Below are 72,089 nucleotides of genomic sequence, written 5' to 3'. Positions count from 1 at the left end.
TTTGATATATAAATGTTTTTAACGGAAATCCTGCTGTGAATCTCCATAAAAACAGTGTTTATATTATCTTTACTAAACAAGAATTTCTGCCAAACAACATGGCTACGGAGTCTATGTTGGAGTGAAGCCTGTACAGACTGGCACCATCACCGCTTCTGCACACTAAACTGGACACCGCATCGGGCACTGTAGCTGGACAGGGGACAGTTTAATTACATGCTCGCTCACTTCACTGACTGCCCTGTGGATTTGATAATGAACACGTCACAGCTACCAGGAATCCAGCTGGTGTATTAACCACCTTATTAGTATTAGCATTGGCATGGACACGCTATATCCTGAGTGCTGGTAAATGATCACAGTGGAGCAGTGTCACCACAGGTCCACAGAGAGGTAATACAGAGCCATAGGGGAGTTTCAGGCTGTTAATGCAGTTACAGAGTGCGGCGCACACTTGATACTCCTGTTTTAAAGCAATCTAAATGTAAATAAAAGGGCTGTGCCAAGACGGGAACCTGCAACCACTTCCAAATTGACTGACAGGTTTTTAATACAGGTACGAACATTAGACAACATCTGTATCCAACATATTCATGTTTCCTGGTGCTGGTTAATGGCTGTTTTTTCTCTCTCTTATAAACAGCAGGAAACAGGCTTGTATTTAAACAGTGATCAAATATTGAGTTTAAATCCAAACTTTTTAATGATGAATGTGAAAGTTAATTGTGTTTAATATGAGTAATTGGAGATTTTTTTGCACATGAAAACCATTCTAAGACATCAAGTTTATGACCTTTGTATTGGCATTCAGCTGATAATCTATCAACTGGCATTTTAACCATGTTATTATTGTTAAATATTTTTTTTATTTATGCCAAATAAGCTCATGTAGCGTGACAGTTAATCAAGTCTAATGACTCGAACTGAAGCTTAGAGTATTTCATTCTTTAAACAAACAATTGGAAAAGGTTCATCTGATCTAATCATGTCTCAGCATCAAAACGTGCATCACAAGTGACCCCATCTAATTCTACAAACATGCGGCTGCGACAAAACAAAAACCTGCAGTTATAACCTGCATTGTGTTGCATGTGCTCAAAAGGATGTGGCAGTAGAATCGAAACACACGAGTAATACAAGCATTAGAGTTGACTCAGCGTTTCCTACTCAGCATTAAGATTTGTCAGAACTATTGTGTGAATGATTATTTAACATTCTTGTCTTGTCTTGTCTTGTCTTGTCACCGCAGTTGATTTCAGAGCCTTTCTCCTTTTCCTCATCCACCTCCTCCTTCTGAAAATAGGGCCCTTTGTATCTTCGCTAACAGGATTTCACACCTAGCCACTGTCACAGCACATATAGCGGGGCGACATATATTGCCTGTTGAACTGCACGGTGGAGACGTTTCAGATGTTTTTTAACATGTGGTTTTCGCGTCTTTCGGCTGCAGATTATCTTCTTCATGAATAACGTTAATATCGTATGAGTGGCACATCTGAATTGAACTACCCTTTTTTAGGGGGTAATTATATAACAACCCTGCTTTTATCCAGGCTGTTAATGCACTGTACAGCAAAGGCTACAGCTGCACTGAAGGTCGTCGGATGGGTCCAAGCAACAATTGGCATTGTGCACAGATTGGAGCCTTTCCAAGGTACATGCCAGCCAGACAACAGGCTAACTCCAAAATAGCAAACTGCACAGGTCTTGGATGTTTTAAGAGCTTGTATGGGGTTGGTCATGTCGTGAATTGCTGTCGCAGCTTGTCAATGGTAGTCACCTGGTGGGATCTGAAGGGGGTGGGATGGGATGGGGGGGCTGGCGCTGAGCTATGTAGGGCCGAATCCATTTATACTCAGACTGACATACACTGTTTCCGTCTGTGTCTCTATGTAGGTTATAACTCCAGCCAGACACTGACAACTTCAGTCATGTGCTGTTGTGAAAAATAATGAGGAACAAACTGCAACAATGACTTATTATTTCTCCATGCAGCTCGCACTAATGTGGTGATCATTTTATCCCTGGATGTCCTATCTCTTCCACTGCAGTCCAGGCCACATAGAGAGAGAGAGAGAGAGAGAGAGAGAGAGAGGGAGAGAGAGAGAGAGAGCAAGAGGAGCAGAGCGGGCCTAATTGTTTTCCAGAGTGTGCTTCTCTTAATTGTGTTTAAAGGATGAGATTCTCTTGGTCTTCGATTATGGCTTAGTGTCTTCTCATATATCAGTGAACAATACCAACCTGCGACCATATCAAAAACTCTTCCTGTCTACAACAATCTCAACACAAACCCTGCAAATCCGTTTCTGCAAATTCTTACTGACAGGCTGTGCTAATGTGAGCTACCATCTTGGTCCAAAGCCGATATTGTCTCCGACATCATCCCCCAGAGTGTTAATTTAATTCTCCAGTTCAGTCATTAAGATTTGTTTTTGACTGACATGAGTAGGTTTTGTTTTAATCATGCACAACTACTAAATTATCATCACTACAGTGAAAATCACCACGTGCAGGCTTTAACAATATTGTCGTTTCTTTCAACCTGTCATTTGCGGACCACTGAAGCTCTCTTGGCTGGTTCAGAATTCCTACTGACTTAAAAGTCTGTGCTCTTCATCTCCCAAAGCCAGTCCGCAAGGGTTAAAGGCAAATGGATAAACCTAAGAGGAATGTATGTAATGCGGCACTTCAGGCCGAACAGATGACGATGAAGGGCATGTTTTACATGTGCCAAAACTCCACCATTTGCCACTACCTTTTGCCACATGAGATGTGTGGGAGCCTACGCTTTAAATACAAACCCCGAGCAGCTGTCGAGTAATATCTCTCAGCGCAAAGACAAAAGGATGTAATGAAGTCTGTGAGATTATGGATGAGCACTGTGTGAACAAAAACAAACCATTTGTTGGGAACACTGATAAGATGAAAAAAAACAAACAAAGAGGTATCTAAAAACACAAATACAGGACTGAATTTATGTCTCTGCATTATTAATAGACAGTTCTAAGTCGGACACTGTTCAGCTTGATCGAGCCTTTGAAGTTGCAGGAGAAATTGTTTTCTTCTTTTTTTTTTATAGCTTTCACTCTTGTTTATTTATGGATAGGTCATATTTCATCCTCCATATGTCAAGAGATGCAAAATCAAAATAGATGGCGGCACACAAATAAAAACGTCCTTTTCAGTCCATACTGAACGAACCCCACAACCCACCCACCCCCAAAAATTAAAAATAACAAAACAGAATAAGGAAAATACTGAAAAACTCACACTACTCACACAAATCATTTTTACTCTCGCAGGACTGTGAGCTGTCAACCAAATGACTCAGCCCTCATAATTATGATAATTATGATTAATCTTCACGACTCCAGTCTTATCTGCTGTCACGAAATTCAAATGTGACCCAAAGAAACAGCACATTCTTCAAGGGATGAAGCTCATCATCCTTGACTTGAATATTTGCTAACAAATTTCTTCTTAACAAATATTGTAACATTTTAATGTTACATTTTGTCACCACACCCGTGTAGGGGCTTCATTTATTAGCAAAACTTTCATTGCAAAAGACAGACGTTCAGGTTCATTTGTATAGAGCACAACCTCACACAGGAGCAATTCCACACTGGACGGCTGTTAATTCAAACTAAAACACTGAATGCTCCTTTGCCTCTATTGTTCAATGACTGGAAAAATCAGTTGCATCTCAGTGTGTGCTTTTTTATTATGTGCTTATTGATCTATACACAGGTTACAGTGTGAATGCCGTCTAACAGAAAGAAGAGGTTATTTAGAAGACTTTTGAATGAACATCTTATGTGAAGTCAAGCATGACCCTTTCGGAGCTGGCTCCACTCGAAAATTAATTTTCAAATTGATTGAATGTTTATTTTCAATCATATGACCTTTATTCCATGACAATGCGAGCCACCAAAAAACACCACCCTGGCTGCCACTCTGTCTGTCTCCACTCAAGTGTGAATGGCAGCTTCACAAAGTGGCACTTAGTGTCATCCCAGATTACTTTCTTGACTCCTGTGTTTGAGACACTCACACTCACTCACATGTAACGACACACAAAAGTCTGAGATGCAGACTGAAACAACATTCAGTGAATCCTGTTTCGGGGCGGATTTCAGTTTAATACCCTGCAAATCCCTCTGATCAGACCAGATAAATGGTCATCACAAGGATTTGTCCTGGCACATCATGTGCACAGTGAATAATGCTGTCTCATTGGTTGCACTTTTGAATAATAATCAAGGATAATTACTGGCAATTGCAGTTCATCACACAGCGCTGTGGCATTGTAATTTAAACAGCTTCACTCCCCTCTTATCCAGCAATCATCATTTTCTTCACCCCCCAACCCCCCACCCCCCCTCACTGATAACAGCCGCACTTCACTGAACAAGGTCAACAGTCTAAGATAAGGGAGGTTACTCAGGGTCTCACTTGTACTGATGGAAATAGCCCAATTAACAGAAGGTTCCAGGCCTGGAATTTCGGCTAATATAGTTTTCCATCATCTATATCCTGATGATGCACACACACACACACACACACACACACACACACACACACACACACACACACACACACACACACACACACACACACATACACAACAGTCTTTGTCTTAAATAGAAGCACAAAGGCATATCCTTTTATAGTCCTCCCCCTATTGTTGGCAGTGTGGTTGGGCATGGAAGGGAGGGGTGTGGGGTGAAGATGACACCTGTGGACAGTGGATAAAGGGACCTAGCCTCTAATGGGCCACCTCCAGCTGCAGTGTGCTGGATCCCCCTGCACTATCAGTCCTCCCCTTCTGTCTCCTGAGAGCTTCTTGCAATGGCCCCCAAGAAGAAGGAAGAGCCTAAACCAGCACCAGCTCCAAAACCCCCAGAGCCTGAGCGCCCCAAGACCCCGGCGTTTGACCCTGCAACAATCACGGTAAAACAACTAAAACATCTTTATTCAGCAATGCTGCAAGACTGTAAAGTGACTTTAGATGAGGATAGATTAGAGTGGTTTAATCTTTGAAATGACTGATGAACACTCTGGAAATGAAATTTATAATCCACAGATTTGTTCATTAAAATTGTAGTGTTTATTTTTATCTTACAGTTGGATTATTGCTAATAATTCTGATGTAGTTCACTAGTTTGTAGCCAGAGCAGTGTTTAAAGAGCATCAGAGACCCCATGTGACCTAAACTTGGCAGTGCAGGCAAAACAAAACTTTGCATCCATTTGAGTGGGCTATGGTTATCCTGGCAATTTGTATAAGATTCACAGCTATTTCACAGCTTCACAGAATATCTGTTAAAGTTCAAACAGGCCTAGCAAATTATATTACACAGTAAGGGAAGCTGTGACTTCTTGGGGAAGTTCAGAGGCAAACTAGCTGATACCACACATTATGGAAAGATCTTCTGCTGACTTGGCCCCTTCTCAATGGATAAATGTTTTCCTGGTTGAACGAGCCGCCATGTTACAATGGAGCGCGGTTAAAGCCACAAAATATGATTTTCATTATGTCTGTGAATAGCAGACCACCCGCACCAGTCCTCCCAGGGCAGAAAAGGGTGGAAAAACCGAGAGGAAGAAAAATATAGATAATTAGATCCATCACCATCCATCTTGAGGCACACTTAGATAAGTGTTTAGATAATATTTTTGCAAAGCTTCGCGGTGGAGACAGGGTTTTGTGGAGGTCCAGACGTTAGGTAAAAAGTGAGGGCACTATCTGATGGGAGTCCAAAAAATACATGGAGTATTAATAGGCAACATTTGTCATGGGTGTTCAGAATAATGATTTATTTTTAGAATTAGAATAACTCATCAAACAGGAGCGCAATGCAGAGTGTAAAACCGAAATGCAATACAGATACTGTAGCTGTAGTTAAACCTTCATCTCTTTTTCTGCTAAAGAACATTAACATGCTCTGCTGTAGTACTGAACTGACCCTAACAAAATAGCAGCACATGTTGCAAGGCAATGCATTCTAGTAACTATTCATTTTAACTTGTGTGGGACCGTGCGATTTATCGGCTTCATTCATTTTCTTTGATGCTCAACACAAACGTCCAACATAATCATTAGGTTGTGGATTACTGCCCTCGCTGGTGTTTATTGTATCAACGATTCTTTGCCACATATCACATCCAAAAATAAACTCAAATGAATCTGACAGTAGCTGACAGTATAAATACTGTAAGACGGGGGTGTTAGACCCAAGGTCACCGATAAACAATGTACTATGATCAGAGCAGATGCAGACTGTAACTCGATCTGCTGGAATGGCATGATGAAGGTGGAGGCAAGGTCAGGGATCATGCTTAGCAGTTTGTTATCCAGCTTTTTTTTTATCATTAATTATCCTCCTCTGTAAATCCCATTCATTTGCCTTGTCAGTTGTAGGAATTCTTGAATGAGCAGCAGCATCTATAAGCGCCCTGTTTGCTTTGTGTCTTTTCAGCTGGAATTCACCCCGGAGCAGATTGAGGGTAAGGTTGAGGTTGCTGTTACGGTTATCATTCATAGTGCATGGACTGTCTGCTATTTATAGAGGGAATGAATGGGTTGTGTGATGGTGCTCTCCATTGGTGTTGCGAGACATGTTCAACAACAGCTGATGATACAGTGGTTCAGGGATGTGCTATCGTTTTAAAGTAAACACATCTAAGTCAATCCCTCTGAAAGGAGGGTTATGTTGATGGGGGTCGAACACCTTAAGGTTTGACTCTCTCTGGCTTTGTCTTTAGCAGAGGACCCTTTTATCTGAAGCATGCCATCATACATTATGACTTCGCAACACAGGCAGCATCTTCAAGGCCTCTCCTCAAAGCTTCTTAGATCACACTGAACTGAACAGAATTCAAAAGGAATAACCAGCTCTTTATTTCTGTTCACAGATTTCAAAGATGCTTTCCAGCTGTTTGACAGGACTCCGACCAATGAGATGAAAATCACTTATGCCCAGTGTGGTGACCTGATCAGGGCTCTGGGCCAGAATCCCACCAATGCAGAGATCATGTATGTCCTTGGAAAACCCAAAGCTGAAGGTTGGTAGAATATGCACACAAGTACACTGAGTGATTCCCCTGTATGTGCATGGTGACACTGGTGTTAATATTCTGTGCTGAATCTGGTTCAAGGGCAGCATCTGTTGAATACAGAGAAAGAAGCCTGTTCAGCTTCTTTTTTTTTTAGCTTAGATAAAATCAGCACTGTCATTATTTTCCGCAGACATGCAGAGCAAGATGCTTGACTTTGACCAGTTCCTCCCAATGCACCAACACATCTGCAAGGCCAAGGATCGTGGAACATTTGAGGACTTTGTTGAGGGTCTGAGGGTGTTTGACAAGGAGGGGAATGGCACAGTCATGGGAGCTGAGCTCAGGCACGTTCTGGCAACACTCGGTGAGTCCAGCAGTTTTACTGCAAACAGATTTTTTTTTTTTCATAACGCTGCTGTTGCAAGAATACACACTGAGCTGACAGTTTCCTCTTCATGGACCACAGGTGAGAAGATGAGGGAGGACGAGGTGGAGCAGCTCATGCAAAACCAAGAGGATGCTAATGGATGCATAAATTATGAAGCTTTTGTAAAACACATTATGGCATCTTAAAAAAGGTACATGTGTATTTCAACCATTGTCATTCTGGTGCTACATCACTCTGCATTATGAAATCAATGAGTGAGTAATGAGATTGTGTCTTCACTTCACTAGAAAACCAACACCCTGAATTCTTGACTGCAGAAGATCTCTATCGTTCTGTAAATCCCATCTTGTATATTTCTCATTTCCATGCTTCTCAAAGGGATCTGTAACTCATCAATATTTCACCTTGTTTTTCTAAGACCACTTGTGTTGATGCTGTGCACACATTGCACATTGCCCCTGTTCATATTGTAGATCATGGTAAATAAATAAATACATTTTGATGGTGTTCTCTTTTTCAAAACAGTGCTCTTTCACCACAGTTTATCGTCTGTATGCTTCACAGGAAAAGTTGTGCTTCAGAAAGAGTCATATACACCTTACAGTATGTCATTACAATAGAAAAAATAGAAACTTAAATAAATTAAGTGACAAATTAAAAGCGGGATCCCTGCTTTCATCGGGACAGAAAGAAATCACAGTTGGAAAACAAAAAACATCTGAGGTCTGTGGGTGCATCAAAAACCAAATCAGGTGTATATAGAAAACAATATAGGACACAGTTCCATTAATTGGAAACCATCATGTGAAGGAAATGTTTAGAATAGTAGTAGTTCCACTCTTTTCCCAGCAGAGGGAGGTGTTGCTCAAGTCATTTTGGTAGTCAGGAAACACAGTGGTATAAATCAGACAACCTGCCATTCCTGTGTTGAATAAGTGAATAAACTTCACAATACAGATCCAAAGCTCCAGTGGTTTGTTTTCAGCATAATGAGAATAAACCGCTATAATTCACCTGTCAGTACCCCATGCATCCCACAGAACTCAGATCTCATGCACTCAAATTCAAATTTCCATTTGTTCCAACCACAGTTACCTCATCACTGATGACTCTACATCTTTCAACACTTCAAATAAAGACTCATAATCAGCCTAATTTAAATAACTGTTAGAAGCTTTTTCCCTCAAAATGCAATACACCCCTGCCCTTACTTGTAGCTGTGGAATAATCCCTCTCTTGTTTCACACTCACATTTCCACTGAATGTGAAATAACACAACTTCCTTCTAGACCTGAATATGATGGATTTGTGTTGTAGCTGGTTGAACATTTCAGTGTTATTATGCTACTTAGCTGTGGTTAGCTAACTTGTTGCTAACAGGCTGATTTACGCCATAAAATATTTATCGGCTGAAGGTAATTAGTTTTCAATGGCAAAATCATCCTTTTCCACCAATGGTATGATATGTATTGTGCATTAACTTGATTCAACAAGCAGTAGCCTATGGGATGTGTACACTACAGAAAAGTGAAAAGTGAAATATTCAAGCTAATTATTTTTTTGCTGCACCATTCAGTCAAATGAAACATTTTAAAGATGTCCCATGTATCATTTTATACACATATCCCCAAAATTTATTTACGTTTTGCATCTTTGGAAACAGGTTTGAACAGTGTTTTGCTGCAGCACATGAGTTTGTAATGCCTGACCCACCAGCTTGGGGATAAACTTGGAAACAAATCCTTCCTTACTATTTTAATTTTAACATTGATATGACCTTCATTTCTGCTGGCCTTCATCACATCATGTATACCCTTTGTGAGTCAGCTCTCCACTTCCAGCCTGAGCGTCAGGCTATATATTTATCCGTTATTTGTGCACAGCCAATATTTCCGCTGGACCTCCAGGATGGCACCAGTGTCACAAAGTGACCTGGAGATACGGGTTTATAGGATTCCACTATGTTGTCTTAATTGTTTGCCATGTTGTGTGTTATTGTTTAATAGATTTGTCACTAGGTTATCTCCTGAGTCTCTGGAGGACCTCGACTGCGTGGATGCAGGAGCACAATCACCTTTCCACACAGTGATTGGTTGGACAGAATAGAAAAGACACCGAGAGCGGGGCTGTGGAGTCGCGGCCGAAAAAGAGAGAGAAAAAAAACAGCAGGAGGGAACGGGTGTGAAAAGCAGCTCCCGCTCAAGGCAAGACTTGTTGAGAACATGAGAAGCGAGTAAACTCTTAAAGGACTTATTGAATGCCGCTGTGATGTCGATGTCCCCCCCCCCCCCCCCGAGATAGAGCCCGTGGCTGTTGGAGTAAGCTGTGGCAGTGCGTAAAGATCGGCTTGGAGTGAGGCAGCGCAGTGAGAAAGAAGAGCGAGGAGCGAGGAGCGTCCACGTCCCAGCTCTCCTCCCTCTTCCTCCTCCTCTCTCAGACATTGCCTGTACGACTGAAGTAAAAAAAAAAAAGGAAAAAAGAGAGACCTCAGGGACTATTAATAGGGCTATATAGACTGTGTTGGCCAACAAATAATTCAGACTTAAATGAGCTTGCCTCTGGAAAAATAAACCATTGTTCTAAAACTGAATCTTGACTGTCTGTCTGTTTACTGCGCACCAGAGAATAAAAGATACCTGCGACACCAGTTTCTGGTTGCTGGGATATTTTGATTCAGTAAAGCAGCTGTATCTTAATGAAACCATTCCCCTAATGTTATTCCAAGTAAAGACAAATGCTGTTCCTGTTAAAGAGCTATTTAATCTTACTCGGCCCAAGTTCTCCCCCCCAAAGTGTCATCCTTAGGGGAAAAATAATACTGAAATGAAATGTTTTCATTTCACATTCTTTGCTTTGGCTTGATTGATTTGATTAATTAGACAAAGAGTGTATTAAGCCTTCCCTTTGCAAAGAATTGAGCTAAAGTATATAATTCTACTGGCTCCTCCGATTTTCAGCTTCAGTGTCACAGACATAACATAAGTCCAAATGCAGTCCACCATACTTCCATTAAGAGCATCCGTTCAGTAATGTTTCCCATTAGTGAATGATTTGTTGGCAACAGGTACTTCGTGGAACAGTGATGTTGCTTTGATGTAACCAGTGGAAAAATGTATTACATGTTGAACATCGTGGCCTCTATTCCAATAATTTTATAAAGAAAAATAAGAAAGTTAATCAGGATATAAATAAACACAACGTAACAATTTTGCGCCTGTTGTTACTATTGTAAACATAAAGGCTGCAGTGCTGTGCTTCAACTAAACAACCGACGTTTAAAACATATGTTTTAGTTTACACTAAAGAAAATAGTTACCAATTAAAGGTGTACCTTTTAGTATTGCACTTCCTTAAAGTTTGGGGTAAGTCACTAATGACACCTTTAAAAAAGAAGAGATATCCTGATTCTGCCTTTGAGTCAAGCCTGAAAAATGTTGGATCCCACATTTCCCATCATGTAACCACAGTATTTTTTATCAGACCCTCCCTGCGTTTAACACAGGCAGCACATTTTTGGAGTTTTAACAATTTTAAGGGATATTACATTAAGTCCTAAACAACATACTTAATTTCGACTGCTTAAACTAAAAGCAAAATACATCAATAAAACATTCACTGTTTACCACCATGACTTGTTTTCCTTGCTGTGCGTAAAAGGCTTTATAACAACATTTAAGAAATATTATTGAAAGGTACAAATAATTAAAACATTTTCTAGACTTTCCTCTTTGTGTCTGGTCTGAATCTTCTGGGGATGGGAATGGAGACAACTGTGGGGACTTGGACAGAAGATCTCAGTATTTCTAACATCCTGGCTCAGGCCTGAACGCAGGCTCTTTTAAATTTAAAAAGACTTGACTTGTCAGTCTTGACAAACCTCCTCAGGATCCACAGAAAACATTATCAAAATGACAAATAAACTGACCTTTATGTGGAAAATCGACAGGGTGCTCTTTAAAGGATGCCACCCAGGAGCTTTATTCTGGATGAGATCATCATTTTCTCTAAAAGCAAGCATTCCTTAATTGATTTATCAACCTTAACATTTCTGCTTTTTTTTTGTTTGTTTGTTTTTTGTTTTTGTTTTTGTTTTCAATGGGAAACACCTCATTATAACATTATAAATGGCGAAGCATTGTTAAGAGTGCAGAGCTAGCCTCAGGCTGTCATGTCAGTCATTTATTTTCAGCTGAGGTAATGACTGGTGAAATGTAGTTCAGTATAGACACAAGGGAGCTCAGGGCAAATAATCCACAATAAAGTGCAGATGTGCAGCTGGCCTCTGGCATTGCTAAACTGAAGAATATCTAATCTACTGTCTACCTTTCATACTGTTGTCAACGAGAAAAAGCATTAATTGTCACAACAAGCCTTTATTAGGCTGCATCAGAGTCCCGGCTAATTGTTTGGGGATGTATAACTCATCGAGTCCTGAGGGTTCTAGGCACAGGCAGTAGTTTCTGCTCCACTTCTCTCCAGCCCAGCCTGAAATATATGAGACTGTATCCACGTTCATATTACATAACCTAACAGGCGTTCTCTTAGGGCATCTTCCCTTCCATCACTAAAAACTATATTTACAAGACAATTACATGCCACAGTGCCTGTGAGGCTGCGGTAGTCTACTCTATCATAAGAATAATTACTTGATTGAGTCATCACAAGAGTGCTGCATTTATTTCATACAGTATGGGATAAATGGCAAATGAATCAACTAAGCAGATCCTATTAGTGCAATCTGTGGCTAATGTTAAATTGCCAAATTGCCCAATGTAACTGAATGGACATAATGCATTATATACTCTGTCAACACCGATCACTGTTGTCTACAAACTCCCTCGAAAATATGAGATTGTTAACAAGAAAAACCAACGAGCAAAAATAAGAGTATCATTTCAATTTAAATCAATATTTTTCCTTTCACATGTGCATGTACAAATGTATATCAGAAACACAATGATACATCATTTACAGAGACATTAGCTTCCTTTTCACAAAAAAAAAGCATTTCCTTTTGTTTGTAAGGCAACATGGGTGGTTCAACAAAGAGTCTTCAATAAAATCAGTAGGTCAAATATAACTTACCAAATCTGACATCACACTGCGTTGAATACATTTACTCATGTACAATAAATGGTGTACAAAAAAACAGCAACAAGTTTTTTGTCTACAAAGTGTAGTGGGAACAATAGAAATATGTAGATAATAAAAATTCTATATGTTGGTAAACATGGTTTGTCTCTTTGGTGAGTTTGAATAAATGATTTGTTTACTTGTTTACGTATGAAAATATTTCACAACCATTCTGAGACGTACTTTCTATGTTTATGATGAGGTCATGGAAGGGTGTGCAGTGTTACAAGCTGCACAAGCTATGATGCTGGAACCAGAAATGAAAATATTTACATTAAAATCACTTTGGATGAGCTACATTTGATATGACACATAACATCAGTCCACATGAGCAGCATGTCAACAAAAAAAAATGTCTGCACTATTGTAAGAAAAGTTTGCAAAATACAAATTTGAAATGTATCTACATTTTAAAACAAAGACTGATGAAATATTTTATGTTCTATACAACACCCTCAGATACATATGATCACAGATCTCACAGAAATTCAATATATTTTATTTTACTTTTTTAAAATCCATACTCCACAGAAGTGTAGATCCAGTGGATTTTAATCCTGTATCAAATAATTTTATAAATAACAGATAAATACCAAACAAAAAAATTACATACAAACTAAAATAAAACAAGATAATTCATTTAAAAAATATTCACTGTTTTGTAAAATGTGCTTATTCCCTTTCTTGCTTCGAGTTAGATACGAAGATCAATACCACTCTCATGCCTCTATGCTAAACATGAATCTACAACTAGGATCCAGTTATCTTAGCTTAGCATAAAGACTGTAGAAACGGGGAAACAGCTAGCTTTACTCTGTCCTAACATTACAAGTACATCTCTATAAAATTCACTTATTAACAGTAAAAGTAAGGAAAAAAAAATGTGTGGATTAATGGGAGGGGGGTTTGTTCCATGTCTTTATGCTAAGCTATGCTAATAGCTGCTGGCTGTACCTTCATAATTAACAAACAGACATGAAAGTGGTAGCTATTACTTCAGACATTCTTAATTGTACCACCTGACAGACCAAAAGTCTTTCTGGGACACACCAGGGAACATCTGCATCAAAGCTTAAGCTTGCGGCATAATTCAGATTTTTTGGATTGTTCGTAATCCCATTCAAAACTAATATGTCCTTCCTCCACTTTATCCTTTAGTACAAACAAAGGTACTTTTGCTTGTTATTGCACAAATATGGCTGTTCCCAGTATTACTGTTTGAGCAGCCTGAGCAGATGTAAGAGATGGTGTTACAGCCCGACAGTATGTTGATCTGACCAGGGCAAGTGGTTAGGGATACAATTGGTGCTCACTTAATCAAGCTTCTCTACTCTTGAACCAGCAGCTTAGTTGTGACACTGATTACGAGAAAGCCACAAGGATTTTATGAGGCCAAAAGAATTTAATCTGCTTCCACTGTGCCTGCATGATAAATCCATGCATGGCACTTAACTCACATTTGCATTACATAAATGACTTCAAATCACTTTTGCAACTCCATATATAATCTTCCATTTACTTGTTTGGAAGAGAGCTTTTATTTGGGGCTGCTCATCCATTAGCTTCAAGGAATTCAAACACTTATCACATTAAGTTGCTGTATGTTCACAAAAACCAAACAATGGTGGAAACAAATAGCTGGAACACAGCATTAGAGAGGAAGCTTAGCTTGTAAACAATTATTTTTAACAATGTTTAAAACAGCACAGTACGAGAATAGAAATTCAATGTGGTATAAAAAAAAAAAAACAGACTTAAAGGAGAAGACTCATCTGAGGAAACATTATAAAGGCTCCATTAGAATGGCTTGTTTGTATAAAATATTCAGCTCAGATTGACCAAAACATACGCCTCCACCGATTGTGTTTTGGCGAATACTTTTTATTCACCTCACACTAAATTATTTTGAATCCCTTTTCACTACCGAGAGCAGTGACTCTTTTGAATCTCATGCCTTTTATTCCGTGCAGTTTTTTTTTTTGATATTTAATTCAGATGAATCATCTTCTTCCCCAAAGCTCCTTTCCAAACTGTCAAAAGCAGCTGTTGATGCCAAGGAGCAGTTAACTCAAAGAGCATTTTTTGCATTTTGATGTTCATCATACTCAATAAAAATGGCTGCTTTGGCAACATTGTGAATGCATCTTAGCCAATTAAACTGCAAGTATTCCTCAATGCCTTCCCTCAAAGTCACAATGGAGCCACGTGCCTACATGTGTATGAAATATCCTGCTGCAAATCCCGCAGGATTATCTTGCTTCACTAATAACTACTAAGCAGTAAGAAGACAGGAATCAGATGATAAGACTTGTTGTGATGTGACAGTTTGATGATGATGTCATTTTTATATCTTTTTAATACACTAATCTCTAGAAAAACTCAAACCCGCATATCTCATGTAGGCTACAGTATGTTACGGGACATAATCCTCCAAGACTCTTATGTGTCCATTTTACCTCATGTGCACTTCAAGTGTAATTTTAGGTGCTATTTATTTTTCTGACCCGACAACAGAAATTTCCTGGACCTTCAGTCACGTTGGACACACTGTGGCCTTGTTTGAGAAATAAGTCCGTTCTGTAAATCACTTCATTATTTGTACTGGAAAAAGAGTAAGTCTGTTCTCTCAGATGCTGTGGTAGAGATTACAGTACGTGTTTGTTCCCCTGGTCACACGGCTGTGGTCTGTTTGATGCTGTGGAAGCTGATCCTGGTTGGAGATGTGGGGATGGACATGGCTCGTGCCACTCGCACTCGAAGCGCGTGGTTGTCCTGCCAGCGATGCCACCGCTTCCGTACTGCAGACCGTACCTGAAATGTTGAAGATAAAAAGTGGTATTATTATAGGTCTAGCACTTATTGTAACTACTTCATATGAGCAGAGAAGAGGAAATGCTACAACTTCAAACCTTGACCTTGATCTTTTGTTGATTTAGGGAAACATACTTGCTGAGAGTTAGATGAGAGAATGTATTAATTGGTGAGCTTCAGAGGCACTGGTAGGTAGATATTTTTAAATGAGAAGAATTTTAGTTTAGCACAAATGCAGAAAACCGGGGGGGAACAGCTAGCATGGCTAGCACAGCTAACCTGGCTCTGTCACAAATTGTTGTCCTTATACTTTAAGTTTGTACAGATTAAACAAATAAGATAAACATGTTTCCCATTGTTTTTCAATCTTTAAGCTAAGCTAACTGTCTCCTGGCTGTAGCCTCACACTCAACAGAAAGATATGAGTTGTATCAATGTTCTTGTTAAAGAAAAGAAAAAGATCCTTTTGGCAAAAGAAATGAAATGTCATGTCAAACGTTTCCTTTAATGTTGAATCCTACAAACAATCCAGAGAGAATGGAAGAGGAAGGAACTGTAGGTTTAATTTCTTACTGAATTTAGAGTTTATGGGAATAACAGTTTGAAAAGTTATCGCTATGCCTTCACTGTAAATGTTTTAATGGCCAAATGTGGAGAAACCGCAGGCATTTTGAAGCATGCCCAATAAAGCATTTCCCCACCTTTATTAAACCTTTTAAATCAGGGCCAGATGAAGAAGAATTGTGGCAAACAAGAAAACCGCCTACATCCATGAAAGCAGTGATTCAAAAACATTTAAACCTATCCATTAATGCCACACAGTCATGTTTGCCAATGGCAATTTGAACTTATGTTAAATAATTTGACAAGAGGGGTGACTCAAATTCTTCACAATTCTTCATTAGCTGCCTCTCCACCCCCAAATTTCAATTATTCAAGGCTATGAGAGAGCTGCAAGAGGGTCCTTCATTTTTCACTATAGGGCATTAATGACTTTCATACAGCTGGATATGCAGCAGTTTGGCTTTATTTCAATTAAACAAAAATGACAGAGCTCAATTAAGGTTTTTTATCATGTTTTAGGATCCTCATCAAATTATTACAGTCTCACCGATGGAACAGAAACCCTTTTAGCTGTTTTGTTTCTCACTTTTGAAAGCTACCTGATCCTACCCCTGTTTGAACTTTAAAAATTGTAACTCGGAGGTAATTTAGAAAAAAAAACATTACTAAACTAATCAGGGGAATTTGTTTGGAATTTTATTAAAATCATATATCAAGAACACACATTTCACAACTGAATGAAATTCATAAATTCAGAAAGTCTTGTGCAAAACTCAAGTGACTCACCTCTCCATTTAGAAAGCAGTAAAACACTGACACAAAGAACCCCTGCAGAATTACAGACATTACAGTTAGAAACAGAAAATGCTGCAGTATTGTGTAATGGCACCTGAATTAGACATAAGAGAATTCACATGCTGCAGTCATGAAATAAAAAGGCAAAAAATAAAAATACAAATATCTGTTCAATTTTGGGAGCAAATCTTGTCATGCCAAATATAAAAAAAGAAACTCTGCTTGAAATCCCTTTTTCCTCTTTCCTCCCACTCAGTCTTCGATTTAAACACAGTAGATAGAAAGATAAAAAAAAAAAAAGGCCACAGAGCAAAAATCATGCCCATGTGGCCTTGTTAATCCTGACAGCTGAGAACACTGAACATGAGGCAGGAAGGCCATACTGTGTGTAAGGACAGCTAGGATGCTACTTCTAATCATTTTCCCACAAGTAAGCTCAAACCTGAAATGGCACCATGAAAGAAGTGATACAACACTGCGATACAATGAAATCAGCATGAAACTATTAAGATTTCATAGTCATTATGATTGTTCGCTTCAGAGACAGAGTGTGTGGGTTTTCTAGGTCAATGTCACACTGTATCACTATAATTATTCTCACCTGGAAGGACTGTAAAAAGGAGTTGAAATAGATGAAAACGATTTGTGAGATGTCGTCCTCTCCGGGATTCACAAAGAAGAGCATGTAGGTGATGCCCAGCAGAGGTAGCAAGACTAGTGTTGCTTTCACGGCTTTTCTGTGAACGCAAGGATGGAGCAGCATTTGTAAAACGACTAAAAATAAGAACTTGGATTCCACTTGGTGCTGGAAAGTTAGAACAAACGCACAATCCTGCGTCAGTGGCAGAGTGGGAAAAACACACACCACCGCTTTTGCTTCTCACAATTTCAACACATTATAATGTCTAGCTTGCAAGATGGGCGCCACTTTCTATCAAGACACTCCGTATAAAGGGTTTATAAGATGCACAGTAACTTATAGATTAATAAATAGTTAACAAATCATTTACTAATGCTTTGAAGATCAGCTGTAAGCAATGATTAAGAACAACTTATGAGGTTCCAAGCTACCAAACTACTTTTGCATGGTGTTTGTCCTGTTTGTTTGGAAATCATTAATTATTACTCATACATTTTAAACCATCAGGTTGTAGCTAAATGTTTATTAGTCATAAGTAGTTTTTAAAATAATCACTTGTAAATGTCGATAAGTTGTAATGTTCTGCATGTGTAACTGTCCATTAGAGAGTTTTTTCTGATGGAATAACAACCTGGAAACCCAAGATGTTAAAAAGGAAGATATGTTTTCTGCCCATGTTCTTCTTGATGTGTTGTGACAGGCCAGAAAATTTAAAGATGACAGAAAACCCCAGAAAACCCCATCAACGCATCAGCAGCGTTTAGAAGGAACCATTATATTTCATTTTGAGGTCAAAGATTCAAAGCTTGACACTCCTATTCTCCACTCACTTGCAATCTGCATGGCTCACATCAGCATGTCTGTCACCCACCGACCAAGGAAACCAACTCTAGCCTGAAAAGCCTGAATTAAAGTTCTTTGAGCTGAGACACTGTAAACACCCCATCAACTCAAAATAATCCCTGAAGGAGAAAAATACAAAAGGCGAGAAAACAAACTCACAATTTTAGCGGTCAGACGTACAAGATAACAACTTAAAGCGCACAGCTCACCTCACTCAAGCACACATCAAACACTCATCAAGTCCTGTCAGACACATTTTTTTTCCACCTATGAAGACTGGGGACATGTACTTGTGCAAGTTGTGCTTGCTCAGACCAATTTGTTTGTCTAGACCTGCAATAGGCTCTGCGGGATGTTACTGAAACACAACAAATTAAATTGCACCTTTGATTTCCAAGGAAAATAATTCAACATGCATCTATCCTATGATATTGGAGGAACAATTCAGCTGAGAAAATCAACATGTTTTGACCACTTTTTGACAATAGAAATGCTGTTTTATTTGCTTTAAGTATCAGTGGGAAAAGATTAGGTTTTAGGGTGTTAAGGTGATTTATTGTTTTTCATTTACCAACAGTAACTGCAATTACCAGCAACACTGAAAGAGGCAAAGAAAAGCCATAATAATGATAATGGGTCTCTACTACTATTGCGGTACTTGGCTGTGATTTTATTTTATTGCCAATAACATCAGATCCTCAAAAATCTGCTGGATGGGAAAATATTTGGGGAACAGAACAGTGACACTGATTATAAAGGTTCAAATTAGTCTGCTTTCTAAACTGGCTACTGTGGCGCCAAAGATGTATCTCCTGACAGCCTTAAAGCGCTGCACGTTGTCCTTGCAGGATCAAAACAATAGGAGGAAGTCGTTTGTATATCATACACAATCCTGCACAGAATCTACTCACCTGTATTGTATTGTTTCAGATGTAGTTGAAGCTCTTAGTTTGGTCATAAGAATTCGTACTATATTGAAGAGGAACACAAAGTTTATCTAGAAAAACAGACATACAAAATAATTAGTTTTGAACCCTGCGCTAATGGCTCACACTGAGATGCACTGCGAGCAATTTTCTGCTGCGAACAAACTTTGCTCATTAAATGCTGAGTAGGAGGAGCAGAGGGCGACACAAGTCAGAGCCACTTCTTTTCTCAACAAGTCAGTGTCAGAGGAGAACACTAATCAGAACTGGTCACTGCACTGCTACATGCTGGTGTAACAGCTTGTACATAACCATTAGTGGATACATTCCTATGAATACAATTTCTTATTTTCAGGGATATTATTTGCGAGAATGCCTTAACCCATCAGGAAGATTAATTCCACCTTTTTTGGCGAGCTAGTCGCAGGATGGAAATGGCTTTCATTATAAAAACAATTTTCATCTCAGGGCAGATTTTTATTTATTTTTTTCATCAGTTTACAGCTACAAGCAAACATTAGTGATAAATCTTCTCTTAGTGTCGCATTATATGAATTAATGGTTCTAACAAAAAGTAAAACTGGGAATAATGGCCGCGGGGACACAGTACAATGGCTTTCTGTGTTGTTGCTTACCAGAAGGACAAGAATAACTGGCCCCTGGTAAATGTAGTCCATATATTTTCCAGGTTCTTTACCGAACCAACATCTGTTGACAGAGGAGAGGAGAGAATCAGTAGCATCTAATCAAGGAAAATTTTAGGAAAATAGATTTGGACACTTACTGTTCATTTTCATAATACAACTTTCCGATGGCCCAGGCAACAATTATAGGGAATGGAATACCTGTAACAAAAAAAAAAAAAAAAAGACATAAAAAGATTCAGATAAGCCAGGAGCAACATAAAACAAGTATCACAGTTCATTCAATCATTCATTCATTCTCTGCTCGCCTTTTCCATTTTAATAACCCTGGCTTCCCCGCCTTTTATCTGCTGCCCACATCCTAACCTGTTCCCAATTCCCTAATCAACTGTTAGTGTTCATATCGACCCGTTTCCACTAATTCCCCACTAGACTCTCTATTGTCTTTTCCACACTGTCTCTCTTTTTTTGCCTGCCTGTTTTTGACCACCTGCCTGTTTTGGGATTTTGCCTTAAACTGCCGGCCTGTTACCAACCACTGCCCACGCTCTGCTTTCGCCTGCTGTTTGCCTTTGCCTGGTTCTGCCTGCTGAGTCTTAATGCAGGTGAACTGTTCTGAACTACTAGAGTCTCTGAGTTGTGCCATAGTGTTGTCCTCAACCTGAGCCATGACAATAAGGGCCATAGAATATTGTTAGGAAAAGATTTTAACAAAACTAATAAATATAATATATTAAATAATACAGGAACTCACAGTAAACCCATCACTACAAACAGCTTTCAGATGGCACTGGAAGCAGATGGTGAAGACCACACAGTCTATTTGTTCTGCTTGATCAAACATAACAAGACTGCAAGACTCTGGACTCTACAAAGCACAAACCTGGGGAAAAAAAATGAAGAAACATGTTCCCACTTTCCAGGGCTACAGAGTCAGCTACACTAACAACATTTAACCCTACAGAGGCTTCACAGTCATGAGAACACGTCACTCTAGAGCTCACGCTCACAGCTGCTGCCTTCATGGAGATGCAGGAGAGAAATAACGGCCCTATGTGCATGTATCTGCGGAGTGGCTGCTGGTCTTCTCTTGAAGTAGAAGAGTTCATTTGCATAATTAGATGACTGACTTTATAGACTCCAGCCCCCTCGTTACCCTGAATAGATAAGCTGTGTGGCTAATGAATGAAAGAATTAATCAATAACGGACTTGATTTAAAACAGGTGCCCATACCGTACAATCATTGTTAGCTTCAGTTATCCCTGAAAAAATGTCACCAATTTACATTAAATTCTGCCACTTGCCAAAATGCACAAGAAACACTCTCCACCGCGTATAGATTGCAGCTCTGTCTGCTGAACACTGTTTCAACAGTAATCTGCAATCAGCATGAGTTGAAATGCACACATGGCCGTGACATGTTTCGAGTGGAGGACGACCACTCGCTCGGCTCCGGGGATTTTATTTGATCAAGTCTGAATGTGTGGTTGAATTTTCAAATCAGATGGACAAAAATATTAGGGCTAATTGGCAGATTTTTAAGGAACCTTTTCACACTAGAGCACTTGTATCTAGTTTATTATCAATCAATCAATCAATCAATCAATCAATCAATCAATCAATCAATCAATCAATCAATCAATCAATCAATCAATCAATCAGACTTTATTTGTATAACACTTTTCATACAAACAACCCCCCCCGCCATCCGCACACTGTTATAAATAAAAAAAAGTGTGGTCTGTGGGCCTGTGCTGCACCACAAAGCACTCAGGACTGCAGTTCAAGGAAAAGTGTGCTCCTTTTACACGAGCAGTTGATTCTTGACTTTTTTCACCCTGAGCAAAACATCTTCCAGCTAAAGATCATTAGCCAGTGCACAAGTCAGATGTTTTAAAAACAAGGTCATAGGGTCAACTTCTGTAACTAGCTCGACGAATTGGATCAGGTGGTCGAAAAGGTGAAACGATCATCGAAATGACCTTTAATGGAGCTGAAAGAATGGTCTGGACCTACTTAGATCCCAGCTTCCATCAGGCCTCTAGTGGAAGACAGATTTAATGTGCTCTACTTCCATCGTTTCCTCATGCATTCTAATTTACATGTTCTCAAGACTAATATCAGCGGCACAATGAGAAGTCCATTCTCTTTACTGATTGCAGCCGTAGTCAAAATGAAGATGATTTCATAAATTATTATTCACACCATATTACGTGTACACTGTAGCTATTATTTAGACATTATTCTTAACAATTCATTTTAATTTTTTATTCTATTTTATGTATTGGATTTTAAATAATTATTCCTCTATTTGATTCTTCTTTAGCCTGTTTCTTTTGCTGCTGTATCATATGAATTCCCCCCTGGTGATAAATAGTCATCAACAGTTTTGTAACAGGTGAGTGATACTGTATTCTTTTAATGGATTAAATATCTTGCAGCAGGTGATGGGCATCAAACATGAACATGATTTTTCAAGATATTGTGTTGACTGAAAATACCTCCAACATGTGGTATGTAGCAGCACTGTCACACTGGATCCAAAAATAAAAAAGTTTAATCTGCACTTGCACAGTGTGCTCTGTGAATTTAAAGTACTGATGAGTTGACCCTCCTCACAGAGGAGGCAGCACAGATAATATAATCATCATACGAAAAGCTGTCTGTTACTTCATGTTTTAATCTTATTAGATCATTAGCACTAGATTGATATGTGTAATATGTCATTTTGGTGACTTCTATTTTAAGGCCCATATGTGCTTCCCAATCATTTCATCCAACTGTCATTACCAATAATCTGTTATCTCCTACTTATCTATTTATACTTCATTCTTATGTTCATAAAGCTCTGACTCATTTTAGCCCGGCCTATATGCAGTAGAGTTATTGTATTTTCTTCCTACAAGAACATACAATGTCCATTACATAAAAAGGATGGAATGAAATGTCAGACTGGCTCAGGGAAGCAGTGAAGCATGTTTCCATGTGCATTTTTCTGCCTCAGGATGGAATATCCCAACACTGGTTTTGTCTCTGTCCAATATACTATATGCTTCGTCCAATAGTTTAAGTCAAGGTGAGCATAAATAATCCATGTGGTCATGACAGGGAATCTGCTGCATGTTCAAAACTCCTTCTATCAGTGGAAGTCAAGCACAAAAAATGACATTTTCCACACTTCACTGCTGCTCTGTTCTCTTATGAAATCAGAGCCTTATCTTGTGTCTGAAACACTAAAGGGTCTCCCTCCACTTCACTCGCTGACCAGCCTTCACCTAACCGCTTTCATTCAAGCAAATGTTCACTCTGAGCTGTGGAGAAATGTCATATAAAACTGTGTTGTTTCACAACCGGGTTTTCATTTAAAGGAGTTGAGTCAAATTCTGACTAAACTCATTGCATTTTGCTAGATATATGATTAGTATATCTTCAATGTATGTAAGCCATCAGTCATGCAGAAATAATTATGTGATCAAATGACCAAAAGCTCAAAATCAGCTGAAAATCAATTTTTCAGCAACAATGGGTGAGAAGTAAATATGGAAACTTGATCATCTGCATTTCCACGACAACAGAGCAAACACCATCTGCTGACGACGTGATATGATTGGAAGCTCTAGAGCAGCTACTATAATGAGCCCAATCATTCATAATCTTGATTTAGTATCACCAAATACATATGAATCAACAAAACCTATGCATTTGAGTTCATATTAAGTTTAAACTCAGAATTCAAGTTCTAATATTTTATATATTATATATATCATATTATAAGTAAAATGTTATTAAAATCAGAAAAAGGTTAAACCGGAAAACCTTGTTTTAATACATTCTCATGCACGAGAAGGAGCAAACACCTCTGCTGCCACGTCATATTTTCAGTGTACCAAAGCATGAGCCCTGTGTGTCGTACAGAACCAAGAGCTGAGTGTAGCGTTACTAATGCACTGTCAGCATGAACATACTCACACCATCCGATGAAAAGGAAGACCCACTTTCTGAGCTTATCGGTTGAATAAGTCATTACAATGGCTGTGTGAAGGTAACACCCCTCAACAAACATCCAAAAAAAGTTTGTCACCACAAAGTAGTTGTATATCGTCGTAATTAATCGACACCAAGGCTGAAAAAGAGAGAGAAAAAAGACACAGAGTCATTTAAACAGAACCACAACTACTTTTCTTGGTATGAAGAACAACACTTCATATCTTATTAAGACTTTTTAATTGCTTTCTGTACTCTCACTTGAAGTAATAATACATTACAACAGCCCATAATACATCCGTGCGGTTACCTCGTTGCTCTCATGAATATTGTGGTCAATCAGCTGAAGCAAAAACCACATGACATTCCTCAGTATGAAGGTGGTGATCAAATTCCAGTGGATGATGTTTCGAAGACATCGTATGCTCCTAAACCACAAGTCGAACGATAGAGACGTTTGATCGTTATGCTTTCATAGAGACGGCATTCATAGTAAAGTGAGATTCTACGTGTGACTGATGCCAGATCTGTGTTGTACATAGTAGGGTTAGAACACAAATTTGTTTCTTATACTGCAGAGAGAGGCGCCTGTAGTTCATGCAAACAGTCATGAAGTCTGTCCAGCCCTATGTTTATTATACCGAATTACCTACTAGCAGCTCCAGTCTGCTTTGTATCTATGGATGTGCAGACAACTATCATTGGATTTCTTCAACAATGAAGAAAACCTAAAAATGTGATATTTCTCTGCTAAGTTCAGCAGTTATAAGAAGCATCTTTTTTCCCCTTTTATTTCTGAGTTGTTTTATGAGCATTTATGCATGAACATCAGAGGAACTGATGCCCCCATAAAGTGTAAGTCACACTGAATCTGTGATCATGTATATCATGTCCCTGTGTTCAGATTTGACTCAGCTATGACTCAGAGAAAAAGGTGTCATCTTGATGCAAATTGCAGTTAACGGACTCCCACTACTAAATATTGAAGATATGGTGGGTTATCGTGCTTTAAAGAGCTATTAAAAGTTGAATAATTTAACTTCTCTGGCTTTTAACACAGAGTTTTAGGTTCAGATGATGGTCAAAATGCTTTTCCCAGTCAATTTTCTATTATGCAGAGGAAAAAAAAACTTCCAAGGGCAAAACAGAAGTTGATGCTCCATGAAATCTAAAGAGATTCAATCCTGGGACAAAATATTGACTTTTTTTTTTTTTTTTGGTCTTTAAACTAAAGACATATCTATTTGCTTTCAGAAGCCCACACTGACCCAACCCTACTGCACAGCACCACTGAGGCTGTTTGGTGTTTGCAGTGTTCTGACAGAGTAGATGTAGGTGTGTGTGTGTGTGTGTGAGAGTGTGTATTTAAAACAGTACATAATGCCTGGATAAAGACGTGTAATGAAATACACATTATGACTTTCTTAAAGCCTGCGTGCTCCAACTGAGCTGTGCTGCAGACATCTATTCATTTGACATAAGTGAATTAATTATAAGCAGTCCGAGGTTATTACATGAATTTCCCTGATTGTCTTCTATGAGGTCTCAGGCATACAGGACACATTTAGATAAGCACTATTTCTGTACTTGCCTTAAGCACAAGAAGAGAATGAAGGCCACCACTAGAGCTCCCACAGAGATACAGTGGCCTAGGTAGTTGATGATCAGCGCTATTTTATAATGCATTGGATATTTTCTCTGGAAAGACAACACGTGAATTACTTCTTTAATGCACAGATAGAAATGAGGTTAAGAACACATGAATACATGAAAAGAACGGGGGTGTGTCTGAAGTGTCTGTCTGTTTTGGCTGCAGTGTGTTGAGAGAAAGAAACGTCATTAACACACTTCAGAAGTCGTGGCTTAAAATGATGTGAGAAAATAGAGCGAGACCCAAAAATACACATAATCAGGAGACATGATGTGAGGCAATCAGGTCAAAACTCATTACACACAATACATCAGTCTTACACTGAGCCCTCGGGCTTCTCTTCATAGGGACACAAGGCAACACTGTACTTATGCATTTGTTAAGTCATCTGGAAACACATCTTTAAAGTCTTTAAAACTGAATGCACTTCAGTAAAGCTTAAAGAGATCAAAACACCACAAGTTACTTTCCAGTATATCTGATTAGTTTCTCCCCGTTTGCTATCAGAGTAATGATGAGACTGTGAGGAGCATTTGTCTGAGATGATTAACAGATTGTGTACTAAATGAAGGGCATAGCAGGATTTCTCCTGCGTCGCCACACTAACCTTCTCCTCCAAAATGGGTTCACAATTGGAGTAATTGCTCTTCAACGCCCACGTCCCATTTTCCATGCACTCTCTGTAAGCACTCCCTGCAAGAAAAGAGTGAGGAGCACAGCTGAGACGAGTGTAATTGTAGCAGCGTTGCAAATATTGTTAATGTTTAAAAAAAAAACACAAATTTAATGATAGATACTGTCCAAGATTTTGTTTGTCAGATCAAATCTCCCATCTGCATTCAACACCACACGCTGCATTAGCCGAGTCAGTGATGGTGCAAGCCTGTTATTTGTTGTGGCAAGATTGTAGAAGTGTTTGCCAAGCAGGTAAAGCTAAAACATCCTTGTAATTTCCTCAGGGCTCAGTTCAAAGTTGAGCACTACTATCTGTCTGAGTCTTGCACAGAATACCAATTTGGCAATACAAAATTTTATACATGGGTGGGGGGGGGGCACAAAGCCTCTTACTGTGACAGTTTATTTGCATATCATTTAAAACACGCTTTCCAGCAACTTTGAACTGAATTTTTCATTTTGCTCTTCCCCTGCCGTGCATTCAGTGGGCTCTTTATCTTTTTAACACTGACAAATGTATAAAGAATTGGGCAGAAACAGAGCAGAAATAAATTTGTAAAGGTTATTATAATCCATTCTATTATAACCGGCCACTTAAAGTGATAATTTTAACCGCTCTGCTGCCAAGATATGAATCATATATATAGTTTTTTTTTAAATTAATATTGTGCATGAAAACTCATTAATTATGCCATTATTTTCAGAAGTCACCACTGCCGGATTCATAATATTTTCATAATAAGAAGAATTCATCCTTTATGGTTATTTTACCAAATTATATTTTCCCAGGTCAAGGCCTCTAGTGTGAATTCTTCGAGTCCAGATGTCTGTATGTCAGATTAGTGTATCCTGAATTCATTACATGATCAGTTTAGCTAAACATTATCAAGGAGGTTACAATTTCCTGCAACATTTTCCAAACAATGTATGGATCTGATTGATGTAAAAGACATATACATACAACAGACATATTTATGGTTTTGAGACCTATGATTTTGAAATTTTGTTATCATACTAGTGTTTTTTTCCTTTTATTTTTCTATTATCAGAGCTGGACAGATGTGTAGGATTGTTTAGCTTAGCTGAATGCTGCTTTGAAATTATGTTCTTATGTTGCATCAAATGATCCAACTTTGTGCGGGTAAATGAACCCTGGAGCCTCTAATACAAAATACAAGAATGGATAAATGAATAAACGTGTTTATCCCTGTGTCCACAAAGTTGCATAATACAGATGTTTTCCCATTGTTTTCCCATTAGTGTTTTAGACAAATCGCATATTGTAAACTGTAATGTTCATATTCACTCATCCTGACTCAAAGAGTCTTGTGAACAACAGCGAGGAAACCATCGACCTTAGAAATCCCTACAGCGACTCTTCAGGCAATGGCAGCAGCAGAGTAAGATCCTTTGCATTTGAATTAACGTTATGTAATATGGCATTAGTGCTTAGAGAGCAGAAATCTGCTTGTGGTGGCTAGAAACAGAGAAGTAGAAAAAAAATAAAACCTTTAAAACAAGCCCACATTATGTTTTTCATTTGACTCATGGCAGTAAGTACTGTACTGTGACTAGGCGATGCTTTGTGCGATGTTTAGGAGCGAAACATTTGAGTCTGAACGTTGTGGCACAGAACAGAGTGGTAAATCAGTCAGTTAAACCACTAAAGCTCTTGAATGAGGGGAAAGTGTGTCCCCTGAGATGCAGACAAACAGTCAATTGTAATACATTCTAAAACACACTGGGCTTGTTTGTTTAACTTTGCGAAAACAAAAATTTAAAAAAAACTGCCTCGACATTTTCACTGATCAGTTGCTATGTGGCATTTACAGCGTTCTGGTGCAGTCTAGGCAACCGTGATAGGACAGCCGATGTGTCACGTATGGTTTGACCACAGGGCCGCAGATTGTGTTTGTGCCGGCAGCGAGGACATGAAGTAATGAAGGTGTTGTTGATTTAACTCTATGGTAATTTGCAAAGCTTTCTGTTGTTTGTATTGGGCTCCACATACCTTAATGTCTCCAGTCTTGAAAATAAAGCAGTGCAGCAGCAGCAACAACACAAACTACCCCTGAATCAAGAGCTATCTTACACAACAATGGGCTGTATTTAAAGGATTTACTTCTTTGTATGTACTCTAACATGTTACTGTTGTTTCCAGTTATAATAAAGAGTTTATAAGCTGTAACTGGTGGCTTTATTAAAAGTTAATCATTTACCAATGCTTCATGGATCAGTTATAAACTGGCTTAAATCAGCTTCTTTGGTTGCCGGGCATCCAATTTGACCGTTTGACCTCTGACCTTTTGGCCTTCTAACAATGGCAGACGTGATTTATATATATGTAAATCTGCAGGCTTGATGCCTTATAAAAAGAAACCAATGACTGTATTACAAAATTCACGACTGTAAACGTCAGCCGAAGGAGGTTTTTTTTTCAAGCTGGTAACCCAAAAGATATTCTTATCAATGGCTTCTAACTTGACGATGTACATTTCAATTCCATTACAAAAAGCCAGCTGAATAATATTAATGCATTCCCTGACATCCGTCTGTTTATGTGCATAATTTAAAGATAACCCAATGTTTTTTTTTATTTTTAAAAGCTTTTTACAGGAAAATAGTAAATCTTTACTCAGTATTCAAAGGAAATTGGAAAATTACTGTCCACATTTGAATGGGACAATACATTATTTTGTATGAATTGATAGAGAATATGTTGATTTTAATCTGCTTTACTTCCATATTGATTCAGCAGTACCTAAAGAGAGATTTGCTGCTGAAGCTTCTACAATGGATTTTTGGTGTTAGGAGTAATCAAACTTTATTTCAAAAAGTTTGTGTGGGAAATCACCTTCTCTTTAATTATAGAGGTGTGTTTATAATGTTCACGATTCTGTCTCTGGTTAAACTCATTTTTGCTATAGGCTACCAGAAATATTTGATGTGACACCAAATTGTCTATATATATATATAGATATATATATCTATATGTATACATGTGTGTGTGTGTGGTCACTCCATTCTCTGCCAGCCTTGGCCAATACCTCTTTTGTCATTTCAGACCCTGCCACTCCCACTTGCCCTGCAGTAACCCCAGTCTTTCCCGCCTTCCAGTCACCTGACTTCTCCCCGCCCACCTGCTCACCTGATCCATACTACCTAATTACTTCCTGGTTTATATACTGGTCCATTTCCACCTACACTCTGTCTGTTGTGAATTGTACCTTTGCAGCCACTTGTTTTTTGCCTGGTTTTCCTGACTTCACCTCCTGTTTATCTTTACCTGCTTTTGTCTGCTGAGCCTAATTAAGGTAAACAGTTTTGTCTTTAAATCATGCATTTTACTCCTTCCAATCCTGAGCTGTGACCCAGCAGATTATTTTTGAAATGAAAAGTATGATGGATAATCTGTGCAGTTCATCACAATCATATGCCCTTTATGTCATTCAAACAGTTTTGGAGAATCAAGTTGAGAGTCAGCATGGCAACATCTACGGCATCACTTTCAAGTCAACAGCAGCTAAAATTCCTCCAGGCAGGTAAGTCTGCAACATCTGACGTAACAACACAGCAACTCAGTCCAAGGTTTCACTACATATTCAACATTGTACTTATTTGCAAAACATGATGAACACTATTCTTACCCTGAGCCATGTTATATCTGCAAACAAAATCAAGAAAACTGAAAAAAAAAAAAAAAAACCTTCAGTGTTGTCGTTGTTTTCGTCTGAGCTAATATTACAGTAGCAGCAGATGCTCCAGATAAAGTTCTCAATCTCTCCAGGCAAATATCACACTGGGTTTGTGAAAGAATCAGTGATGGTGCAGAAATGAGAGGAAGGGGAGCAAGTTGTGAGGTTTGACCCTGTGAGCTATTCCACTGATGCAGGACTAATTCAAGGCACCGGTGCACGGAGAGTGGATTTCTCGCTAACCATCTGTGCATTACGCACGATAAAGCTATTCTTTTCACCTTTTTTTTTTTCTTCCTTTATATTCATGCAATTAAAATTAAAAATCACTTGATGACTCAGTCTATGACGAGTTCTGGGACTGGCATGAGGTGTTAACAATGCTGAAAGCAACCTAACACTCCTTTCGTGTAAAGATACACAAGGAGATTAAAGAAATGTCCAATTCCCAACTGGCATACCCAACGCCAACAGCGCCCACCCCCTCCACCAGCTACCCCGCCAACTTTCTGTCTTGGATGCACAAATATGTACATGCAAAACAAAAAACACCATTTTGTTGTTCAGGGATTGGAAGATTAGAAGCTTGTTTGTTGAGATAAAGAAGTAAAGGAGCTTTTAATTGCATATTGTAAGCATGGATTGGTTGTTCACGCTTAAGTGGCGCTTCAATTAAGGATGGAAAACAAAATTCAGTTATTAATTGTGGAAAGAAAAATTACTAATAAATTCTCCTAATTAATCTGGAAGGCAAACCAAAGAGTGTGCGTCTTCACTGCTGCCGAGCTTGACCTGTTTCTCTCAGCTGATTGTTTCTGTGCTACCAGCCGTGGGATCTGCAACAATGCCACAGGAATATAACGGTACAACATTTTTCACTTAAAGGTTGTGTAAGCCTGCCTTTCTGTCGCTGGCGTTTGATTGCTCTGTGCTTCAGATTGTCATCTGTCTCTTTAGTTCTGTGTTACTTTTGTGCTACGAGGTCGGTTGTCTGATGGATGGACTCAAACAAACAACAAAACTACGCCTCCTCGTCAAAGCACCAGGCTCCTGCTCACGGTTTATCACAAATTACTCACTCCTTTCAGCTGTTTAGTGAAATAACCACTAAAACTGAGAGCCTTCTATTTGGATGAGTTTCAAATAGTTGGAAAGATGAAAGGCTATAATATCTCAGAGTTGAGTGATCAAAACGGCTCATGCGAGTTGTACACCTGAGCCACTTACAGCAGCGTTACCTCCGAGCTATATGAAATTTAATTTCATGAGCCGGAGTAAAAGTAGGCCATACCATAACATAGCAGCACAGGAATCTCACAGATCATTGGGGTTTGATATTACGTTTAGGCGGCAGGAACTGGAGCAAAGCTGCTGTGTTATATCAACACACACACACGTCAGAGGGCAAAGTGAGGACGTGAAGGCGGGAGACAAGCGGATGCAAATAAAACATGACAATACAAAGAGGAGATGAGGGAATAATGACAGCAGTAATTCAATCAGTCAGTCATATCTGATATTGTACATCACTTGTAGTGATTTAATTGAGGTAAAAATCAAATCACCATTAAAGTATCTTTCACATTTATTTAAAATTAAATACATATCTGACAATAATTGTAGTAATGTATAGTAAATGATGTGGGAGTAACAAATATGTCACCATTTTATTAAACCGGGCCCCATTTCCCAAGAGCATCTTAAAGCGAACCTGGTTGTAAAGGATTAAGTATTATTTCCCATAAGCACTTTAAGTATTAGTTATAACTTGACTTAAGTCCTTCCTGCCTTTGTAGAATTAAAAGCTGCAGGAGGAGCTGAAACCTGCATGCTTTACTGACAACTTTACTGTTTTTGATCATTTTAAAATCTGATTAGGTCACTGGTGCTCTTGGTAAATGGCAGATGGTAAGTGGTAACATCTGCCTTGAACATCTGTTAAAACTTCCTTTAAACTTCATTTTACCCAGTGATGAACTATACAGGGCAGCGAGCTGAAAGCTCCAACCGGCCATCAATTTTACACACAAAGTCTGCTTACAGATCTTGGTGAGCAGCTACTACTAAGCTAACCCCATTACATAAGTGGAAAAAGTTGTGTAAAGGCCTTTGTGGCTTTTACACAAATCTGCCTCAAGTGACATCACTTGACTCAGTGTCCTCTTGTCTGACTACAAGTTTGAGAATGAAAACAATCTGGGGGTAAGGAGTTAGAGAGACGTGCGTCTAGCAGGCCTATGCAGCCAGCTCCTCATCGCTGCTTGAGGCTCTAGTGGTTGGCTGCATCAGCTGCTAAAGTGTCAGTGGTTGATTTGTATTGTGGGTAATCTAGGCATCAGGTTTTGACAGGGAAGAGGAATGTGTTAAGTCAGAAAGAAAACATCTCTGGCATCAGTGCTGATCTTTTAAGTACTCTTTTAATCTTCGTTTTCATACTGAAGAATTCCAAGCATAAACTGCTTCTTTGTGTGTTTTACATTTACACTTTGTGATTGACGTGTTCTTCTAAGTCGCTATCTATCGCTGAATGAGGTGACACAATGGTGATTGATTCTATGGCACACTGATGAAAATATTGCAACAGGCTACTTATATATTTGCGGTTTTACAAACTGAGTGTCAGTGGCCACATTTCCAGAAAGAATGCTGGATTTAGTTGCTGCTAATGCAAACCGAACATTTCCTGCTGTTGCAGCTTCACATTAAAAGCACTGGCGAAACACAAGTCCACTTTTATTATGAACCAAGTCATTTTCGGCAATTTTTTGACAGCAGAGCAGTTTGAAATGTTGCAGGGAGTAATGGACCGAGGAGCAGCGGCCACAGTGAGCTGTTAGATGAAGAGCTGCAGGCGACAGACTGCGCACCTCCAACTTCTCAGTAACCAACTTCTTTCACTGTGCCCCGCTGCTCACAGAGTCATGACGTGAGCAGCATAAAATCAGATCAAGGTTGTTCACAGAATGGTAGAAAAAGTGCAATTATGTAATGAAAATAGTTTGTTTAGCTGCCCCCAGATTTCTGCAACATGTAGTATTAAACTGCAATGACTGAAATCTTGCCAATCCCCCTCAGCACCTCAGAGAGCCAAACTTATAATGGCGTACACGTACACTCACGCCTATTGTAAGGGCTTCTTTGGGAAATGCGTGACAAAATTTAATAGATAAGAGTCTCTAAGAGTCAGTCTCTGCACTTTTTTATTATTAAGTCTTCATCTACATTACTTTTAGTTTAGTTTGTTTGTTCTTCTAGTTTGAAAGACCACAGTGAAAAATATTTCTCTACCACTGTGCAAGCTGGGGGTTCTATAGGGAGACATTGAAGTGTTGAATTTTTGATATTTGTCTGGATCTGGTTTTACAATAATGTGAGTTTCTGGGTTCTGTTTGTTACCTCTAATGGCAGTTCCTGCAATTTTTCAGCTGGCAGCTTATCTCCAAGTCTGTTTTGCGTGTGTGTGTGTGTGTGTGTGTGTGTGACCCCTCCTGCCCTTTTACTCTTAGATGCAAAAAGTGTCCTTTTTCAAAGGGCAAATACATTTTTTTTATTAATTTTTTTATTATTTTCCTAACATGTTCCCCCATTTACCATTCTGCTGGAAAATGATATGTTTGCCAGAAACACATACCAGAGGACAGATTTCTGCAGAATTAAATCACATATGAAAGGAAGGAGGAAGGCTCTCTCCCTATGCAAACATAATGGAGAATTCAAACTGTTCTGTATGTGAAGAGAAATGATAGGACTGCCTCCAGTTTCCGAAAATCATATATTTATGTCCCAGATGACCTGTGGTTCACATCATACAACGTTAGTCTCCAGTGAGCCTAACCTGTCAACACTAAGTTGCCAACATCACCACATTAAAATGCAACTGTTCCCAAGCCCTGGATTTACCCAAGTTTGATCAAACACAACATGGCAGCTAAACCACTTTACAAAAAAATGATACTGTCCTGTCATTGTCATATTCACTCTGTTATAAATTTTGTCAGAGGTGCTGATCCTCTTCAGAGCAAAACAAAGTCCCCGGCTCTGTGGCACGCATCAGCACGCACTTCAAAAATGACCGGATTACCTCAAATACAGTCTTCTGGGAGGTTTATTGTCAAGTTCCACATACATCAAAGTATTTGAACTCCTCCCACCAGGTAACAGCTTTTGTCTGAGGCTTAGAGCTGTTATATTTTCAGAAATATGCATATGACTTCCATCAGTAATCGGCACAAAAAAAAACATTAAATCATAACCTCACCTGTCCTATTTTTAAAAATTTAGTTTAGACAATGGAGGATTATTCTTCCAATTATGTGTTTTTAAATTGCTCCTGGAAAATGAACATGTTGCAGTAAATAGCAGAAAATGGAATAAATGTCGGACAGAATATACAAAGTTGAAGAGTTTATGAATCAAATGCACATTTTGACAAACTGTGTTGAATATCTTTGTTTTTTTTTATCTGTTCCCTCTGTGAAGTCTCAACACACTCATGGCTTCTATAACGGGAACAGCCCAAGGGGAGGAATAACTCCAGAGAGAGAGAGACGCTCAAGCTTTTTCTGTGTCATGCACATTCATAGCCTGTGCAGAAATGTTACTGACACGTTTTTTTGGTGACAAAATTAAAACACCCACTTCTACTGTTGATGCTTTGTGCATTTAAAAATATAACTCACGACAATAACTAACACATTGGTGTTGATATTAGTTGGATAACAAAAAGGGCTGTTACTTGCACCACAGCCAACAAGGAGGTGAAAATTTAGAGCAGAGAACCTGGCAGAAAAAAACAAAACCAAAAAAACAATCCCACTTTTTTTTTTTTTTTTTGTTTGTTTTTTTTACCGTTTTCTCAGAGTGAGTTCAAGCCTCTGTGTCATACTCTTCCTCCTACGGCTGACAGAGAGAGAGAGAGAGAGAGTGAGAGAGACAGAGCTTTTCAGCTGGAGATGTTGCTGTAGAAGTAGAAATGCTGCACCAGGTTTAAAGAGATATGTCTGAGTGCCTGGCTCTAGAAGCTGCACTCATGGACCAAATAATCATACAAGCTCAGGTCAAACTCCACTGAGCCAATCAACAAAAGACATATGGGGTTAGCCTAAAAGCTTTGGCTGCTTGCCTGACCAACCTGCTGCCACACAGTGTCTGACTTTGATGTCTTTATACTACATCCATGCTGCATGACGAGTGCATGGCTTTCCTCGTTATTTGATTAATTTCTTATTCCTTTTTAAAAGATTAAAAAAACAAGAGGTTGCCTCAACCTGCCTGGGGTAGTGAAATGAATGTAAGGAGTGAATGAATTGATTATTTTATTTTATTTTTTTGTTTGGGTGAAATACTGTGCAAATCTATCTCTTTAGCCTTCAAAAAAGCGTTCAAACCAGCAAGGAATATAACCACACTCATTGATTGAGCCACTCAAATTAGATAAGGTAGACGGACCAGAGGCAGTAAAGGAACGAGACCACATTCTGTAACATCCAGTCACTGCAAAAATACAACAAAATATATGCTTCCATACATACTTTATGCAGCTGTGTAGCTGGGTCAGACAGGAAAGCTGTACAGAGCTTTGCTGCTTTTTTCCTGTGTTTTAATTATAATATATTATAACGACAGGTAGTTGTTTAAAACCTCATATCCACTATCAAGCTCCGCCTGGAATAGCTGCTAAATGCGGCTACAAGGAATGGCCAGCTGAAAAGATGTTGGAAACAGCTCAATCATGCCGTCATCATTCTCCTACCGTTTCAAGTGGCGTCCTCTTATCACAACAAGAAATCTGCGAAGTCACAGTGTCATGCTGTTAATCTCTGCAATTTAAAGTACACCGACAGCTTTGAGAACAAATCAAAAATAACCGCAAAATCTTTTAAATTATGAAAGTGTGACCAATGGGGAAATGTATACGATTTTCACTCCTGATACATCAGTGGTAAGGCCTCGAATGCCCTCCGCGTGCCAGTTGTTGCGCTGAAGCGATGTTCTCATGAGCTAAGTGTAATTAATTGTGATGATCTATTAGCAGGCTGCACTGAACATATATTAGCTTATTAAAAAATGATATGCATGTGCGTTTCCTCTTACACTGGTTAAAGTCGCCATTGTGCTTGAGTAGAACGTCACAGAGCCGCTACCATGGCTGTGGGTTTCTTAGTGTTGTTAGTAGCGGCCCAGTCTCTTTTCACTTGACTTGACGCTAAAAGTAATTTTGTAAGTCTGTCAGAATTCAATAGACTTTCAGACAGCCTGTCCGTCCACCTGCAAGCAGGATGGAAAAGTGGGATTAGCTACTATTGACATTTTTACTTCTGGTCGATGCTTCATAATGGATTCTACAGAGTTACCTTCATTTATTCACCAGAGCTCTCGCCATTTCTAATCAGCCTCTTGTTTAAGAGATCAATGAAACAAGTGGGTCCTGCGGGTTCCCACATCACATCATAGTGAAGGGAGCCTTATGTTGTCTGAAGGACTTGGAACAAACCACCTGTTTGTGTGACTTGATGACCTGATGAAGGAGCGCTGCTGCTCCGCTGGGCTGCAGGAGCTATTTCTAGAGGCAAAGCACAGGCTGAGTAACCTTCACAAAGAATAGCTTGTTCGGTTTCAGAGCAGATCCGAAGACACCTTGGAGCAGTTCTCTGCTGGAACTTGGAGGATATTTTATGTCTCTTAATGTGTCTATTGAACATATGGGGCTGAAGAATTATGGGATGGAGAAGGGAGGGAGGGAGGGAGGAACTGTGATTGGCACTGTCATTACACTTGAGATGGATGGTTGAATTTAAGAAATGAAAGAGCATGATGTACATACGTGACATACCTTTTTAATGTATTACTTGCTCATGCCCTATTGTGAGGTTTAGGATATTCATGAATGTAAATATCTGCACTGGATTATTTTCAGGAAGAGGAGAATATAAAGCGAATAGAAAGTGGGTTTTTCTCTGCTGAACTCAAAAGAAGGGGGCAGGTTTTGTTTGGGCTGCAGAGTCAGTCAGCTGGACATGAGACAGAGAGAGAGAGAGGGAGGGAGGGAGACAGAGAGAGAATGCAGCTGTTATTATCAAAGAAAATTTTGTGTGTTTTTCTTCATAAGGTTGAGGAGGTCATTGCATACAATTAAGTTTATGACCCCAGCTGGAGAACATGTGAGAGGCCTGACGCACAGGTCAAAGTGAGGACTTAAGTATTTAAATAATTAGAGGATATAAATAGTTGAAATATAAATGAAACCCCTTATGTTTAAGATTACAAAAATAAATCAATACCATATATTTACAGTTAATAAGGCATTGTAATATCATTCTGTGAATGAGTTTAATGCTCAACAGGAGACAAGCTAATTATATTAAGGGCTTATAATTATTTTCATTCTGCTGAAAATTTTTCTGATTAATCAGTTGTTCAGGTTGATATATTCAATATCAGATAATATCGTGTAATATAAGAAAACTGTAAACAACTAGTAAATACCGCCATTTGTGAATTTGGAATCCGAGACAACAGATTTGAGATTTTCTGTTGTAAAAAATTATTTGATTATAATTGATAATAAATTTTAAAAAATTGTTTTTATATTAAATTTTTTGCCAATTGACTATTCGGTTAAGCCCCCTAAATGTCCAGTGTGATCCAAATTCAGATCAAAATAATGTTGGTGGTTGAACAAACACTCTAATAGCTTCACTGCAGATGTCTTGTACGCATCACACCATAAATTGCAGTGAAAGGGACTTTGGGTAACTCTCAGCCTATCTGCTCTTGTTTAGCAGGGAAGACCCAGTCTCTCAAAAAGCTATGTGCCTTGAGCGATGACCACTGATGCAGACAGGCCAACAGAGCCTGAGGAAGAGTTGCTGGGTAATCTTTTACTCACAGCTGTGTCTCTTAAATTTGCCATGTTGGCCTTCATGCCCTCATGACGCGTTAGAAATAACTATAATTGTGGGTCACGGATTCAAATGTTCGCCAGTGCGTTTGCTGTCAAACACTTGTCGCTGTATCGAAGTCAAAATGGAAAATGAGCTATGGGCTTTGTATGCTACAAGTCTGTGGCACGCCTCACCACCCCCACCCCACTCCGAGGGAAGCCAACAAGCCAAACGTGGAGCATAATGTATAATGTGTCTGGAAAATGTGAATATACTAGAGCACATTACACAAGCAAGAAGCACACACATGCTGTAGCATTTAATAAGCGACGATCCAAGTAATTTATAGCAGGTCAGCGCGATAGCAAAAAAAATGCTTTTCACTCTGACCATTAGCATTAAAATCAGTTCACGTCTATTGGTCCTGCTGTCTTTGACGTTTACATAAAAGCACCACAACACAAAGCTCCCAATCTCATATTTCACTGTCGCAAATGTGTTACTCCGTTTGCTTTAGAGGAAAGAGCATCATGCCTACTATACGACTACACCTGCGGGTTTGGGGATACCCTCCTAAAAATAGGCAGGCAAACACATCAGTGAGCATTTTGCAGAGCAAGGCTGCAATAATCAGTCGTCCACCTTCGATGTAATATCAAGCTATAGTGGAGGGGTTATTAAATAGATGAGTGTAGATGAGACAGTAGTTACCTAATCATGCACGCAACATCTCCACAATTACAAATATGAAGTGAACGCATCAAGGCACATTTTTACATTTTATTAAAGACAATGAAAACACCAGCAACAGAGAAAGGAGTGATGTTGACAACTGTACAACTGACAAGTGGCGCTCCTACACAGGGGTACTAAAGTGTAACTGATTGATAGCACTGAAACCAGTGTTACCTCTGTTACCAAGTGCTATGATTCTACAGTTCTTTCTTTTTTTTTTTTTTTAACAAACAAGCTGAGTTTCGATGTGTGAAAACTCGTGGGGGTGGGGAAGGAATGGAAGACACCTACAGTACCAAGGCACCACTACAACCTGATTATTTTTAGGAGACGGGGGCTTGTTATTCAGCATTCAAAATAAAATGAGAGAAACGGGCAAGAGATAAGGAATTAATAATTGAATTGCTCTACTGCTAAGAGCTCCTCTCTAAACGATTGTAACCATCTGGATGTGTGTGTGCGTGTGTGTGTGTTATGTGGTGGCTTCAAAAATGTGTGTCCAGCTCTCGTGCTGGAGAGTAGTATGGGTGGATGCTGAGCCAGTGGGGAGTGCAGCCAAGGGGAGGCTGGTGCTGATTGGACCCCCTCCCCTGGGGGACTCGGTGTGCAATGGCTAGTGAAATGTTTGCCACACATGCTGACCTGAATTTGATGACTGACTAACCTCTTACTGAGTCTCTCCATGGAGAAGTGGATCAGAGGGTTCAAGGGGGTAGATTCACTGAGGGAGAGGTGCTTTACAGACAGACAATCACTGGATTCAGCAAAGAAAAACTAAAAACCCAAAAACAACACAGGTTGTGGTAGCAACAAGTGCAAGATTCAAGGAGCAACTGCACATGGGAAGTCAGTTGCATGGAGTAGGATGAGGGTTGAAAATAGGACGTTCTGTGGTTCGTTCACTGTTAACACACAAGCACACTTAACAGCTTTTACAGGTAGAAAGAGTTTTAGTTTTATATCAGTCCTCCACAGGGGAACATGACAGCTCACTGACAAGAAGTAGTAGAGGAGCAGTATTACCCACCCTCATTTAGACTGTCATTAAACTTTAGTGGTGAGTCATTAGGTTATACTAAGTGAGCTTTTGACAAGCGGAAGGATTTCTTTTACACTGCCTTAAGTTCTCAAATCAGTTACACAACCATACCTCTCGACGATCTCCGTTAATAACTTCAGTCATTTTTAAAAGATTTGCACCCACGCGTCTGTCTTTCATTGTCACTTGTGGCCTTTGCGCTGTGAGAGATTTATTTATCCTTGATGTAAAGCATCTAAATGATTTGTAAGTTTAATTTTTCTTATAGCGAAAAGATCGTTTATGTAGGTGTTCGGTGCTTTCTCACACAATGAAAAACACACACACACCTTTTTTATATGCAGTCTATGACACACACACACAAAAATGCAGATAGCATCTTAAAAAGCATCACTATGAACCTCCTATTTATTCACCGCTGAGTTTCTGTTTCATGTTTGCCTCTAAAAGATGAGGTACTGCCGCACAGACTCGTCTCCGGTTCGGAAATAAAGTGTCGAGCTGTATACCCAAAATGCAACGCTGTAGCAGCAGCGCCGCTGTCTTCTCTGTACCTGATACACATCTCAGCGCAGATATGCCTCGGACTTTATTAATCCTGATAAGAGGATAAATAAAGTTCTATTGTTGAAACAGCGATTCTGACTTTGAGCTGTGTAGAGCAGACACGTACATCATATGGCGACAAGACACGTGCTCTGTGTGAATGACCGGGGGACGGAAAGGGATGAGGGGAGTTAACCATGATTCACAGAATAATTACAGCTACACTCTGGGAGTCTGAACACCGGTCACCAAGATATGGCTTGAATTTGCAAAACTGACACTGCAGTGTTGATATCATTCATCTATCCCACTGTGAACATCTTGTCTTGCCTGAGGCTTGACAGAAAGCACATCACATGGGGGGGGGGGGGGGAGGGGTGACAAAGCAGAGACAATGAATAACAGAGACAATGAACCACATTTAACATCTCTGCCTCAACTGTGGTGATGTGTATCTCATGTAAACCAGAGAACTGAATAAATGCACAAAAAAAAGGGGACCCAGGAAGGTTTAAAAATGCATAAACCTCTTAAGCCACTCTACACAGACATTAATATTTATATACGCTTGAAGAAGTGCAGAGGAATTTATAGCGCCTTACCTGAGCGGCCCTGCTAAGCCTGTGAAACCTCTGATTTTTTTTTTTTTTTTTTGGGTGAGAATTGCAACCTTTTGCTGACATTAAACTTCAGCCGTATTAAAGTACTACACAAACCCTGTGAGGTTACACACGATACTGCATATATATCTATCCGGTGTTCAACTGCTGGGGGTACAAAGCTCACAGGCTTGTCCTTAAAATAAAACAGTGGGTCATTCTTTTCTAATATGCAGACCTGTGCATGAAATGTGCATCTCTAAGACGCCACCAAGGAGGCAAATGGAAGAGAATCTATTGTTAGTCCCATGGGTCAGACACCATATGTGGCTAAAACGAGAGAGTTTAAAAAAAAAAAAAAAAAAAACACGTCCTGAAAACATTGTGCTATAGCTTCAAATCAATGAATTTTCTAAGTCTACTTTACTTCAGACTCTGTGTGTCACTGCACTGTGTTAATTAACACCTGCTCATGTGATGTTGGGGCCTGCTTCTATTCTCAGTCTGACCTACTTTGTGATTTTTTTTTTTTTTTTTAAGTTTTATTTATCCGTGGTGCTGCTAATGTGACCCAGCAGGATCGATATAATCGCCTTCATTGTCTCGGGACACGCGACACTTTGTTGTGAAAATACGCAGCATCCTGTGATTTCAAGCATCACTTATGCAATCAGGAGTTTTGTAAAGACTTGCCTATGCTGCTGCACTTGCACCAATACATTCAACCTAATACTTTGCATTCATTACACTGGATGTTCTTTAAATTTAACATATTAGTGTTGGGGGAAATTAAAAAACTCTTCTTCCTTTCTGACATTATTTGTTCATAACTTGAGAAAATATTTCAAACCTCATTGTTTAACTGAAATTAGACCGAAAAAGGATGGGGAAACACATTTGCACCCGATGATGTAAATGCGGATCGACTGGCAGCCCGCAGAGTTTCCCACTGCATATAGATATGCAGTAAAAGGTAGACAGGACTTCATGGTGCAATATCACGCTGCAAGATACATGAAAGAAAGCTCGATGTACATGCACCATTCAACACGCATACTGTCGCCATCATTAAATGCTGAGTTAATTCACCAAAGCAGCCAGGTGTAAAACCAACCGCAGAGGAGCAGGCACTGGGAAGCAAAAATAATAATTTACCCAAACCATAGGAGATGGTTACGAATGAAGGGCTGCTGCATAAAAGGGAAAAAAGCCTAAAACTTTTATAAGAAAGATGAAAATAATACTTATGCTTATTCAAATTCTTGCCTAGAGTTGGATGAGAAGATCAATACCGCTCTCATATCTGTCCGTCAAATAAAAAGCTACAGACAGGAGACAGTTTCCTTAGCTTGGCATACAGTTTGGAAACAGGCCGAAACAGCTGGTGAGAGAGACTTCCTGGAGTCTCGTCACAATGGGGGGTGGAAGCCTAGAGAAGCGAGTTCCTGACCTGGCTGGGGAAAAAGTGAAGTTTTCAACAACACTGCAGGTGCCCTTCTGTAAGACAATTAACCCGAGCTGCTTCAGTTGAGCTGCGCAGAGGCCAGCAGGTCACGCTGTGGTTTTACTGGGCGGCTTCCAGGTGTGAATGTGAGTGTGTAACTGTGTGAGAGTGATCAGGGCGTTCCTGTAATAGAGAGGTTGCCTGTCAGTGAAACTACCCTGAATAAATGAACGTTACAATGAGGTTACCAGACGAGGAATTCACTGCTTTCTGGCAAGAAATAGTTCCTTTACCTGCTTTCCACATTACTGCCTGTAAAACCCCTTTTTGTGCTGATTACACAAAGAAAATTTAACATGTTATTTGGGAGCTTTAGACGTGTTACAAGGAGAATTTTGTTACCTTTGGACAGAGCCAGGGTGACGTTTCCTACTTTTTTTTCTTTTTCTTTTTTTTTTTTTTGAGCTAAGCTAACCAGTTTCTGGCTGTGGCTTCATGTTTAATGAACAGAAACGAGAGATATCGCTCTTTGCGTTCAACTCTTGGCAAAAAAAACTGAATAAGCATATTTTCCAAAATGTCAAACTGGTGCTTTGATATCAATTCCCTACCCTTCTCTGAATATACTGAAACTACTACAGTAACATGGTTTAGTCATTTAACCTTATAGACAGTGGCCTACAGAAGAGGAATGGGCAGTTTGCAAATGTGAAACATGATAGCAAAAACTTATTATTATTGGATAAGATGCCAAATAAATTAATTAATATTTCCCCACTGCTTGCAGAACATTGCAGATTTTATTTTTCAATTCAGGCTAAGCATGCAATGTTTAAACACATCATGCTACAGTGCCACCAACCTCCTGTGAAGACTCCATGCTCATATGCATCACTGCAATAATCTACATGGACTGCAATGCTCGTTCACATGCTCAAAAGTGCATTAAACAGCTCCATACAGCCAGTTCTCACCATCCTCTTAAAATTCCCGTGTGGTTCCCCGAGGGTTTTTAGATAGGACAGCTAAACCAAATGCCACAGTGGATCTGATACAAAAATCCACATTCCACAAAGTGTGTTATCTTCTGGTAAAGTGGGACTTGTGGGCAAAATCAGTTTAAAGTCCTGCTGTCAATGTATGAAACAATTTGTAAAATATTCTGTTATATGGCTGCAAAGTGGACAAAGTGTAAAATTCCCTAATAGTCTCTACTTCCCAACTATATTCCCTGTCTGAAACCTCTTATACAGTGTTCTGAGGAAAATTACATGATACTGAGAACTCTCTACCTGCTCTCATATGACCCATAGGAGCGTGTAGGAGATTATGTCACATTATATCAGATAAACTGTTAAAAATCACTGCTGAGAATTAAATACCTAAACCTTTCATGATGTGACAATGGTACAGTAAAAGTTTGGTTAGGTTTACGCACAAAGAGGTTGGTTAGGTTTTTGGGAAAGATTATGGTTTGGGTTCATATAAGTACTTTGTTGGACCTTTCTTGTCCATAATAAACATGTTAAGGTTATAGAATGACTGTGGTCATGGTTACAGGAAACAACGCTAACTATTGGTTTGAAGTGGGAAGTACATAGCAGTCGTAATTACCATAGCCATAACAGGGCTTTTTCACTTGAACGTAAACATGTTGTTTTGTGGCTTTTGCTGAAAAGACTGATGCCATCGCACACGACCGCTTGATGTCTCTAAACAATACAACATACCTTTGGGTTGTAATAAGCTGCAGGCACAAACAACCTATGGGGTCATTTTTTAATAAGCACTCCTCATGGTGAAACTAAATAAAATGATTTGTTTTACACACTGATATAATTATCACTTAAGCGTCTAAGCTTGCTTCAAGCACAATGTATGTGACAAACCAATGGTGATCTACAGTTCAGTCTGTGGTAAAAGTGAATCAACACTTTTAAAAATGCAAGAATGAAAGCTGTACAATCTGCTGCTGGAAAGACTCCTGTAATTACCTTAGTCAGGGGCACTACACAAGGGAACAAAAAAAGCTGTCACCTGTTTTATTCCACTTCAACTGCAATCTGTTCAGTACTGTGACTTAATTTTCCTAAAAGAATTTTTTTTTCTTTGATTCATGTGCTCATTTTTACCTTTTTGATTTGTCAATCATAGTGAAACTACATAGGGCAACAGAATATTGTAACCTCCTACACCCACAAATTGCCATTACACTCTAGCGTATGCGACAGGCCTGTTACTTGACTGCAGTGTCGGACATCGGTCGGTCATCTCTGTGTGCCTGTCATCCAGGGTGTACGTCAGAACATGCTGGATGCGTGTTGCAGGACTGGGCTCACTGGCCAATCACAACCAATCTTTCAACCCTGAAACTGAATTTATTTCCCAGTTCAACCCTGCTTGACTGGAAAATCAATTTTACAGGATTATTCAATCAATGCTTTTTCACACCAATCCCCAGCCTGTCCAAAATATTATATCTATCCACAAGGATGTCAACAACTGAAGGTACCCTGTATGTTGGGAAAGGTGACGTTGGTTGACCCATGTATTCATGGCAAATGACAGCGATTATCACACCAAGTGGATAAAGCCATGAGGCAGCGGAAGGTGAATCAATGCAGTAAGAGGTGACTAGGCAGACAGTAGGGTGTGTGTGAGTGTGTGTGGTGGGGGGTTTGTGGGTAATGACTCTGCACCTGAGCCTATTAAAGAGATAACAGCCAGGGGCATGCTTACACTGTCATGCAGGACCATGACACTACAGTACATTACAGGGATTATTTTGTAGTGTTGTTTTGTGAGATCAATGCTGTAACAGTTTTTCTGAGTGTGTCAACAGCTTCATCAGTCTCCTGATTAAAACTGGAGTATAATGTGACAGTGTTGTTGTGATATGCTTTTCTCAGCTCTTAGCAAAGCTGCTGGCTGATACAGTTTGGGTTTGGATTGTCCTTCCAGCCAGCAGATTAAAGCTGTTCTGTTGAAATCAACAGGAAGTAAGTTGTTATTATAGCTGGGAACTACAGATGGTGCCAGTGACTTTTGACTGCTGGCTTTTTTTCTTTTTTTTATCAATGGGCTGACCAGCTTTGATGACAGGTTTGGGAAGATAAAGCTAGATTGAGCAAAACATTGGCGATGGGAGGAGACCTTGTGAGCTCAACTCTGCACCAGATAATGTGGGCAGAAAATGCTGCTACCTGGCTGACGGTCCTGGATGTTGCAGCATAAACTGAAGATTGTTTTATTGAGTGTTGAGCATGTCTACAAAATAAATTTTACAGCTGGCATTATAGCCACACAGCAAGTACTGCAATGCAATGTCACATTGTCCAACTTTGGGCAATTATCTGTTGGAACAATGATAATTCACTACCAAGCAACAAACTGGGCGAAGAACTGCACAATCAGCTGAGGTTTCAGTGCTTTTAGGTGGATTTGTTTTTTTGCTGTTTTTTTTGTTTTTATCAACAGCTCATTCTGATGCAGCTGCTCCAGTGGCAAGAGGTGTAATGATCATTGAGAAATCACTGTCATCACTGCTTTACAGAAGAAGAATAGGCCTTTGAAAAAATCATCCAATTACAAATGAAAATTTGTAAGATGGTAAATGAAGTTATTCATTTACTGCTAGCTTATACTCCTGAAGAAGTCCTTAAACTAGAACTAAAAATCTTTTTTTTTTTTTACCTTTACCTTAAATCACATCTTTATATTATGTGCATTTGCAAAATGAATCTCCCTTTTTCAAAAAAAAAAAAAAAATTTTGTAAGAAATCGCCAACGATTTTCCAAACAAATGCATGTTAAAGAACTTTTGCCATGGAAGTCAAATGTCTTACTGGTTGTGTTGTACTTCACCCCATTGATGTACTCAGGGCACGGTCTCTCTACAATCCTCCCGGTGCTGCTCCGTGGCCAGCAGGTTCCAATCTCATCGGTTGTGGCATTACAATATAAACCTTGAAAATAAATAAAGTAAAATACAAAAAAAAGCGGACGCTTATAGTTTTCCTTTTCCAAAACACCTTTCAATACTGAACTAGAAAAAAAAGGAAGCAATTCCATCTTACCATCAGTGCTCAGGAAAGACAATGAAGCGTTTTCCAAAAAAGTGTCTTGGAAAGCATCAATCAAACTACAGTTTAGGTCCCCGAGCTCTCCAAGTATGATCTGATAAATGGTAGCGTCCATGGTGCGAGCTTTAAATGATGTCAGATTTATTCCAAGTGCGGGAGGAGATGCTTGCACCGAGCCCAGCGGTGTTCTGTGGGCTTGTGAATCGGAGCAACAGAGATGCAAAGTCGAGAGCTCAGCGCTCCTGCTGGGGGGAGCGCGCGCCTGGCCAATCAGAGCTGATCCGTCATCCGCGCATCCGTCCACGTGCTGCAAGCAGCAATCCAGTGAAACTCAGTCGACACACCGCACTGACCTGACCGTGGGCTTTGTCGCTCTGACATTTCACACCTGCCACCCGCCTGTCATGTTTATTTATGAGGGGAAAGTCGCCTGCAGTGACACGGAAATGAATGAATGAGGGGAGAGACGTTACAAATGTGCGCGGCGCGTACCTGTTGATGTATGTGGATGGAGCCTGAATGTGAAGTGTAGCTATAAGTTCACGTGCAAAGGAGAAGAAGGGGATAATGTAGGCCATTGTATTAAATAAAAAAAAATAAAAAAAAATAAAATAAAAGTGATTTCATATTGTAGTTATTAGCAACCCCAAAGATTATATAGACATTGGTTAATGATTTCCATCATAAAGGTACTTCTATAATATCTTACTTTTGAGGTGAAAGGTAGCTTACATAATGAAACATGTACACTGCTTTGATGACTGATAGGATTTTTGAACAATTTCTGGCTCATACCTATCAGCAGTACTGGAACACAAACAAATAAATTTAGTGTGACTGCCCTAGCTCAGTATGATACCACACTTGGTGCTCCGTTGTCTTTCTGTGGAGCAAAGCTGGATTTGACACTTCACTGACTATAGATTTACAAAGAATGAGAGTTCCTAAAATACATGGCTTTCACCTTTAACATAATAGGCCCTTTTGTTATTTTAAATGTAAAAATATGTATGACCACAATGGAAAATTAGCATATAGTCCAGTACTCCCAACACTTAACATTTTCCAAAACACTGCATATTAGAGTGAGGATGAGTGACTCTCCTCCCATAACAATCGACAGCTGTGTTCACCTGAGTGCAGGTTTAGTGTCAGTGTGTGTCATGAAAACGAAAACCTTTTCACGGTACAGTCGAATGCAACACATTAGTCAGTTGATACAAACACTTGTCAGTGTAGCCAGACATTTAGACATTTGCTGTGTGAACTTGAACTTAAGTTCAGTTTGTGACATTAACAAATTGACCTTTACTCAGCTTCTCTAAACTGGCTATTTCCAGCTGTTTCTGCAAAAAAAACAAAAAAACAACGCTATACGTTGCGTCAAAACAAAATTGGGATGGCAGTTAGAAATGTGGACTGGCAAAAAAGTTATATTCTTTGTTTTAATGTTTTAAGTCCTGATAAATATAACAACAGCCATAATATTCAGAAAGACAACTCTAAAACTTTAAAGTGCCCAATGAAAAGTGTCTAGACTAAACATGTGCCTTATAACTGAGTCTAATATCTTGGCTGTTTACCTGTTAAATTTGAGACGTGACCTTTTCGCCAGCGTGCGGCTCTCTCTCTCTCTCTCTCTCTCTCTCTCTCTCTCTGAGCTCCCTCTGAGCTTCCGCATCTAGCACTCATGCACTCATCATTTTACCGCCTTGTGCTTTCACATCACGTACACGCAGATCTGTAACACACAGTCGGCCTACACAAGTCCAGCATTTGAATGTCGACTTGACTGTGTGATGAACAATGTTATAATTGCCCCCAACTATAAATAGTACACCAAAAAGTTAATGAATTCTTCCACAGCAGCCGCTCTGTGCTCCATTGCATTCAGTGATGAGAAGAGTGGCATGTTGGTATTGTTATTTATTGTTTTAAATTTGGTTGTTGGTGATGGAAAAAGCATTTTCCAGTGTGAAAAGAATATTTCTATGTTGTCTTGTTTTGTTGTCGCACAGTACATCTGAGAGTATGACTCATGCATGTAAAATTGGGCAGAACACATCCTTCCCCTGAAGACAGTGTAAAAGTCAAAGTTAGTTTAAGTACCAGTATAACATGTTGCTGTCTAATGAACCATATGAAAATGATTAGGGTTTTTAATATTCAGTAAAACAACCACATTCCCAATAAAGCTGTTCTCATTTACATGTTTTTCTGTTTCTATTGTCAGACAATGGAACAAGTATGAAATAGTGACTTAAATTTGGCTCATTAAAACTGCATGTTTTATACCAGCAGTCACTCCCGAGCTATTTCAAAGCTGCTGCTTTGCTGCTACTAAAATCCTGATTTTATAACAGCAGCGTCGTCCGACAAAATGACAATATACATAAGTGAAGGAACAGTTTAACAGCTTACGGCTATATTTACCTGTATGACGGTAACTCAGAGAGAAACTTAGAAGCTGATTCACACTCGGCTGACCAGTGGTATAACTCATCACTCCATCACGCGGCATTCAGCTGACCAATAGTGTAATTTCATCACCCAGTCTATCAGGGATATTCTTGTAGAGCTGGCCCCACTGTTACATAACCCTTCCTCTTTTCTCACCCACCCTCTTCCCCAAGTCCCCAGAATGTATCAACTGAATTACATTAAGTTTTCTATATGTCAGCCCTGTGGTAGACTGGAGACCTTTCCAGGATGTACCCCGCCCTTGGCCAATGTCAGCTGGGACTGCCTCCAGCCTGCTGCGACTCTGAAAGGATAAGCTAATGAATGAATTATTTTAAGTGGAACAGCCAGACAAAAAATAACTACGAAAAATTGAATTCAAAATGCATTCTTTAAATTGGATTCAGACAATGATGCTACAAATACTACAAACACTACAAATTTAAATTTAACATAGATCTTATATACCTTGCTGATGAACTGAATCCTGTACTGATCAATCTATACTTGTTGCAAAATTACCATATGAACTTGTTTTGAACTCAACAATGCACTCCTGTGGGCTTACCATAGCAAGACTTAAAGGAATTATAAATCACAAATGATGAGGATCTGCTTGAAGCACATTTGTTAAATAATGTGTAATCCATCATGTTGCCTTGGATCTCAGCTCAGCAAATGTTAGTAACTTTAGGAGAAATAGAATAATATAATATTCTCTTCTACCTAAATGACATTACATGACACATACAGAATGTTTTCATGCATTCAGTAATCTGTACACTGTTTGAACAACAGTGTGTTGACTCTGAGCTTAGATAGGGGACATTTCATCAGAGTTGCATGGCCCCAAAGCTTGCAACCATGAGCCTCAGATCAAGGAGCCTAAGTGTCCTGAGACCCAAAAGGCCTTTAAGCCAAATCCCACATAACTCAGCTCAACCATGGATTGTGTGTTGATTTATAAAAGTGTGTTGATTTTACATGGGATTGCTCTGGTGATTCAGAGCAGTAGGGTGCTTAATGACTCAGGGTTCTATTTGGTAATGTAAGTATGGGTTTCAGATGAGAAGCCAGTTTCATCTGGCATAAGGATGGTTTGTCAGATGCACAGTGGGCCGTAGAGCCGAAATGTAACTACTGATTATTGCTGCTTTTTTACTTGCTTTTTGAGCATTTTAATATTGTTCCAAAGCAAATGAATAACTCTGAATTCTTGTTAGTTTTTTATCAGTTTAGAAGCCCTTTGAAGAAAATCCTTTTTTCATTTTGAATTTAGTTGTTTCTACAAGTGAGCTGTTTTGCTAAATGAAAAAAAAAGGGTTTTTTTGGCATTTGGCTGACAAAGGCAGAGCCAAATCCAAAAGAAGGAGAGAATCTGCAGGCTGACTATGTGTCAAAAGATCATGGAGGTGTGGCTCAGAGCAAGGGCACAGCAGGGGGAGAGTTACTACAGAAAGACAACAGGAGGGGGTGGAACACAAAGTGCCCCTTGGAGCGCTTAAAGTACCTTGTGGGTTCAGAACAATTCAGTAAATGAGACACAGCAAAACAATACCACTGGCTAAGCTCACAGTGATAACATATCGTGTAAAATATAAAAAGCCAATAGCACCTATACATTATATCTACAGCAAACAGGGCAGGATTTGATTAGGCTTTAACATGATTCCATACAGTATAGAAGGGCAGAATGATCTCATGAGTCAGCCTGAGAAGCTCTGCATCACTGCGGGGTTTAGTATGAGCTACTTACTGCACTCAGTGGAATGACAGCTGCCGAATAAATATCCCTCTTGCACAGTGGTGCAGGCCTCAAGGTGACTTAATCGGAGCTTAAAGCCGCCTGACAGTGCAGCTCGGCAGTCGCACACTGAGCCCTGCCCAGGTGGCGCGAGTGCTAAGCCCCGCTCATTGTAGCCGTTTGACTCCCAGTTCATTCGGCTGAGGATGTGAATAGTCGGAGTACAGTCAGCTTATGTCCTGCCGCTGCCAGCCACGACTCACTCTGCTGAGTCATTGCACCACAAAACACTAGAATGGCATGTACAGCCCATGCCTCATGGAGGAAAAACCTTTTGACCATCACGTTCTGACTAAACTGCCAACTGACATAAAGCTGTTGTTAAAGCCTCCAGTTCATTGCATGGTTTAAAAAGACATTGGTTTTAAAAAGCTGTAAATGACCTCTCTGGGGGTTGAGCCCAGGCAACCATACTGCAATTAATATGCTAAAATAAATGAGCTGTTGTCAGTGGTATCTGCCTACAGTACATCGCACTGCATTCTCTGCTTCCATGCCGAACCATGATGAATGCAGCGTGTTATCACGAGCGGGGAACTGCCCATGCATTATGAAGGGTAAATGGAAAAATCCCACATCGTTTGCCAAAGCAGATCATTGTGGTGGGCTGAGCTCAAACTGAGATGTTGCACATCCTGCTGGTTCAACGTAGATAAACGTACAGGTTTGTACCGTTGATGCTTTGTGACTCATATCTCTTGCCGTGTTGTACGCTATATTTTCACCTGGCCACATTATGAATAACAACTGTGAATGCAAATGAATTGTGTTAGTATATTTACATTTAAAAAGGAAAATATGTCGCCGGCCTGAATTCTATAAGAAAGCATTAACAGAGGTGATTGCTGAAAAAGTGTTTAACCAAGTTGTTCTATAGCTCATTCATATAGGTCACAGTGGTAAGTACATACATACATATTAACATAATAGAGGTTGAAGTTGTGTGATAGTTCCAGTGAGAATTTAAAAAAAAAAAAAAAGTTGAATCCCGTTTGAGGTTAGATTGGGATCATAATCGATTGTAACTTTACCACATTTATGATTTTGTATGATATGAAGATAAATGCGCTGATACTGTGTGTTTATCAAAGTGGAGAAAGTAAGTTGGATTTGACGTGTTGGTATGTATGTATTTTTCAAGATTGAAACTGTGTCACAGCCCCTATAAGAACAAACAGAGAAACAAGCCTGAGCTTGTGTGTGTGTGTGATGTGTCGCTCGTAGCGCTTCGGTCGTGTAGGGGGGGGGATGGGGGTGGGGGGGGTAGGGCGGGTGAGGGTGGTGGGGGGTGTTAATGTTCACCACCTTTTTCCAGCCTCCACCCTAACACATACACTCCAAAGTCCTGCTCAAGCTGTGACACTTTATCTCAGCTGATGTGTTTGTGTGTATTTGTGTGCATGCGTGCCCTCATGAATGATGAGTCTTCCTGTGTATTTGCATGGGTTTTGTTTCTTTGCCAGAGTGAGAATAATCTAACTGTTGTTTCAGTAATGTGGAGCCCATGTGGATGATCTGAAATGACTGCCAGTAGCTTGTGTTATTACTATGACTCTTGGGACTCTGAAGTGTGAGTTATTGGGTTGAAGATGAGAAAAGACTTGTCAACGGCAGTATTTGTTTTACTAAATCCTTTGTCTCAGAGCATGTTCTTTCTCAGTACGCCTTACAAGAACGCCGCTACCTGAATTAATCTGTTTTTGCCTTCCACTGTTTTATTCTCTTTGGAATAAATCCTCTCACACTGCGGCTATCAGTCTTGAATAGTGTAGACAACACAGATTGCTTTTTGCAATCAGGCTCTGGTCTCAGGCAACAAAAGTGGTACGCAGGTACATGCTGCATATACTATACTTCTTCACATCTGGTGTGAACACACAATTTTCAGTTCAGCTAGAAACAGTACAGATACTTTGGCAGGTCTGTTTGTCTGTGGACAGATTTGAATAAGAGTGATAACAGAATGCCAAATGTAGTAATAACTACATTTACATTTATATTTACTCATTAGGTAGACGATTTTATCCAATGTCACCCCAAGTGAGGGACAACACTAAAGCCTAAGTGCAATAGGAGACCTTGGCGGATGTAGAAAACACTACATCTTGCAATGTAAGTATTAGTTAGGCATGTTAGTGTTTAAAAGTGTTCGGAGAGGAGGTGCTCTCAGAAGAGATGAGTCTTGAAGAGATTCTTGAAAATGGAGAGGGACACCCCTGCTGTGTTAGCATTCACTAGCTTGTTCCACCATCGGGAAAACACAGACGAGACAGTCAGGACTGCAATTGCCTTGTGTGCAGGGATGGCAATACCAGACGACCCTCCTCGGAGGAACACAGTGGCTGGGAAGGAGCATGAGCCTGTATGATTGAGTTCAAGTAGATGGGTGCAGACCCAGAGGTCACTCTGAAGGCAAGCATTAGTGACATGAATTTGATTCGGGCAGCCATGGGTAGCCAGTGTAGGTCGATGAGTAGCGGAGCGACATGCGCCCTTTTAGGCTGAAGACCAGATGGGTTGCTGCATTCTGGACCATCTGTAAGGTTTTCACTGTGTGTGAAGGGAGGCCTTTACTGAGTCTGGTAAGGCCTGATTTTTCTGATGTTGTATAGAACAAAGCGGCATGACCGCGAGACGGAGGCATTGTGGTCAGAGGAGGATAGCTGGTCATCAAACATGACACCCAGGTTTCTTGCAACCTTGGTTGGTAAGAGATGAAACAACGATTTCGATATTGACATTGTGATGGAACTACTGAGTATGCATGTAATAACTACTACTGTACCATCTTGAGTGAGTACTCAGTAGATATTACTACAGTATTACATGAGTACTAAGTTTTGTGAGTCCCTCTTGCACAGCTGCGATGTTATTGCAAACATCTGTCCACAATCAGTGAGACATATAATCACCTGCCAAAGTAAAACCACCTCTGTGGTAGTTTCGGCTACAGAAGGTGTCTCCAGGACCACATTTTGCCAAAATTATACACACACACACACACACACACACACACACACACACACAGAGAGAGAGACTCACTATGTGAAAACGAAACCAGCCCCGCGGTTGTGGCTGATAATTAGTATTGAAAATTAGACCTTGTAGTGATGTTATCATTTTTATGGGGAAAGTTGCACCATAAGCCGTGCAGGAATGTCCCCCTGGGCTCTAGACACTGGGGGGGGTTGAAAGAGTGAAGAACAAAACTTGTTGAAGATGTGGATAGACGTGATGTGAATTAGGATTCCTAATTTACTCAATGGAAGGACCCATTAGACAGCTGTCTCCCATTGAAACAAAAAATTTAACATTTTTATGTGAACACATTACATAAAACCTTTTTATACCTTTTATCCATATTATATGTGGAAGATGTATTTGTTATATTCTGCCATTGATCTCCATGTTGGCCCTGAGAACTCACCGCACTGCATCCTAAGAAAACACATGCAAATAGACAATACAAAAAACAAGTTCAGAAAACATCTTCATCAATTTGACAACACATGCGCTGCAAATACTGACAACCCAACAGAAGTGTTTCCAGGGGACACTAAAAAAGTGATAAACCTAGCTGAGACACGCTTGTTGTTCAATGCTTTTAACTTCAAAAGTCACAAAGCATTGAACAACAAAGGCCCACTTGAGTGGAAGGAAAGAGTGTTGTCAGTATTTGCAGCACATGTGTTGTCAAATCGATGAAGATGTTTTCTGAATTTTGTTTGTGTTTTTCCTATTTGCATGTTTTTTCTTAAGCTGCGGTGCAGTGAGCTCTCAGGGCCACCGTAGATCTCTACTTACAACCTTTACTGCTGTGTTTTTGTATTCCTCTAACCATGCAGAGGTACTTCAAAGATAAATATATTTGTTCGTGGAGGAGGCTACATGTCTTTATGCCTTAATTCTGGAAGACCTATCTGACATTATTTCCTCTCTGATTCTTCCCATGCTGCACCACGACATTGCTAAAGTGAGCGCGCTTAGTTTAGGGTTAATTTATCTGGCCTTTCTAAAAGAGACCAGTTGGCCTCAGTCTGACCCTTGTGGTTTAAATGAACCAGATTCGCCACTGCCTTGTTTCTGCTTTCCACAACCTCGAGGAAGCACCCAATATACAAAACACTGAAGCAAAGACAGCATCTCGGAGACCGCTCTTCCCTGAGGGAACAACAATGTTCATTTTCTGCATGAAATTATTATTCAAACACAGAGTAAAAAGCATAGCTGGCAGCAGGAACAAAGCTTTGTTTCATTTACAGAGTGCTTCTCAATGCTTTCTAATTTCATAGCAATCTGCAATTTACTGTCATTTCATACACTCCTCATTTTGTCTTGTTAAAGTGGAGGGTGGGGGGTAGCAGGGAAGGGAAGAAAATATATTTCTTCACTTATCTGAATGTATGTAACTGAATAAACGCCACCTTCCAGGCTTATGTGGTACAATGGGAAAAGTGCCACTCTGAGCTGTTTGTGTGAGCTGTCATGTCAGACACTGCAGTTAGTCACTGTAGGATGAAGAAATATGTTGAGCACAGCCACTTTATTTCCCAGAGGCTGCTTTCATCCATGACCTTCATCATAATATTGCATGCTAGACTGACATGCCCTGGATGCCTTTGTGAAATCACCTGACAAAGAGCAATGCCTTACGGGATGTCACTCCCACTGCCTTAGATTAGCACTGTGTGAAATAGTTTTGGTTCTGAGGCCTTTTTTTTTTTTTTTTTTTTTTCTGATGGTGCGTCATAATGTTTGAAATTTGTTCTGGGGTGTTGTACGAGATGTCTGCTTAAGACCAATCTCAGGAGCTCACAATGCCAACAGACTGTAATAGACCAGGTTCAGTTCACCTGTAATGTCATACTGGGCCTCTCGGTTCAGGAAAGTAAGATTAAGCTGTACCACGGTGTTGTCACAGCTCTCATTCAAACCTTTAGAGACTTCAGACATCTGCTGCTCCTCACCGCTTAGTTTGAGGTGAAACTTTTCAAATGTAAACATTTTTATTAGAGATCAACTCTGTATCCAGGAGACCCTAGCCACGTGGCGTTCCCAGGTGTGAGCGAAAGCACCGCAAACATAATTACGGCGATATATCAGTATGAGTTGATGGCGGAGAAACTCCACAAACAGCCCCCCGGGGACAGGGGTAAATCTCAGGATATCTTCAGAGACGTTGCAGTGGTTTCTCTTGATTTTATTTCATTTTTATTTTATTTTTTTCTGGTTTGCTTGAAATATAAGCAGCGTATTTAAACACTGGATGGCTCAGGATCTCTAAGATAATGTTTGGTCTTTGTTAATGGTCTTTGGTAATGTTTGCCTTGCTTTCCCTATAAAGCAGAGTTTTACTCTGGAGGCATGTTTGCACAGTTGACTACACATACATCATCAGTGAAGAGTGAATGAAAAACCTAAGCCACCACAAGGATCAAACAACTCCTGGCGTGCACGCGTTCCCTGATGGTTTGTAGATCTATAAGTGCAAAAAAAAGTCAACATTTTGGAAATGGGTGACAAAAAAAGCATCAATGTGTTGCAACTATTATCATAAACCTGCATTATTTGGTGTTTTGGAAACATAGGCACAGTGCAACAAGCCACAACAAGCTATGCAACATTCACATATTTCTTTTCTCATAAAAGTTATATGGGAAATGTGTTAGAGAAAAGCTTTCTGTTTACAGATCCAGCAGACACGGCGCAAGATCCTGGAGCGTTCATGTGGAGCCACGTTTTTGACCTCTCCTTTTGGCAATTCATCTGGCTCTTTAGCTGGCTAAATGCCCTACTATATTCAGTTGCTAGTTGCTAACTTGTTAACTGCCATTTAGTGCTTGTCAGGTAGCGAACAGGTGGTTTATTAGAGGTACTTTGCTGTAACAGCTTCCTGCTGCTTCTGGAAAACAGACGGATGAGACTGGAACAAAGATGTTAATCACAAAACCAACACTGTGAGCTCAAAGGCACTAAAACACTGCAGAGGGGAGCCAGTTAGCTTAGCTTAACACAAAGACAGGAAACAGGTTGAAACATCTAGCTTGTAACACAGTAATATTTTTACACGCTAATGCTTTACATTACCACCTGCAAGTTACAGTGACATTATGTAGGAAGGTAGACACAGGGCTCATTAAAATACTCTGGCATGAATATATAAGTACACTGGAGAAGACAAGGGGTCAGGGAACGAAGGGAAACAAATTTGTGTTATAAAAAAAATATACTGTAAGTATTTCTTTGACTACGACTGAGCCGGCTTGTGTTGACATGTGAATATGGAGTCTAGTTTTGGTTCGGACTAACTTGAAGAGCAATTTAGTGCAGTCCCCATCACTGGTATTTGTATTTCAAAAAGCTTATCCCACAAGTAAACATATGAATAAATAAACAGCACAACGACTGAAATCTAATCTCACATACTGCCACGAGTAGCGCTCACATCCTGCATCATCGTCTGGATTTACTGCAACACCTTAATGAAGGACTGGTTGAATGAAGCCGCGGTCCTCGCTGTCTGAATCATAATAGAGGTGATACTGTTGCCACAAACTGTCATGTGACGGGCAAAGCAATTCTCTGTTTTCCCTATACCACTGACCGGATGTCATTATTCAGGTGACTTCTCACTACACTTGACTTGAAATGGAAGAAATGCAGGCCAGGGTGCTAATGAAGTCTACAGAGGATTTCTGGGTGTTTGAGACAGAGAGTGGAAGAAATGTTAAAAACAACAAAGCAGTGCCACCTGATCAGAGTTCAAGATGCCACAACTCCTCACTATTTCTTTTACCACCAGAACTATGAAATGAGAAATGATGTGCCTGCAAAAATCCTTCCCTGCTAAGGGCTATTGTTCATGTTGAGGCTGTTAGACCTTTGATTAACCAGGTTAATTTTCTAAGAGTTCAATTTCTCTACATTACTGCACAGTACAATAAGCAAGAAGAAAGCGGCTTCTTTTTTTTAATTAGAAATTTCAGTGCGAATGATGATTAAGATGGTTTTCATTTGATGGTCAGATATTTCATCAGAATGTCACTATCAAATGTGATGTGTTTTTCTAAGTAGACCCTTCACCTCCTTGCAATTCTCTGGATCATTTGATTATTGCAGTTTCTAGAAATCTGTGAAATTTGATAATTCGTTTGATCACTCAAATATCTTCTTTAGGTTGCTGGGTTTTGACAGAAACCTCAGGTGTGACATCCCATAAGTTGACAAAGCTGATCTCACGTCTTAACTGGGATTTCATCTGTAGTGTAGCTCAGTGGGGGATATGGATGGCATTTCAGCATTTCAAGCCCTTAATCCCTTAAAGACTTATTATAGCTGCTGTTTGTGTTATTTATTTCCATCTTCTATCCAGGGATGCAGATACGCTGGATACAAGGTGGATACAGATAGCACAAAGTTTAAGATGGAAAAACATGAACGTGATTGGGGTCCCAGATGAGGGTGAAACAGTCTCACCCAGCTCTAGCTTTGACTCCATAACTATTTAGGACTTATCAGCTGTGTTCTAACGTATCATGAAAGGAAGCCCAAATACACGTTAGATCCCGAAATGCAGTATATTGGATTGTGATCCCATACCATCTGTCTTGTGCTGTTTGCTACATACAGTAGGTACCACAAGAACAAAAACTCTCTGCTCCCAAGCTTCAGCTTCCCCAGAGATGTCAGACTCATGTCGAAGAGAGAAACTGAGTGAACAGAATGCGGTAAAGGACATAGAACTAAATTGCTTCCCTCGGGGTGTGTAACATGCTCAACACAGAAATTTTGCTGCAGTGAATCATGGGTCTCCAGTGTCGTCTCCAACATTGTTTCCAACTTTTTAACATAAACATGTCCTATTAATAGGATAGCGCAGTATAGGGCAGCATGAAAACAAAACGTACTACCAAGGAGAAAGCGGGGAACAATCAGAAAGTAACTGGAACAGCCAAGGGACTGTTTGAAAATTACTAGGGGAGAGATTATGTATTTTTCTTTATTTATTTGTTTAAGGGTGGGTTGTCTTTATTTTTCTTCCCTTCTTTTTTCATTCTTTACTTTCTGCAGTTATTGTAAAAAAAATAAAAATGAAATATATATGTGCCATATTGCCAAATGCAGAGGACGACAATTACGCATCAGGGCTTTATTGTCTGGTACCTAGTTAGACCAACAAACAGTAGCTGTAGATGATTAAATCATTAACATTTTGGCAGCTGCTGATTCCGCTCCTAATGTGAATTGTTGGCTATTTAAAAATGACTGTCTCATTAACATATTCAGCTGGTTAAGTTGAGAAATTAAGATGGAGTTGTAGTGTTTTTTCTAAGTCAAATGGACAGTCCAAATATTAGTAACCACCACTTATTATCATTAAAAAAAAAAAAAAAGTTAAACATAAAGTTAAGCTTATATATAATTTATTCGAGACTAACAGGCTGTTAAATGCTCTGTTAATGAACCAGCATGTAATGATTAGATTCCAACTAACTGTGAGCACTTGGCTCATCATTTACTCTGAATCAGGTGCCACACAACCAATGACTCATACTTTTTTCCTTACATATATATTAGTTACTATTTTAAGCCCTGCATCATACTGAAATGTAATCACCTCACTATTACTCACCCTTTTTGTGTCCCCTCAAGAAAAGTGCCAATCTTTTTCCCCAACCGAGGAGTAGCTGAATTTTCACCGGCGATGTCTCATCAGTCTGTGAATGACACGAGCCGGAGACAGCAGAATCTTCCCCTTTCCAAAAAGGTATTTATATGCAGAGCACATTTACATTTGTTCCATCAGTTTCACATCCATATTCACATCCGTATGTCATATTGCATTTCTGAACTGTACCGTAATTTGGAACATGAGCTTAGAACACTATACCATGACACGATCTGACCTGCAGCAACAAAATGCATCTGCACATGTTTTTTCACAAATAAGAGACAATGCAGAGGAAAGCATGGAATAATAATTAAAAAAAAAAAAGAGGCAAATTTAGTTCTGAGGTATAAATATTTAACTGAAGAGCCTGCAAATATAATGATAGTGATATAGTACACTGATTATTAAATACAATATAAAAGGAACAAATACAAATAACAACAAACTTTCTCTGTGAGACTTTGCATCAAGATGGATTGATTTTCTTTCTCTTTTCTAGGCTCTTTTGAGGTCCTGTTTTTTTTTTTTTTTTTTTTTTTTTTTTTTTTTATTAGTGTGCTCAGTTTAATTGTGGTCTCTGCATTTGGATATACTGCATTGTGTTGTGGTAGCCAATGTCGTATAAATATGACCAAAATAATCTATACACCATAAGCTGGAGTGGCTGCCAGCCCTGAATAATATGTTACTGAAAACAATGATGTGTGAAGATAGGTATACCAGAGGTGTGGCAAATCCATTATTAAGGGGGAAAGGGATGACGGTGTGGGAGGTATAGCTATGGATAATGTGGTGCCCACCTCACTGTTATTTTATGTTTTAATTCAGGCATTTGCGATTCAAAGTAGAGCCACATGAGAGGCTCCCCGGGCTGTTCTCCACATCACACACAATTTTCTGAGCCAGAGTCCGCTACCCTCCATTGTCTTTGTGGTGAATAACCAAAAATTACGAGACTGTTGAAAATTACACAGCATGACGTGACAATGGAGACTAGATCGTACTGTATTGCAGCAGCGCCAATGAAGCAACTCGTCTTAATATGCGATTGAGCTGTTTACCACACAGACGAGAAACATAGACCAGGCTTTTCATGACTCTCTTAGAAATTCAATGCCATGTCCTGTCTCTTCATTTTGTGCTGCCTGTCTTTGTGCTGAAAGTCTCTGTGCCATTTCCCCCTGTTTCTAGTCTGTGTTAAGATAAGATGACTTACTGGTGACTGACAGACACTCTCTCTCAGCAAGAAAACAAACAAGCCAATTTCCTGCAGTGTGAAACTGCTCCTTTTTATATTTTGTCAGTGAAGTTATTTCTCAGTTGATTCCTAAGTAAGTATAAAGAAAGTAAAGGAATTGAGACCATAATGTGTTTTGTTAAAAAAAAAAAAAAAAGTTTTTGTGATGGTCTCTTGGTATCTACATTGTAGCCAATACCCATTCTTCAGCGAAGATCTTCATTTGACTGACAGATACTGTATCTAATGATTTGCATCTCCCTCTGCAAATTGCAGTCTATTTAGTCTGCATATTAATGACTGAACCATCTCGGTAAAGAAATGATGTAACAGATGGATGCATATTGTAAGGTGTACAAAGAAACTGAAAGCGAATATGACACAACATAAGCATTATTTTATATTCAAATGAGAACGGGCTGATTGCGTAGACAGGCATTCTGCAGCTTCATCGATTGTTTCACTGCCTATTAATCTTAAATTGTTACTGCTTTACGACAACAGCGGCTTGTTGGGCTGAACAGCAGGGGAAATCTCGCTCGGCATGATTGATACAAACCAGGATGCTCCTCATCTTCCTTCTATTCATCCTCCCACTCTCGCCTCTCACTGTGATGCTCCCGCTGATTCATCTCCAAGGCTGGAGAGACACCTTTGGCCCTCTGCTCAGTTTTGTAATTGTACAATTTAACAACTAGTGTTTGCACCTGTGAGTAGCCAGAGCAGCCAACTGGTAATTCCAATTTCATAATTTGGACGGCAGCTCTTTCCACGGGGAGAAAATGTTCTTGCGCTTGTTTTATTTATTTATTTGTTTGATCAGAACAGCTTCAAGTGCATCTTTGGAGTTGTATCACGGAAGTGTTATTTTCTTAGAAATCCTGATAAGGTGTTTTTACAATCAATGCATCTCAGCTATTTTTCAGATATGCATCAGTGTGATGAATGTATGTGTGTTGACTTTCATTTTCGGTGTAGTTTAGCTTTACGCTTTAATTTCCTGTTCTGTCTTCCCTCCAAGATAAGATCACAAAGCTGTTCCCTGATGTGTTTTTACACGGTATATATACATATATATATATATATATATATATATATATATCATTCTAATGAAGGAAATGGAGGTGTGCAGTGCAGTGTGATTACAATAGCACTTTGTTATGTAATATGAAGAGACACATGTATAAATCATTTCATAATCATTCTCCCTCCTGGATGCAAAAAGTAGGTTATCTCCCAAGCCTTCATCTAACCTCTGCCCTGTCACATTTTAATCGTTATTTGCAATAAATCCTCCATTAACCTGCAGCTGTGCATCTTTCTTAATCTGTATCTGACTCTATTAATATTCAGCCAACATTAAAAATTGACAGACCATGCTGTGCAAATCCAAATTTAAAAAGTGTGTGTCTAATAGTTGTTTGGCATTACATTAGTTCCAAAGCTTGTGTGTGTAAATATAAAGTTATTATTATGATTGAAATGTTTCATTTGTTCAAATGGATTCTAGAGACATAGAGATTAATCTCCATGATATCATGGACCTGAAATGGGCTATGTGAGAACGCCATATGCGGTTATATATACTGACTGTCATTGTGAAAGTTCATGATCTAGTCACAAATAGATTAGTGTGAAATGCTTCTCAGACATAAATTACTTTGAAATCTGTTGCAATACTTTCTACACAGAGGTATTTTATTTTACAATCCAGCACAGTGACATGAGATGATAGGATATGTGATACAAGACGGAATGAAATTGGAATAGAAGCAAAACTTCTAAAGATGATAACAGTCCATGATACTATAAACAATCCATCAACCATGACAACTGACTCAGAAGGATTGATGGATGCCTAACTGGATAGAGAGATGGATGGACAACCTATCAACAGGGACTAGATAAAGAAGAATCCCACCAACACTCAGTTTATCCACCACTGTATTGTCAGTATTTTACCTCAGTGGCATCTACAGTAGGTGCGTAAAGTGTTGAACTGAAGAGCTTAACGAAAGCAGCACAACACTGTGACTGAAGCAACAACTATTCTCATTTCATGCCAGGAAATTCAAAGAGTGGAATGAAAAAGCATCTAAATCTGCATTTATACACCACAAGACATTAACGCTGCTTTGATCTGTACTTTTATATTAGCAATAAATTAAATTCAGGGGCAACGTTAAAGGGGTCACTCATAGAGACAGACCCACAGAGAATTACCAGCCAGCTCTGGGGTTTCCCTCAGCTCTGAGGAGCATTTTAGTATCCTTGAGTTCATTGTTTCAGTTTTTACCGCTTGCAGCTTTAATGTGTCGGTTCAGTCTCACAGCTCTCATCAGTCACGCTCTGATGAAGCCACTGTTCGCTACCTGCTCAGCACCAAACAGCAAACAAACACAGTTAGCCACTAGCTGGGGAACATGGAGGAGCTTTTAGCTGCTAAAGAGTCAGATATCTTTCCTCAGGAGTTCCCCCTAACGTTTATCAGGTAGAAAAAACATGAGAAAAAAAAGGGGTGTAATCTTATTTACATATTAGGATAAAACTATCTGACCAGCATCTATTTCTCTGTGTATACCGTATGTTCTCATAGTAGTTCAGCATAGAGGAGTTACCTACTGCAGTCCCTTTACATTACCTACCTTACATTTACAGTACCTTTTCATTCACCTCACCAATCCTGTCTACAAGTATTGGATGCTACACTGCTCCTCTTCACTGTTTCCCATCTCCCTTTGCAACACCTCGACTTGGCTTTGACATCCATGAAATTCTTCTCTGCTCCCTGGACATCAATTGTATGTCACTCTCATTCTTAAAACTGTCCATCTTCCTACCTTCTCCCCCTCTGTGGTGGGATCTAACACAGAGCCCTGGTCCATTAACACTCAGCTGTCGTCCATGTTATCTATCCCAGCACCTGTTTCAGATGCCCCTTCTCCTCGAGTGAAGCTTGAAGAAGACATTGAAACAGGTGAGTAATTGAAAGTCACGTTGCCAGATTAAGAGTGGAACAGCAGTCTGATAGCTCGCAAATACACTTCGGGAGGCTGTGCGAGGAGTCTTGCGTGTCAGCAGGTGTTTTTTGTGGTGTTATTCTAACGATGACTTTCACAGCTTCATTTCCAAGAGAAAAGTGAAATCCCCGCTGGGATGTGGGGAGAGCGGCAAAAGGAAAGATGTTCCATTTGCACCCACAGCTTCACTTCAGCCAGTTTGAATTCATTTGAGATATTTTGGTAAAGCACACAAAAACTGTGCTTAAAAAAAAAAAAAAAAAAAAAGGGAATCGTTTTAATTGGAGATTTATCATGTTAGCTTTCTAATTCATTTTTGTCCACAGTCGTCTGTACTTGACTCTGACATATTTGTCTTTGAACTAATCTGCTTCATTGTGAATACCGAGTTTATGTTCATTCATGCCCTTACACTGCTTCCGTCTTCCCTTTGTCAAAGGCCCTTTCAACATTACCAGTCCCCTTTCTCTAATATCCAGCATTAATCCCTGCCCTGTAGCTGGAACAACAAATGCTTCTGAAGTGCCAACATCAAAATCCTGCTCCTGCAAATCAAACGCACGTGCACACATGCAAAGTGACGACTGGGAATTCTAATTCTGTTGTTCCCTTTCTTGCCAATAGCTTCCCCTCTCACACATATTTCCTTAATTTTGTTTCAAATATATTTATGTCCCTTTGTTTCTGGAGGCAGAACAATGCAGTCCCTAATAATGGATAGCATGTACAGTGACTGCAGCAGCGGGTATAGCACAAAAGAGTCCTGATATCGGTGTATGCACGTTCAACTCCTGGATTAATAAATTGAGAAGAGCCAATGCATTTTTAATGTTCCCTGTGGGGATACTGGATTGATGGAGCTTTAAAGCAGTGCTAGAACACAACAAATGTACAACAAGAATATAGGAAATGCAGAGTATTGAACATAATTGAGGTAATGGAATATGAAGAACAGGAAACATTTTAAGTGTCTAAAGAATCAAAAAACTTAAAAGAATATCTTTAATATGTATTAAAAATGTATAGCAGATTTGGTCATGTGATGTATCTGCTGCGGCATAACTGATTCATGTGGTGAAAACTTCATGCGTCACAAAGGTCCCTGCAGATAGTTGGGTGAAATGGCAAAGTTAACTTTGCAACTCTGAAGTATGGCAAAGGTTAAATGATGGCGAGCGTATGCATTTTTGAAAGACCACGCTATAATGAGGGGGAAAAACATTCCTAGCCGGTGATCTCCAGCTTCATCTGGAAACAAGGTGCAGTTTGATGTGTACAGTCTCTTGTGCTGTTAATTGGATGCGCAATGTCTCTTAAGCAGATGTCATAGTATATGTTACTCAGAAGACCTGCATCTAATACGATGTTGGCTATGAGTAATGTTTGGTGCAAGTGGCACTGATGTAGCCTGGTTTCCAAATGCCATGAACCACAAATGACACATCTTGATTCATGGGGTCTGCACACTGTATTTCTCCTCTTAGACATGAGTTATTGCAGACATGAGCACAGAAATCACATTCACAAACAATTGCAAACAAAGACCTTTAATTTAAGACTGCCCAGCTCTTTTAATCAGTGCTGTACGATTAAGGAAAATCCACACCTGCTGCACTCCTTAAAGCTGAATATTCACACTGATGAGCAATGACAGCCATGGCTTTCCAACTGGCTGTTGAAAAAGCTGTAAAGGCAAAAGTCAATTTTACACGCAGCTGCAATTTGTCATCAGTCTCTTTACGGTCTGGATTTGAAGGTCCACTTAAATGCTACTTCAAACAAAGCAAGCAAGTGTGAGTAACCTTTTTCTATTTGAGTAAAGTTTGTAATACAGACATTTCGTCTGTAATGGTTGTGGACTTTTACGAAAATTTAAGCAAACAGCTGTCCTAGTTCTGTTCGACTTCTGTCTCCTTCGCTCATTCACTTTGCTTTTCAGTGGTTTCCTGGTAGGAGACAAGTGGCAGTAAGGGAGAAGAAACAGGCAGGAGGAGAGACAAATGGACTGCCACGGTCACAAACGCTTCTAGTGATCACAAGGAAAATAGTGCCACAATATTTTGTGAAACACAACAGAAGAAAACCAACGCAAGTGGTTTATATGTTCTGTTCTATTTATTTAAAGAATTGAATAATTGTTTCCTTTGGACCATCATACATCCTTCTGCACATACAGATCACGTAAACTTGACTTGCTGGGAAAAGTGGCTTACTGGAATCCACGTAAAAGCTTTAATCTCCCGATACCATTAATCTAATTATTCTCAGTAATCAGGCTGCATTGTGCATGTTAATGAGCAGTGTGCTATAGCAGGCTTTGACTTCAATGTATTGATTCTCCTTACTTATCCTTTAATTCATTTTATTTTACCTTTTCAGAAATGGTTGATTTGATGGTTGGTGAATAGAGTGCTTTGTTTGCCAGTTCCCTCTCAATAATAGATTTGCATAGGCTATTTACACTTATCATTCAGCTTGGCGAGCAGGCTTTTTGTTCACGGTACCGCTGTAGACATACTGTAGCTGCAACACCTTCCCTGTTGAGCAGAAGGCGAGCAGCTCCTGCTGCTTTTTCTTACCAGCACGCCACTCTGATGCTCTAATGATTGCCTCCATCATCTCCATGAAGGGGTAACTGTGCATCCTGCCACGTTATCAGTTTAGAGAGATCTTGCACGCTGAAGAAAATGACACTGTGGAAATGTTTTCCATGAAAATTCTGCACAATATTTTTCTTGTCAGTTGTTTAGACATATGTCTAAGAGTAATTTGTATTCAGTTGATGCACTCACGATCATTGCCCTTGAAATCTCCAGACCATATTTTGTATGCCGAGTTGCACCTCACGTTGGCAATTTAATTAAGAGTGTATAATAATATATGCTAAATCTATAATTCTGGCATACAGCAGTCACGAGCGACTTGCTAATCAGCTTTCATGCCTTGAAGAGAAGACTTGTCAATCAGATTCTTTCTCTGAATTAAATTCAGTGGAGGTGAGTCACGAGGAGTAAACACACAGTCAATGACTGTACGCCACTAATTTTGTGCTCTTCTTTGAGTCTTTGCCAGAAGGTTATTGTGCTTTTTCTGCACACAATTAAAAGAAAATTGGAGCCCAGTCAAAACTTTAAAGGTGCTGACTGCTTCTGTAAAGCGTTTTGAACATGCTTATATTTACTGAAAAGCTAGGGTTGGATGGAGGGTGCAGTTACATCCTCAGCTCTTTTTATTTGATCTTTTTCAGAGAATATGAACCGTAAATTAAACCAATTAAGTCCACAGTTTTAAGTCCAGCATAACCAGCATAAAAAAAAAACAAAACAAAGAGACTCACAAGTATCTCTACTGGAGTTTTGTAACCCATTTCAGGACTGCACAGCACATTTTCAGACATGTTGATGAAGTTCTACAGTCCACAGTCCACTCTGATTGGCATCAATCTCCCCTGCCAACCAATGAAAAAAAGAAAAAATTCAGAAAGGATAAACACTCAAAAGCTGGAATAAACCTCTCCAATTGGACTTGTTGTAGATATGCCCTCATATCAACTTTCCACCACCCCCTATTCAGATGCTTGGTGGCAGCACAATGGAGTCAGAGAGGGGCACCACTGCAGAGGTTAGCACGGTCATCTGGTGTGGAAATATTCTTTTTGTTGTCACACTGTTTACAATCCCATTTCCAAGCCTTTGCGGGTGTCAAAGCCACACGGAGGCCACCGTGCCTCTCTTCAGAGGCCGTTTTTGACTCAAAACAAAAGGGCACAGTGATACTTGTTATAAAATATATGTGGATGAGGTGAATAAGAAGCGGCGAATGAGATGTTTGGCTGTGGGGAAACTGGTGGAACTGTTTCAATCCTGTGTGTTTGTCTATCTGATTTCATTATGCAGCCGGCTCATTACCACCCCTCTCGCTTCCATTGTTTGTCGCCAAAGACCAGATAAAGATATGAGGGGATTAGCATGGTGACGTTCTTTCCAATAATAAACTCATTGTGTGTAAAAACCAGTCCGATGGGAGCACTTCTATGTGAGGACCAAGAGATTATCTCTAAGGAGATTCTTCAAGATATCCAAAAGAGAAAGTGAGAGCGCATTCATAACCTGGAGGAAAAGAATCTCAGAAATTGTGTCATTCACTTTTCTATCAGCTCCATCTCTAATTTATATGCTTACAAGCTTTGTTGATAGTGATAGTGGAAATGATCCAGAAATGAGGTTTCAACTCATTAATGTGATTTCTATTTTTAATTTCCCAATACATGTTCTACCTTCATCATACATGTTACATATCAAGAAAACAGAAATGCACTATCCTAATGATGACCAGCATTAATATCTTCTTAACTGATGTACTGTGCATAAAACATAATTAAACCTGGAATCAAAGGCGTCAGCTGCACCCCTTTATCCACAACCGCATCTTAATCACCGGATGCTGGCCTCATTATTTCCATCCTGTCCTACACCCGAATGCTCTGATTACCATTTTAAAAATCTGAAATTGAATGTACTCACAGCTTGTTACAAATTTCCTTAATTGATCATTCAGTTCAAATGAAAATGTTTCCTTTAGTAAGTCACCAATTGATAAGGATGAGTTTCTCAGAGTAAAAAAGACAGTAGAGTAGAAAATTTTGAAATTAAAGTTTCGTGTGTATTGTCTTTCACGTGACATGTGGCGGTATTTAGTTGAGATGTGATTTGGGGATTAGGGAGGACAAACCTTTCAGGACTGTTACTGTTACCCTTTTACTAATTTGCCATCACAGTTGATGACAAATTAACGGAAAGGGTTCATGCTAATGCTCCGATCCTTCATTTAATTAGAAGCCGCTCTTCAGAATTTCTGCAGTCACATGAAGAATGGAGCTGAGTATCCCACTGTGAGAAGGGAGGAGGAGGAGGAAGTAGAGGAGGAGGAGGAGGAGGAGGCACTTGTTGCTGGGCACAGCTTGGATGCTTGTTGCTATCTGCTGAAAATCTCCAGTTTTTTTTTTAACACTATAGCTGAAGGATTTTCTGTTCCTCTGTGGGCTGGGAAATCCAGAATTTCTGAAACAACAGATGAACAGAAAAATGTGGAGGCCGATGTGAAACAAGGTTGTTTTTCCCAGAACTTGAACAAGACTTGCATGTGGTTCCCTAACTGCCTTTGATTTTCACCTTGGGGTGTTTATAGTGTGACTCATTAGTCAGCGTGTGTGTATTTTCTAAGCCTGTGTTTTGCAGCATTGTTTTTGATCTATTTCTTGCTGTTTTTCACGCTTGCATTTTTAACTTGTTTCCAGCCTGGCGTCACATCCATATCTAATAATACTGTTATGCTTTTGACTGTATTTAACACTTGAAGTAGTTGAAAGGACAGTAGTGGATTTATGAATGAAGGATTAGCTGGTGTCAAACTATTACACATCCATTGTTATCGTAAGCCCTGGAGAAAATGCATCTTTAATTAGATGCTGCTTTACGATCCATTTAATTATCTCCCTTTTCAAATGAGATCACCAGGGGGCAATCACCTCTGACCACGTATAATCAATTTGCATGTTTCCACTCTGTGATAATCAGAACTCATGTTGAGTAATCAACATTTTGACAATCAGCAGAAGACTTGCTTTCTGTCTACACCCATGAGAGCTGAGGCTCACTGATTTGGCTGAGCCTCTTACTCTATAAGATCTCAGTTGGATACGCTTTCATCTGTCATGTAGCCTAATGCTGCTCTGTTCACTACATAGTGCTGTTAGGCAGCACCTGCAGTTCACCCACTCTTCTCATGTATACATATTCTATCTAAAGGGACATCCAGATGATGCACATCTCTCTCCAAACACAGGGCTGCGTTTGATTGAGGCTGAAATCACAGGCTCAGGCAAGAGATGACGAAGCACCCAGTGTAAGCGCACTTCGAGAGACAGTAAGCTGATGACCTTTGGTACATGCTTTCCACTTGAGATACAACAAGAACAAAGAATGTTGGTGATTAAGTAGCTTCAATAATTTTTCTACGATGTGGTCGCTGTACTATATGGAATTATGCATAGGATTGGTGCTTGGAAAGAAGTTCTCTAAGACCTGGAATCATAATTCATATTCACCACTCTTTGTCACTCATCCTAAACATAGTTCCTTGTTGAAGTTATCTACTGCAAATGTGGATTAGTTTAACATTTTTACACAAGATGGCAAAATTGCTCAGTCAGTCGGTTCCAGTTAAGTGTTTACTCATCTCAACATCTGCGTTTTTTGAGAAAAATGTCTCAAAAACAAATTGGATGAATGGATGAACTTTGGTACACACATTCATGTCCCCCTGAAGATTTGAATAGACTGAAAACGCTCTGTCATATTGATGTCTGCCTTCTCAGTTTCTAGTTTATTAGCATAACACTGACAGGTATTTTTTTTTTTCGGTCTCTAAAAAAGTGACAGAGCGTCATAGCCTTCATGAAGGTAGGATTTGTTTTAGGTCTATTGTATTAGACTGCATTATTTTTAGCTAGGTGTATCTGCCACCTGATTGTATATGATGTTGCTGACAGTGTGGAATGAGCCTAATTATCCCATGCTGTGCACCACAGTGAAACTCCACAGACTCTAGCTGTGTGATCATTATAGTAAAGTGAAGTTATTCAATAATAAAGATGATCAGATTCCTCCATCAAGGCCCCTTCAGCTTTGGAGGAACCTGATGTACGGATCTAACAATTCAATTTAGTGTCTGCCTCTAAACTAATTTCATTTGAATTTGTGTTTCATTAGCCTTCCTGTGTGTTTTCTAAGGGAACTGATAAAAGTGCTTTATAAAGCCAGTTCAGATGAAATTGTTGTTGAGATATGGTTTCCATTACATTCATCAATAAGGTTACTATCTATTTTTAGCTGTAAAGATGAGCTGCATAGGAAGTTAGAATAGAAAATCATGTTCAAGTAATTTTCAGGGGAACTATTTTCAGTTGTGGAGCTGCTCTAATACTCACAGAATTGCTTCATCACCCGGTCTGATCCAGCTGTTCAACTGTGCAAATTGCTGTATGTATTCTCTTTGATTACTTTTTAAAGGCAAAGAAATCCTCACAGCCCATTTTAACAATCAATATTCCAATTTTCTCATGGTAAATAGTTTAGAGAATTCAATAAACTGCCCTAATATGCATTTAATGTAAGCTTAATGAGAGCTATGTGGGGTTTGTGGTTCTGTGTAGTTCTGTGTTTCTACATTATGTTGTGTGTGTGTGTGTGTGTGTGTGTGTGTCTGTGTCTGTGTCTGTGTCTGTGTCTGTGTCTGTGTCTGTGTCTGTGTCTGTGTGTGTCTGTGTGTGTCTGTGTGTGCGCGCGTGCATGCATGTGTGTGTGTTTGTCCTAGGGGTGGACACACATTACATGTCTGGGGCTTGTTATAGCTGTAATTTGGACATCACAACTGATCAGACTAAGGTGGATAGAGTTTTTTTTAAGTTTTGTGTCCAATAAGATTTACATTGAGGGGACATAATCATGCACTGTGGATGTGTGTGTGTGTGTGTGTGTGTGTGTGTGTGTGTGTGTGTGTGTGTGTGTGTGTGTGTGTGTGTGTGTTTTATTTTTATTATCATTATTATTCTTATTTTGCTTCCCAATATAGTAATTTCATTTAAAATCATTTTGATTTTTCTGTCTGAAAGTGGAACCACAAACATCACAGGTGTGTCCAAGAGCAGCAAGCAAACAGAAAAATAGAGCGCTTCACAGTGAGTGAGAGTATTACATATTCCATAATCCAGTTCATCCAGGTTTCATTGCAAAGCCACAGTTTGATGTTTATCCTCGCTCACCTCCAACTCTGTCTTTGCCTTTTTCATGTGAAATGTCACATAATCAAACAAGGAAAATTATTCATGCATAGCTCTTTATTGATTTTTATTTCCAATCTCGCATAAGTGGGTTGTCCACTATATTTTCTCATTTGCTTGTCATGTGTTTCCTTTCTTACTGTTAAGTCTACAAAATATTTTTACTCTGTTAGCAGAAATAAGTCATTATCGATGGGGATCCGGTTTTTGTAAGTATCAATAAACCTCTGGGCAGTTTTTCCATCACTGCACAATTTTGCATGTGTATATCAGTGTTTGACCTTTTTCTGGTACTTTACAAGCCCAATTACCAGACCAAGGACCTGACATGACATCTCAACAACAGCTGGACTTTTACACAACAATAACACAATCCTTTCTTTCCTGCCACTTTGTGAACTAACATTGAGGGGTTATTATATGTGTGATATTTCCATTAATCATGTCTGCCACTTGTGTTTTCTGACGCCATTTCCCTGATGTTGTATTTGAAGAGCCTTTCATGCATCTGTTTAGTGCCACTAAATCTATGCTCCCTGACTGTGAAGAGCTTTTTTTAGAGCTTTTTAATGCATTACAAACAATGTCCAAAGAGAAATGGAAATCATAAAGCCCTGTACTATGACTTCATATGAAACAAGTGGCACAGTTTTGTTCAGAATTAATAGAAGACCTTTCAGTGTTGCTGACATCAGTTATTAGTAAATTCAGAAACATCATATTTCAGTAGTCCAGTGGTGAACCTTTGGTCAAAAATCTCAGTCAGTCAGTCAGTCAGTCAGTCAGTCCACCACTCTGGTCCAGACAGAAATATCTGGACTAAAAATGAAATTTTGTGATGACATTCCTGGTCCCCAGAGGATGAACTGTACTGACTTTGGTGATCCCCGGAAGTTGACATTTTTGTTTTTCCTTTAA

General features: G+C 39.5%; 2 protein-coding genes across 2 annotated transcripts; one reads left to right on the top strand and one right to left on the bottom strand.

Annotated features, from left to right (window-relative positions):
• The first annotated feature begins 4,851 nt into the window (after window positions 1-4,851).
• On the top strand, window positions 4,852-7,634 carry LOC111230999 (myosin light chain 1, cardiac muscle-like). The gene is made up of 5 exons (XM_022757926.1): window positions 4,852-4,953; window positions 6,482-6,509; window positions 6,918-7,067; window positions 7,252-7,425; window positions 7,528-7,634. The coding sequence occupies exons 1-5, from the start codon at window positions 4,852-4,854 to the stop codon at window positions 7,632-7,634; spliced, it is 561 nt and encodes a 186-aa protein (XP_022613647.1).
• Window positions 7,635-15,252: 7,618 nt separating this feature from the next.
• On the bottom strand, window positions 15,253-46,254 carry LOC111231080 (corticotropin-releasing factor receptor 2). Its single transcript, XM_022758060.1, has 12 exons — window positions 46,134-46,254; window positions 45,903-46,022; window positions 26,049-26,134; window positions 25,382-25,488; window positions 24,101-24,218; window positions 23,776-23,929; window positions 19,946-20,006; window positions 19,797-19,869; window positions 19,147-19,232; window positions 17,354-17,489; window positions 16,744-16,785; window positions 15,253-15,393 (listed from the first exon to the last, which is right to left on the bottom strand). The coding sequence occupies exons 1-12, from the start codon at window positions 46,252-46,254 to the stop codon at window positions 15,253-15,255; spliced, it is 1,245 nt and encodes a 414-aa protein (XP_022613781.1).
• Window positions 46,255-72,089: the final 25,835 nt, after the last annotated feature.

The sequence above is a fragment of the Seriola dumerili genome, unplaced genomic scaffold (assembly GCF_002260705.1).
Source record: "Seriola dumerili isolate Sdu_G_001 unplaced genomic scaffold, Sdu_1.0 BDQW01000291.1, whole genome shotgun sequence".
Classification (NCBI taxonomy): Eukaryota; Metazoa; Chordata; class Actinopteri; order Carangiformes; family Carangidae; genus Seriola; species Seriola dumerili.
Note: the sequence above shows the minus strand (reverse complement) of the source record. Positions and strands in the feature narration are given on the sequence as shown.

What these genes read in the sequence shown, in the direction of transcription:
- LOC111230999 (XM_022757926.1), top strand. Translation starts at nt 4,852, where the DNA reads ATGGCCCCCAAGAAGAAGGAAGAGCCTAAACCAGCACCAGCTCCAAAA. An exon ending in CACCCCGGAGCAGATTGAGG is followed by an intron (nt 6,510 to 6,917) that starts GTAAGGTTGAGG and finishes TTCTGTTCACAG; the next exon opens with ATTTCAAAGATGCTTTCCAG. An exon ending in GCACGTTCTGGCAACACTCG is followed by an intron (nt 7,426 to 7,527) that starts GTGAGTCCAGCA and finishes CATGGACCACAG; the next exon opens with GTGAGAAGATGAGGGAGGAC.
- LOC111231080 (XM_022758060.1), bottom strand. Translation starts at nt 46,254, where the DNA reads ATGGACGCTACCATTTATCAGATCATACTTGGAGAGCTCGGGGACCTA. An exon ending in GGTGAAGTACAACACAACCA is followed by an intron (nt 26,135 to 45,902) that starts GTAAGACATTTG and finishes CTTTTCTTGCAG; the next exon opens with GGAGTGCTTACAGAGAGTGC. An exon ending in ACTGCTTTCTAAATGGAGAG is followed by an intron (nt 15,394 to 16,743) that starts GTGAGTCACTTG and finishes TCAACATTTCAG; the next exon opens with GTACGGTCTGCAGTACGGAA.